Consider the following 69,284-nt stretch of genomic DNA (forward strand, 5'->3'; position numbering starts at 1 on the left):
ATTCTTATAAATTTGTAAATCAATCACATGGAGAATTTATCATATTCTGGCTTTGATTTGAAAAAAACTTTGTTATTTCATTCCTTTTAATTTTTTTTTTTTGTCTATTTCGAGTTTTATTTTTATCTTTTTTGTTGATTTTTATATTTTTTGGGCAATCTCTGATCATCTCCATTCATCCTTTGATTTCAAACTTTTTCTCACATCGTCCCAAATGATATTTATATCGTCTTGGATGATCTGTTCAATTCACACTTGAAATTCCATTCAATGGCTATTTTGACTCTTCTGCTTCTGATCGTCTTGAACGATCTTTTATCATCTTGGACGATATGATCATCTTCTGCTTTAATTTTTTATGATCGTCCTAGACAATCCTCCTCATCCTGAATGATCTTCACAATTTTTGCACAATTATTGGTAATCGGCCCAGACGATACATATGTTCATCTTGGATAATACATGTGGTAATTCTTTAAACATTTTAAATTCGGCCGGCACGATCCATTATTGTGCATCATCCTAGACGATACACCTAATCAGTCAGGATGATCTTCTTTTTTAGCAGTCGTCTTGCTTGACTCCTCAGGATGAATGCCTATACCTTATCATCCCAGATAATCACTGATCATCTTTGACGACTTTACCGCCTTTTGACCAATCATCCTAGATGCAATTATTGCACTCGATCATTTTGGATGATTTTGTAATCATCCTGGATGATCAAATCATTTCTTTAAAATCCGAGACTCTCAAATAGGTTTTCTCACCCAAGCCTTCTACTTTCATAATCACCTTCCCATTTTCTTTATTTTTTGGATCATGATAGGTGGCAAAAGGTCTCGCATACCTTCTGAAAGCTCCTCGTGGGAAACTCTAGACCCTCGCTTCACTGTGGTGTCCGATCAAGCCGCATATAAGAGGTACTAGATGGTCAGGATCACTGTATCCCGAATTGTCAACCCGTACATTCTTTCCTATCCTGTCCTCGATCTATTTGCTCACACTACTCTCACTTTCTTCCTTACTCTTACTATTCCATTTAATTTAGAGTTACTATTTGAGTTATTCTATAGCCTTCGTATTAACTCCACTTTTATCGCTCTTCAGTCCTACATAAATAGATGACCTGTCAAAATCACTTATCAGGATTGTCAAGAGCTCCTACAACTGTCTACTACGGGAGACAAACTCCACACCCTGTGTTCAGATCCAGACTATGACTAGGCTCTATCAAACCACTTTCTAAGAAACAATAATGCTTCCTTTTATGTTGGAGAATCTAACGGCTTACTCAAAGATGCTAGGACAATCCAACATGTCCTTCGCACCTCTATTATTCCAAAAGCTAGTGATCGCATTCATATCACTTCACTCCTTTTAATCACCATTTTCTATATTTTGGCCCATCGTGAATTTAATGCATCTAATTTGATTCTTTGATACATTGAGCATCTGACTAGTATTGCGAGATCCAGGATATAGGAGGAAGCTCAATCTTTTCCTAGGACATATCATTGCCTGTATCCTAGAATCCAAATACAACTTCTAATATCATGCCCCTCTAAATTTTTAGCCTGCCTTCTACTCAAATAACTCCTTCCATGTTCTTCACAGTACTCATCTCCACCTGGGGAATGAGAAAGTTGAGGGAACTGAGGAGGAGGCAGCTCCTGCACCTATTTCTGCACATGCTCTACTCCGCTAGCACTCTTAGCTGAATCATTTGGTGGAGCGATTTGACTAATGGGAGACATAGTTCGAGAACTATGTTACTACGCATGAGAAACAACATGCTAAGGATGTTGATCACTTTGACTCTTACGTGGCTCTCCAGCAGCACCAGCACGACCAGGATATGGCCTGGTTTAGAGAGCAGTTTGCCACTCTTTCCAGTTACTTTCAGCAGTCACCGCCACCACCACCACCTCCTTCGGATGATCAGGGGCTGTCCTTCTTTTAATTTATTTTTATGGTATTATTTCTTTTTCTTGTTGTAGTTTGATTCTATTTGGTAGTCTCTACTTTGTTTATTTTCTAGTTCCCCTTCTCCTTTTTGTGATATCAAAAGGGAGAGTAGTTATATTATTTATTCTGTTGTGTTTTATGTTGGATAGTTGAATGTTTGTTTCTTCACAATATTTCCATTAAACTGTTTTGAATTGCTTTAATTATTTTTGTATTTGTTATCATAAAAAAGGGGGAGATTGTTGCGAATTTGATTTCAGAGAATAGAATTTTGATAATAGCAAACATATTTGATTCTCTACAACTGCCTTTCCTACTAACATTTTAGATCCACAAGATCAAAACTATAATTTAAACTATCTTAAGATTGGGTAGACTCGGTCTGAGTCAGTTTGTAATCTTTTTATTTTCTTGAGTCAATTATAAATAAAGTGGTTCCTGATGCTAAGTAACCTTGCACACACACACTTGGGAAAAAATTTCTAACTATTTTTAGAGTTTATTATTTTTTGTCACATCGTCCAGGATGATCCATAAATCGGCTTGGATGATCAGTTAAAAATAGAAATCCTAATTAAGGCATCCTGGTTAAGGCAGCTGTCATTAAGTGTTTTGTCCTGGATGATATTCATATTGGTTAGGATGATAATCTCAAATCAGAAAAAATCAACTGCTAGATCTATTTAGGTAGCTTTTATTTTGGGACATCGTCCAGGACATCATCCTGGATGATGCAGTATAATTATACCTAAATTAATCTGGTAATTAAGAAAATTAATTAAGGTTTGATTGCTCAATCATATCATCCTGAATAATTATAGGATCGATCGGGACAATCAATTCAAAAACCTTAGTTGTTCCTGGACGATCAAACATCAGCCAGGTTCTATTCCGGATGATGCTCTGGATGATATGCACTAAATTAAACTAATCAAGTGGGACGATCACAAAATCAGCCTAAGCGATCAAGTTATTTTCCTATCATCCAGACATCCATTCAGAGCAATATTCTGGATGATATTCAATGACTTATACTAATCATACAGAACGATATCCTATCATCCTGAATGATATGAACAAAAATCTTATGATCATCCCAAATCCTCCTGGATGATATTTGTACTGATCGTACATGATGATATTTTATATCATCCTTGATGATAATATCGATTTGTTTCAATTAAGAGCAATTTTGAATCTCTTCTATTTAAGACATCTTATTCTATCCAGGAGATCATTCTTTTGTTATTATCTTAACCTAAGAGAGCCTAGAGGAGAGGGAGAGAAAGGGGGAGAGAGAGAGAGAGAGAGAGAGAGAGAGAGAGAGAGAGAGAGAGAGAGAGAGAGAGAGAGAGGATCTTGTGAGGGGGAGTTTATGAGGGGTTTCACAAAGGTTGCTCCAAGCAAGGATCCAAGTCATCTTCTCCAATCATCATCCCTAGTCCTTGGAGGTTCGAGAGAGATTTACTTCAATAATCGATCAAGGTTCTCTGCCTACTTCAGGAGGAAGCAAAAGGATTCGGGTTCTCTACTTCACCAGTGTTTGTGTAAAGAAGGTTTGTAAAGGCTTCTTTGCATTACTGTGGGAGCAAAAGGAGAGTCACTGAGTTTTGTGCAATACTCGAAGGGTGCCTTCGAAGTGGACGTAGGTCGAGTAGACCTAACCACTATAAATTTCTGTGTTCTTTATTACTACTTTTTTTGCATTTAATTTTTGCACTTTGATTTTTTTGTGGTGAACTTTGGTTTGAATTTGTGTTTTGATTGAGAAATTTTTTAAACACCAATTCACCCCCCTCCCTCTTGGTTAGTCTTGGGCTAGTTCATAAGGGATTAACATCCCTAATGAACTTTCACTAGTTTACATGCCAGTAATAGTCTCACTAGGTTTCATGAGGAAGATTTCAATTCATATTCATGTAGTAAAACATTTAGTTTAGATTGTTAGCCTATCCCATATTTTCTTGCCCATTGTACAAAAAGAAACCAACATAAAGTGCTCAAACTTTAGTGCACATAAAAATTAGTTTAGACATTTTGCATTAAGTTGAGCATAGTCTTTATCCTCAAAGCTCCATTCATTAAAAGAAATTTCTTCCTTGATGCCATTAATAAAGTGAGAAGGATGAGTATATCCTACTTAAATCATATGCCACATGCGATGGTCAATAAATTACAAAAATATAGACATGCAAACTTTCCAAAAGTCATACAGAATATTATCGAATAAAGGTGGATGAGTTATAGAATAATCCTCCGTAGTATTCTTATTCCCAATATGTGTCATGGACTTTTCTCAAGAATTTTTAAATCAGTAATTATGAGAACCAATCTAATACTAATTGAAAGTTCAAATGAGGTTGCTAAACATTGTTGAACTGGTCAAGGAACACCAAAAGGGGGGTTTATTGGTGTTTTAAAACTTTTCTTTTTAAAAAACTTTTCTTTGAAAATTTTTAACAAAATAGACAAGTGGAAGCAAACAAAAAACAACCAAATAAAAATTATATTTTTGATTTTGTAGAAAATGAACAAAAAGATATTTTTGTTCTTTTTTATTTTTAGGTTTTTTTTATTTTTCTCTTTCACAAAAATCAATCCAAAGTAATCACAATACTTTCAACCAAAATTTCCAAGAATATAATATGCAAAAATTAAAATGTGAAAAATAAAAGTGCTAAATAAAAATTGAATTAGTACGCTAAAAATTTTATAGTGGTTCGATCAAACCTTAACCTACATCCACTCCTTGGAGTCCTCCACTTTGGGTTTATACTAATCCTTTAGTAACTCTCATTATAGTAAGGCAGATAAGCTCTTACAAAATCACTTCCACCCATCCACGGTGAGGTAGAGAATTTGAATCTCTTTCACTCTCTTAGTGAGGTAAAGAAACCAGAATCTCTTCCACCAACCTGGCATGAAAGAGTTAACCAAATACTTTGACACCATGAGCCTCTTCCTAGAATTTCCCTCAAGCAAACTAATGACTCTTAGAGGAACAAGGTGAATGTTTACGGAGCAATCATATGTAGAACCCCTTTCATATATTTCCATGATCTCACAAGGCCCTTTTATCTCAAAACCTCACCTCTATCTGTCCCAAGAGCATTGCCCCCTCATCAAACACTAACTTACAGAGAAGCTCTCTCAAAAAAAAAAAAAAATTCCACTTACACAAAATAAGAAATGTTTAAATAAAAGGTTCCAAAAAACCCTAATTTTGTAAGTTAACATATTTTATTCATACGGTATGATATGAGGTTCATTCAATATGATTAGTTGAAAAATCCCTATCCATTATGCATGATGAATAAACCCTAGTACAATCAGTTAAGAATCTTAAATAAATCATATAGTATGAATCAGTAATCATATATGCAATTAGTACATTTACTTAAGTTCATCCATGATGATCTCTCGGATGATTAAAAATCACCTCTGTCAATCATCCAGTATGATTAATATTATATTATACAAATAGTTTAATCCAATTAAGTTTCAATTAGGATGATCCCTAAGACGATAAAAATTGATAACTACAAATCATCCAGTATAATTATGATCATATTGTATGATCTAATTCATTAATTAAATCTTAGTTTTATTGACTAATCACAATGATTAATTTAGGCATGATTTCAAATATAATACAGTATGAACCAATTCATACAATACATATGATTAGTTTAAAAGTTAAAATTCAAAATTCTGGCCTAAATTTGATTGGCAGCTAGGTGCTCGTATGCAAATTGATCATCTTTCGATTGAGTTTGTATAGTATTATTAGTTAACAAATTTATTCACTCAATTGCCCAGTTTAAATATTTTTTAATGAGCTGATCGTACAGTACGATCTTTAGAAAATATGAACTTTTAACTTTCACACCCCTGTGTGTGTATTCACGGTTTCCAAGCTAGCATACATCTTTTATAAAACTTTGACTCAAGAAAGATAAAAAAAATAACCAACTGAGCTATGCAAAGCTCCTTCCAAAACTATATAAAACTTCACAGTGCTGTAATGCTCAACTGGAATATTTTAAATTCTCACATACTCTTCTAAATTGAGAACTGAGCTATGTAAAGCTCCTTCCAATTCCTCAACACTCCCTTAATTATTGCCACAATATAGAGATGGCAGTGTCGTAGTTGTCCTCAGTGCTCTTGACCTCCTATATTTAATACTTTTTATTACATTTCTATGTTCATTTGGACTTAAATTTTACCCTCAATAAATTAAAATTTCAAAATGATATTAGAATTGGTTTGGTGTTGTTGACGAATTAAGCGTAATCAACCAAGTTTTAGAATAACAAGTATTACAAGACTAAAGTTGAGAAATAGTGGGAAGAATTTAAATAAAAGAAATTTGATGTTTGTTACTAATAAAAAAAATTTATATAATACTTTTTGAATTCCAAAAACTATTAAAAATGTTCAAAAATAAAAGTCTAAATTTTTTTTAAAATTTTACTTCATTTCCTCAACTATAAATACTTCCTTTGGGGGAGAGATAAATTCCTTGAAAAAATCCAACCCCTATGATAGAGCTCCAAACTTCTCCCAAATCCTTGATGAAATAACTTTAAAAAGATGCAAAATGAAGACCTCCCAACATGCCAAAAATTCGTTAACTATATCAATTTTTATTTTTTGTAAAATATTCTCTATTTATTTGTATGTTTCTTTCAATATTTTGATCCCATTTTTGGTTGAATGCCAATGCATATAATTTTATATTTCTTAATATTTTCACCACAAAATTCCATTATTTTGACCTTTGGAAGAATTTTAACTTTAGATTGTTTAAATGCTAAAATTGTAATCTTCTAATTTTTTATGAATTTATGAAATCAGATTATTCATAAAAAAATCATTAGAATTTTTTATGAACATAGATAATATTTTTCAGCCTCTTCTATGAATTTTTTATCGAAAGACAATAAATTGATAGGGAAAAAAATTATAAATTCAAATAAGTTCAAAATTTTTGGAAGAACTTCAATTAATTTATAGCTACTTAAATTTCTTTGTGATTTTTAAATTATATTTTTCTAAAAAACTCCTTGAGTGCCTATTAGTTAACTATTGCGTTGCATTGTACCATAGGAAAAAAATTATTGAAGCATCAAAATAATAGCATTACTACACTACTTGATGATGTTGTAAAAATAATTCAATGATATACATGTTTATATAATTTCTTGTGAATTTCATTGATGAATTGACATAAATATGTGTGTAAGATTTATATATCATTTAAAAAGTTATTCTCAACTCAATATTAACATTGGGTGTTAACATTAGTGATGTTAAATATATATGTTGGCTTTGGAATTATTTGATACATATTGCAACCAAGGTAGAAATTTCTTTTTTTTTTTAAATGACATCAAGAAAAATAAAACACCCATTAGGTGCCAATATTAATGATGTCAGGCGTTGATATTGGCTTTAATGTTATTGAAATTATTTGAGAGGTATTGTAATTGATGAAGATGTTACATCCTTTCTATAAACATCAAGAAGAAAGAGACTATTGATTGTAAGCTAAGGTGGGAGTTTGAAGATTATAAAGACATATATATGACGATGAAGAGTCTTCTATCACCATATATATCCAATAGTTTTATATGTAGCTTTGAAGAAAGAGTCCTTATTTGAATAGCTCATGAATATACATTACTTCTAGTATTAATAAATGAGCATAATTATAATTAAGTTAGTGATGACAATTGATGAACTCTTTATCTTTATTTAAGGTGACCTAGTTTTCTATTATATTTCCCACCATAGGAGATTAACCCTTCTAATGCTCTTTGAGGTATATTTGATGCCTTGATACTTTATAAGAAATCTAGCATATCATAATTAAATTTTTTGGTTATAAATAAATAAAGTGCCATCCCCCAGTTATAACATAATAGCCTTCAAAATCATATTTCATATGCATGATGATCTTATTATGATTTATGCGCTTGTAAGGATTATAAGGCCCATCACAAGCATCGATACTGGGCAACTTTAATCCCACTATAATAGGATATTGGGGAGTAAAGTTTTTTATATGTTAAGATTCCTAAAAGTTGTAGTGAGGAGTAACATAATTCCTTTTCCTTAAAGGAAGTTCTAAAATTTGATGAATCATTCAGCTCTTGTAACATTATGAGAGACACCAATGAAGAGATATTTAACTAAGTTCACTAGTGTTATTGGAGGATTATAGGTTTTATCAAGTAGCATGGGAAGGGTGGGTCAAACTAAAAGTGTTAAATAGATCTTAAAAAGGTTGTACTTGAGGAGAAACTATAATATGACAACATGGGGACACTATATATGTGGAATCAAATTGATCAACCATGGTACTATTAATTTTGTGGTAAAAAAAAATCCAATCTTATTATGATGGTGCTCATTGCTGCCCATCACTTGCTAAAAGCTAAAGGATTTGAGCTTGATATTTCTCCATTATATCCATTTGATCCTCTAAAATTAGGGCTAGGTGGCCTTCACCAATTTGATGATGCTACCCTTGATCGAGAGATTGATTATCACCCATTAAAAATATATTTATAAAATGATTTAAATATTTCTCATATATGAAGCCAAATTATTGCATGCTAGAATATTCACGATGCTAGAGTGAGTTTAGTACATTAGTTTTGTATGAAGATCCAACACAAACATAGTTAGGAGAAGAGTTTTAAGAGAAACTATAGTGTTTTACATGAAAAATCCAAAAAGGCAAAAATCACATTGTCTGAATGAGTTTAAATAATTCCACTAGTGAATTTCATCAATTATAAATAATATCAATCCTAGTAATTGGAAAGCCTTTAATACAATGTAGTATGCATGAACTCTAGAAGATGAACTTCATTGGAGAAGTTAATAGAGCCTTAAGGCATTAGAGTAATCTTCAAGAGATTATTTATGCAATAGCCAAATATTTAATTCTAATCATGAAACAACCACATCTCTTATACATATAGTTCTTTTGTTAAAAAAGTTATATAAATATAAGTTTTATAAATAACATGCTTTCAAATTCTTATTAAAATATAATAAAAAAATTATCACTATTTGGCTAAGAAACAAAGACAAACCCCTTAAATTTCTATAAGATATATCTTGACCTACTGTAGTCAAATAATATTTTAGGAGTCATTATAAACCAAATTTATAAACTATCTTCTCCAAATTATAGATATTATTGTGCACTAATTATAAGAATTTTTTCCTAATGCTATGACAATGTAGATATGAAAATAATGAGTTTCTTAGTTTTTTATAATTTCTCAAGAAATTGATAGATGTTAGTACAAGTGGGTCTTCTAGGATTGTTAGGTGTTTATTTTGTAAACCAAGTTCACCAGAGACTTCAAAACATGTTGGACTATTTTATGAATATTTCTTTTCATAATTTTTTAATCCTTGGATTTGATGATATAAAAGAATTTATATAAATTTTATATTAAAAATTAAATAATTAGCATAATTACCAAAATACCTTATATTATTTTTTTATAAAAATATTTTTTCACTTACAGAACATCTCAAATGGACATTTCATTTTTGTGTTTCCTCAAACTAGTGAAGGAGAAAAAGGGAATTAGGGGAGAAATGAGAGAGGAAGGAGAGAGAGAAAGATAGGGTTTGAGAGTTATATATTTATTTTTGCCAGTTGATATAGTTGAGAAAATTACACATCTTATAGTAGTAGATCACCATTATCCTACCTTTGATTTTATTAATTTTATTTATTTTGTATTTTCTAAATTTTATAACAGCTGTGATATCTCAATTTTTAACAAACTTTTACCATGTAACTTTTAGTATTTTATAATTTTGATCATTCTGCACATATTGATATGATCATATTAGATTTTCATCAAGTATTTTTTATATTTTGAGGGAAATTTCTTAATTTTGGAAAATTAGATAAATAATTATCAAAACCTCATAATACTAGTGTATGAGATGCATACTTGCTATAATTCATCTATTTGTGATTATATATATGTGAAAATGAGTATTATGTTTTTTTCTTATAAATGCCACAAATCATGATTCATATGTACATTTTATATACACTAGTATGATGCAATTAACTAAATATTCAGCATAATATTACTTTTTTATTATGTTATATATTGTAAAATGTATATAAGGAAGGCTGACTCTAAATACTTTAATACGGGTTAGCTATTAAAATGATAATACCCAGTACAAGAGAATGGGCCGATGAGTTTTCCTTAAAATAAAGGTTTTTAGTGCAATCCTAGATATTATTTTGTAATTGATTGACTGGTTACAATGATGGGTAGAGAGTAACAACTATTTATTGATTAATTGAAAGTCACCTTTAAAAAATATTAATAAAAATAATTGAAATATGTGATTGAAATATACTTTTGGATTGATATGATAGATGGAAGGATTAAAACATTACTTTAATGAAGGATGTTCTACCTTACTATTTATAATTGTATCCATATTTGCAAATACATGATAACATATATAGGATTGGTAGAATCATTGAGATTGATATAACATGCCATATCATATGATATATATATTTTTAGACTATGAAAGTTATGTAAGTATAATACATTGATAAATATATTGATATAATATATTGATTTGGCGTATTAATAGACATCTATACATGGCATAATGATTAATAAAAGAATATAATATAACCATTAGCATGAATAACTGATATATAATTTATGTTAATTTCACTACAACACCTATTATAGATTTATACTTTTTACTAATATTTTAATAGGATTATATATGTCTTTTGCTTAGTGAGATACTCTTATTTTACTGATCATATTAGTTTTTACTATTGGTTGATATTGATGACATAGATTATTTATCATTCATACTTATAACCTATTCATTGATATTGACTATAATTGGAGCATACATATTGACTCTTTTACTTTGCATGGAATGTGGTGATAGAATATTGGTAACATGCTCAGTTTTGTAAGCTCATTATGTGGCTTTTATTGATTTCAGGTCTAAGAAGGGTTCATGTATCCAACCCCAAATAGTGGGACAAAGGCTTGATGTTGTTGTTGTTGTTGTTGTTGGAGGTCTAGGAAGGGTTTGATATCTACTAGAGTGAGGCTAATCAGTATTTTTAGATTTTGTTTTATTTTTGTGTTCTGTAATATTTCTTTGTAGTAAGGATCTTTAAAAAGGATAGACTAATATTATTGAAATATATTTGTTATAATAAATTATGTTTAGAAGAAAAAATATAGAAATATTTTGATATATATGATTTATAGTTGCTTTCACTGGATTTATTTAAAATGATGGATATTTAGTGATTTTGGCAAATTAATTAAGAGATAAAAACATATAATCTTTCAAATTTAGATCTTGGGGCACTATAGCTCCTATCCGAGCAATGGTTATTGAAAGAATTAAAGTAGTCATAGTCATAGGATTAATTATGAGTGGGGTACAAGTTGCATTGTATAGATTTTAATATTTTCATATTTGATTGATTTTTTTGCATATATATGTATTTTGAATTTGTATGTTTGATTAATAAAGAGAATTATATCAATAGACAAATGGATATGACTGAGCAAAATATATAGATTGAGCAAAGTGTAGTAGTAGCTCCAATGTATTCTAATAGCATATTATAACTCACTAGTACGGTTGCTCAAATTATGAGTGAAACTCATATTAGACAATCAAGGATTAGAGATAACGATGAAGATAAATACTAGTAAATATTTAATAAGTTAAATCCACCATTATTGAAGGGTGCTATGGAGCTACAGGCATCAAAAGACTAGTTAATGATAGATAAAATATTTGATGTCATGAATTGCTCTAAGAGCAGGAAAGTGTCACTAACAATATTCTGATTTGAAGGTGCAGTAAAAAGGTGGTGGATAGGATAATAGCGAGAGAAAGTTTAGGGAAATATGAATGCAAAAAATTATTGGGCAGCTATGTTAGCTAGATAGCAAATACAAGAAGCCTTTATGAGATTGGAATAGGGTAAAATAACACTAATGCAGTATGAAACAAAATTTACTACACTAGCCAGGTATGCCTCACAATGAATTAGTACAATAGAAGAAAATTTTTAAAGATTTGTGAGAGGATTGAAAGATGGGTTGAGACACCTAGTAGCAGAAATTAAGAATTTAGGATTTTTACAAATTGGGTTAGAGAGCAAGGTTAGTAGAGAATGATTTAGGTATACTATTGTTTAAATATGTATGATGAGAAGGAAGCTGTTGATGAATTCAATACAAGAAGGTTAGAGAGTTCTAAGAAAAAGATTAATGTGATAAATGGTAGGATACCTATTGAAGGTTAGAGAGTTCTAAGAAAAAGATGATTGTGGTAAATGACAGGATACCCAAGGGTCATAGATATGGAAAGAGACATGTTAGGTAATGTTTCTTAATTAATGGGAAGTGCTTTAGATGTGGATAGGACACCAGATGGTTGATTGTCCATAATAGTGATAAGGAGAAGGATCTATATCAAGGGAAAAAGAGTTGAGACATGCTTATAGATAGAGGATAACTGGTCTTAAGATGCACAATGAAGGATCAGTGAATAAGGTTAAAGCTTTTGGGAACAAGATATACAAAATAGGTGTGAGTAAGAGTTAGAGAGAACTTACTCATTGTCATGAAAGCACTAGTACGACCGAGAGTCTATAATTTGATATATCAAGAGAATAGGGAGCTATCTGAAAGATCTAATAGTAGAATTCAGTATATAAATAATTTTTTTATTTGATTTTGATTGATCTTTAGTGCATAGTTGTTTGATATCATTGTATGGCATATTGAATAACATATGATTGAATGGCATATACAGATATGTGAATGAGTTACCTTTTTGGATTTATGTTTTATTGAATGATATATTTGATATGATTGATGAGTCCATGATTAGTATTTATTTAATTTGCTAATAATTGTATTGATTTGGTTTTATATTTGATTTTATCATTAATTTAATTTTAAGCAAATGTTTTTATCATGTCTTTTTCTTATTTATGCCTCATTTGCATAGTAATAATGGAAATGTTAGGGCAACATTATTTCAAAGGTGGAGATTGTAATAGCCAAATGTTAAATTCTAATCATAAAAATAATTACAACTCTTATTAAGGGTGTTAGAATGGGTTTTTGGGTTTGGTTTAGGTCGAACCCAGAGTTGACTCAGGTTTAAACGAGTTGACCCAAACTTGAATAAATGGGTTAAAAATTTAGACCCAGACTCAACCTGTGTGGGTTACCAGGTTGACCCGACCTTACTCGCGAACCCTAGTGCAAAGTGTGAAGATGTGAGGTGATGGTGTCGTGTGGGACCTCTGGTGTAGAGTTTGTAGACTACATGGTCAAGATGTGAGGTGAGACTATGAGAGTGGTGTTGGTTCAGATGTGAGGTAATGTCTGAGCACGTTGGGGGTGCTGATACTAGGCTATTGGCAAGCCTTCAATTATTTGAGTATGGGTGCTATAGTTCTAGAAGCCTGGAATTATGGAACATGGGTGCATATGTGGTGTGCTGGATGTGGTCCATGTGGATGCACAAACAATAAAGAGAGAAGTGGGAAGCAACAAAGGTGGAGTTGGTCAGGAGCAAAAGGTTGGTGGTTAATTTCGAGTCAATTTCATGTAATCGGGTTGACTCAGACCTGCCCCATTTTTTAAACGGGTCAAACATTGAAACCCAAATCCTACCTATTTATTGAACGGGTTGACCCAAACCCAGCTTTTTTGGGTCAGGTTATCGGGTCGTGGCAATAATAAACACCCCTAACTCTTATACATTTATTTATGTTTGAAAATAGTTATATAGATATAAGTTTGATTATTAAGATGCAAAAAATGCTTATTAAAATATATTTAAAATGTTATGATTATTTGGCTATAAAAAGAAGGTAGAACCCTTAAATTTTAATAAGACATATTTTTATGTACAATAGTGAAATAATACTTTTAGAGTCATTATAAATCTAATTTACAAACCATCTTCTACATATCATAGATATTATTGTGCTCTAATTATAAGATATTTTCTCTAGCTTTATGGGCAATGTATGTGTGAAAACAAGGAGTTTCTTAGTTATTTACAATTTCTTAAGAAATTGATAAATATCGTTACAAGAGGATTTTCTTGGACTTTAGATATTTGTTTTGCAAATCAACTTCACCAAAACCTTCTAGACATGCTGGTTTTTTTTTATGAATATTTTCTCATAAATTAGAATCTATGGATTTGAAGATATGAAAGAATTTATATAAAAGTTATGCTAAAAATTAAATAATTGGCATAATTACCAAAATACGCTTATATTATTTTATTTAGATATCTGTTTTGCAAACCAATTTCACCAAAACCGTCTAGACACGCTGTGTTATTTTATGGATATTTATTCATAAATTTGAATCTATGGATTAGAAGATATAAACGAATTTATATAAAATTTATGCTAAAAATTAAATAATTGGTATAATTACCAAAATACCCTTATAGTTTTTTATTTTCTTAATTTTAATTTGGTCAAAACTTATAAAAATTGTGGTATATCAATTTTTAGCAAACTTTCACCGTGCAACTTTAAGTATGTTATAGTTTTAATCATTCTATACATATTGGTATAATTATATTAGGTTTTAGCATGTATTTTTATATTTTTGAGAAAATTTTCCTTATAGGGAAAATTTAAATAAATAAAAAATTACATAAATATTTATAAAAATCTCATAATATAGTGTATGTCATACATATTTGCTATAATTCATTAGATGTGATTATATACATGTGAAAATGAGAATATTGATTTTTCTAATGAATGTCATTAGTCATGATTAATATGCACATTTTAAATGGACTAAACTGATGCAATAAACTTAATATTGAGCATAATATCACTTGTTTACTATATTATATATATTGTGAAGTAAATGTAAGTAAGGAAGGTTAGCTATGAACACTATAGTTAATATCGGTTGGCTATTAAATGATAATGCTCTTTACTAGAGGGAGGGCTGATGGGCTCTCCTTAAAATACAGGTTTATGGAGTAATCTTTCATATTAGTCTATAACAAATTAATTGATTACACTGACAGTTAGAGAGTGATGATTATTTATCAATTCATTGAAAGCCACATGCTAAAGAAAATGGTTAATATTAATAATTGAAAGATGCGATTGATAGTGTAGAGAAAGTTGCTATTTGCATGTTTTACATTCTTGCAACTTGTATTGTTTTGATGATTTCAAATATTATTGTTTTATATATCTCCTAACACTTTTTGGAAGATTTATTTTTTGCTCTAGTGTGTACTAACATTTCAGGAAAATCAACTCCAAGAGGTGACATTGAAAGTGTAAAAGGACGACGATTCTCTGCCGCACCGGGTAGTGGTGAAAAGAGTGTTTGTAAAGGCTTCTCCGCCTTGCTGTGGGTACAAAAGGAGAGACACTATTGGTATTAGTGCAATACTCAGAGGGTGCCTCTGGGGAGTGGATGTAGGCCTGGTTTAGACCGAACCACTATAAATCGTGTGTCTTTTTATTTTATTGCTTTTTATTTTCTGCATTTAATTTTGTGTTTTAAAAATTGTGATTGAAAAACTTTTTATAAAAATTCATGAAAGTTTAATTTCGGTTCAATTTATCAAAAGAGGGAAAATTTTTAAATTTCAATTCACCCCCCCTCTTAGTAGCTTTGGGACATTAACTTAGGTTTAACAACCTATTCACTAAACTCAACAGATAGATAATAATGGAATGATATGACAGATGGATAAAGGATAGAAGAATGAAAAATGCTAATTAAAAACTGGATGTCCTACCTTGCTATTCATAATTGCATTTACATGATAACATGTATAGGACCGATAGAAGCATTGAGGCTGATATAACATGCCATAGCATATGATAAGTATATTGTTAGACATTGATAGTTATGTATGTGTAATGCATTGATAAATATATTAATAAACACACTGATAGATAGATATACATGACATAAGGATTGATAAAAGCATATAACAGAACTATCAACATGAATATAACTAATAAATAATTTATATTTATTTCATTGCAGCACATGTTATAGATTTATAGACTTGTTATCAATTTTCTTAGAGATTAATATATGCTTTTGATTAGTGTGATACTCTTACTCCACTGATCATATTGATTTTTACTATTGATTGCATAGATTATTTACTATTCATATCGATAGCTTATTAATTGATATTGCCTAAAACCGGAGCATACATAGTAATTCTTTTGTCTTGCATTGATTGTAGTGAGAATTTTTGGTAACCTACTGGGTTTTATAAGCTCATTTTGTGGCTTTTATTGATTTGAGGTTGTGGAAGGGGTCAAGATCCTTTAGAGTGAAGTTGATTAGTGTTTTTAAGTTTTCATTTATTTCTATGTTTTATTCTATTTTTTTTGTAGTTGGGAGCTTTAAAAAAGATAGCTTGATATTGTTGAAATCTTCTGGTTATTATAAATTGCATTTTGAAGGAATGGATATAGATATATTTTGAAGTATATGATTACTAGTTGTTTTCATTGGATTTATTTAAAATGATGAATATTCAATTACTATAGTAAATTAATTAATAGATAAAATAGATAGTTCTTCCAAATTTAAATCTTGGGGTTCTATAATTTATGATATATTCAATTGTTCTCTCTTGAGGAGAGGTGACTAAGGACCAAGAATTCTAGTATAATTTTGGTATTAACATTAGAAGTAAGAATTGTTATTAATGGTGTTCATTAGCCTTAAAAGTGATGATATACATCAACATTTTTTTTGACTGTGGGTGATAAAGTTAGCATGTATTTGTGTTGTTGTTGAGACAAGATAACTAGGTGATTGTGGTTTGAAGATCATGATTAGGTGACAATGGTAGAGAGAACATTGTTGGGAAATAATGTTTGGAGACTGTGTCTATAGAAGTGGCTATACTTTAGTGGTTTGGTGATAATGATTAGTTGTGGGATCATTAATTGATTGTTAGGAAGATCTCTCTCCAACTCAAAGTCCAAATTTAGCGCTTTGTCCAGATTGTTAGGAAGATCTTCAAGCTCCAGTTCCACTTCATATGAAAAATGCGGTTTGCCCGACAAAAATCAAGTTAGATCGAGCTTTATCTAACAATCGTATTGATCTTTATCACATCCAGTGAAAGTAGCAGTATATCAAGTAAAAAAAGCACATCCACATAAATACCTGTAATTTCCCGTTATATGTGTAAGAGCAGACATCTGCATAATCAAAACTTTTATGCTTGATCTAATATTCAATACAATAATATCATTAGCCTCAAATGGTTCAAACTACCTATTAATTTTCTCTATCACAGCTTGAGAATTATATGTGACACGAGCATACATTTTTATACATAGCAAGAAAACTCAAATGAGTGCAAATATGATAAATTTGAACTTTGCTTGAAGCTTCATTGAATACATGATCAAATACTCGATGACTATTATTCGAAACTTGATTGAATCTTCTGTAAATATTATTCAAAACTTATTTTTGACCTTGATTAAACCTTGTTTAACACAAGATCGAAGCTTCTTTAACTTCTTTAACATTATTCAATCCTGATTTTGAAATACAAACATACTTTGAATAAACTTCAAAGCATATTTGATCATGTGCCGAACATTCTATCAAGGTCAAAATAAGTTTTGAGCATTGTTCAGAGTTTGTAATCTCATGTATAATATCCTTCTAGGTTTAGGGTTTATGGTGTAAATATGTAACTTCAATCACTAACCTTCAACAATAATCTTTGGCTAGTCAGAAATGGAGCCAAAAATATCATGTTGCATCTTCACATTAGAACAATCAAATGGGGTGAGAGTTATCAAAGAAAAAGAGTGTTGAGAATATGAGAAGTTGATCAATATCTTGCTAATTATGTTATTGAAATTAGAGCATTTGCTAAAAGAGAACTTTCAGGCATATTTATAAAAGTAAATATATATTTTTAATTTTGAGTATTATGAGGCATATAAATTAAAACTTTAATATATATTTGAACCAAATATTAGCTAGAAATATTACATGGGTTGAATAAACGGGTAACTCTCTGAGACATCTTCAGCTGAATTCCTAATCTTTCATTTTAAAATACAATAATTGTCATATCAAATAATAATTAAGCTCCAAATGAATTTTATTTCTTAAAGTGAAGAACCGGCGGGTTCACTTCCCTTTAACGTAGGAACAATTATTACGTCCTCCGACCGGACGTAGAGGAACGTCCGGTCGGAGGCAAATTCCCCCCAAATACCGACTTGTACCGAGTAAACATCGAGCAATATCAAATAATAACGAGGAATAACATCATGTGAAGACCCAATACGGAGTTATTTCGAGCTATCTTGAGCAATACCGAGTTATACAAAAGTTGTACCGAGTTTTTCCTAGAAAAAACTCGGTACAACTCGGTATTTCTCGATATAGCTCGGTATAACTCGGTATTGGTCTTCAAAAAACGGTATTCATCGTTATTATCAAATAATACCTAGTTGTACCGAGAAAATACCGAATTTTTTGACTAAAATTTGACTCCGACGGGACGTTCCTCTGCTTGTCCTTGCACCGGATGTAATAAAAGTTCTTAACGTAGGCCGACCATCGCTTCTAAAACCTCTTTCTTTTTAGCTTCCTCCCATGTCACCGGGAAACTCAACACCCGCCGCCGAGTCAGTGAGTTCACACCCCAAGATACCCATCTCCTGGCCTCCGGACGGATCCCTTACTCGCGAGTGGATTGACGATCTCACCGCCGCCTTGGAGTGGTCCTCGAGGAACCTTCACCCTTCCGAGCTGCCTAATGTTCTTCCCTTTGATGCTCTACATCGCCTGGTGCTTACCGCATCGAACATCCTTCATCAGGAGCCCAACTGCATTCAGATCAATCCTTTCGCCGGACATGAAGTCGGCAGCGAGGTTAGGGTAGTGGTTGTGGGCGATGTCCATGGACAACTTCATGATGTTTTGTTTCTTCTGCGCGATGCGGGATTTCCCTCTGAGAATTGTACCTTCGTATTTAATGGAGATTATGTTGATAGAGGAGCATGGGGCCTGGAGACTTTTCTGCTGCTGCTTGCTTGGAAGGTTGGGTGTTTTTTATCCTCATTGAATTCTGCATCATCGTTTGATTTTAGTTTGAAGTAAAAAATTTCTGTACTTTATACTCTGCAGTATGTTTTGTGGTGGTTTCTATAACTCGCTTGGGTGACTTTTTTCTGTTATTGTTATTAGTGCTAGCATCATTACTGAAAAAGGTATGAGATTTTACAGTGTCCTTGTACATCTAAATATCACATGTGTATGGTTCAAGACAAGCAGTCCAAGTTCCATGCTAGTCGGCAGTCAGAAATATCAAACTGTTGAAAATTGGACAAATTCTTGATTATAATATTTACTTGACATATTCGACTTGACATTGAAACAATCTATTCATTCTATTCTCCTATTATTTACTCAGAAAATTCCAAGTTATTATGTACTTGGAAATATACTTGATTATAACTTGCTCAATGAATCTTTGAAAGTTTTGAAAACCTTTATTAAGAGCTGTTTGGCATCACTTTAGTTTTTATTTTCTATTTTACTATTTTATTTTATTTTGTTTTGACAATTTTGTTTTGACATGAAATAAAATTTGTTTGGAATACTAAACATATTATTTTTATTTATTTATGTGATGGCGGTGGTAGTCATCGATGGGGTAGGCGGTGTTAGCGAGTATGATCGCGGCAGTGGTTGATGAGGTGATGAAGAGCATGGTAGGAAGATCAACAGTGGCTGAGGAGGCGATGAAGGTTGACGGTGGTCGTTGATGATGGTGGCGGAGGTTAGTGATGGTGGCTATGACTACGACTGGTTATGATAGTTGATAACAACACTGAAACCACCTAAAAGTTCTTTTTTTCAGTGTTTTTACAAATAGTTTGATTTATTTAAAAAAAAATAATAATAATTAAAAACACACTAAACAAATTGCTCTTTGAAAACAAAAACAAAAAACAAAAACAAAAGTTAAGGGAAAATTCTATAAGATGGTCATGAGACCTGCAATGCTTTATGGTGCCGAATGTTGGCCATTAAAAGAGAAGCATAATACTATGTTAAGTGTTGTAGAGATGAGGATGCTTAGGTGGATGAGTGGCTTTACCCTTAGAGATATGATACGAAATGAACATATATGCGAAAAGGTTGGAGTAGCTCCAGTGAAAGATAAGATTAGAGGAGTCGTCTTAGATGATTTAGCCACATTAAACGGAGGCATTCCGATCACCATTTTAGGAAAGTTGAGGTATTAGATTTGACTTGTGTTAAGAATGGTAGAGGTAGACCTAAAAAGACTTGGTTAGAAAATATTAGAAATGATCTTTCTTTATTAGATTTAAATGAGAATTTCACTTTTATCAGTACACAATAGCGAAAAAGGATTCATGTAGCCGACCCCCACGTAGTGGGACAAAGGTTTCATGTTGTTGCTGTTGTTGTTGTTGTTTATATTTTAAATATATAATAAGGAAATATTTTATCTTCCCATTGATGATCCCATTTTATAAAAAACGTGCTTTGGCATTATATGATAAGTTGAAAAAATATTGAATGAAAAGTATGATGGACCAAGTCTTTTCTTCTTTTCCTCCTCTTTTTAGGGATGCACTTTTTCTCTCTCTCTACTTAATTGTTGTGTACCCTTTCTTCCTCTCTCCTTTCCTCTTGGGTTGTCTACCCATTCCCTCAAGTAACAAAATTTTCTATGTATCATTTCATTGTGTTCCCTTAGCTTTAATTTGTGTTTTATCTTTTTATTGATATAGGGAAACTTTTGTTGAGTGGTAATGCATGTGAGAGAGAGAAAGGGGGTGTCAACTAGAGGAGGGGGCTTCTCGATTTTATTTTGGTTAGAGAAAAGGGGTGGGGTGAGGGGATAAGAGATAGGAAGCGTGGATGGTTATTTATTTTAAGAGAAAGGGATCAGTGGTTGGATATGTAGAAAGGTGATGGGATTGTGTAGATAGAGAGAGTTTAGGGATTAGACTGTTGTTGTTTATTCTTGAGAATTTGTAAGGAAGGAAAAACTTAGAAAAAAAGGAAGTAGATTAGATGGGTAAGAATTTGAATTTTTGGTAGTTAGGATTCCTTAGATTTGAATAAGAAAATGTGTGTTTAAACTTTTTTAGTTTAGTTTCAAGAATAAAATTTAAGTAATCCTTTATTTTAGGAGGATTTTCAGGAGATTATTATAGTTGGGGGGAGGGGTGGTGGGGGATGAGAGAGGGGGTCAAGTAATGTGAGAATTAAGACAATGAGGGTTAGGGAGATTGATTAAGTTTATAGAGTGGGATGTTTGCATGGTTTTGACTTTGGTTTTAAACTTTGGGTGTTCGGTTTCAATTCACCAAAACGAACACTAAAGAGAGAAGATAAACACATAAAATACAACAAGGGTTTTTTATAAGTTCACCCGATTGATGTCTACCTTATGTTCTATTGTCATCGTCATAGATTTCACTATGATAATATTGATTTGGCTTTATAGAGAAATTTATAACACTAATCACTCATTTATAAATCTAATGAGCATTCTCCTATAATAATGAAAACCTAGGGCAATTAAAAATTATGGTGAAATCCCCAAATTAACATTGGGTAGGTAAGTATGAGCCATGAAGGGTCTTAAGAAGAGAATACATCAATTATGGTGGCCTACAACTTAAAGAATAAAAAGCAAGAAGCACATACCATTGAGAATTCCATGGATGACTTGAAATTGATCTTCATGATAACATAGATAATCATCATTTTATTTGGACAATGACAATTCTTCGGATGAAGTTGGGCTTTGATATTAATTGAAGTAGAGATGCAAGAAAAGCTTTGCGGAAGCCTTGTTGAAGTTGTGGAAGGAGGGGGGAAGACTAGCGAAGAAAGAAAGAAAGATTAACAAGGAATAATCAATCGTAGAACCTAATAGAAAGTAGAAGAATGATAAGCACCATTTGTATTCTATAATTATAATCTCCATTACATGGCCCTTGGACCTCTATTTTTAATAAAGATCTTACAATACAAGACTAAATACATAATTTTTGTCCTAAACTAATGTTAATGTGTATGATAATTAAAATAAAAATGAGACCAGATTAAGCAACTAGGAAAATATATACAATGATAATGACACTAAAACACTAATACTCAATGCACAATTCATGTTTTTCCTATATCAAAATTTTTTTTGTCTGTACATCAATTTTAGATACTAGATCAGCCCATTTGATCAATTTTCTTCTAAAGCTGGACTAACAATTTAATTTTATTATTCTTTATTTATCTATGCAATGGATAGATTTCTTGGTTTTTCCTAATTCTCTTGATTTAGCTTCCTTTCAGCTTACCTGATATACAAATTTCATATTAGTAAAATTATCCTGGGAGCATATGTTAGGCAGTTTTCCAAGGATAATAAAAATTAAATGTCCCTTGGCTGATTGATATAAACATTAGGTTATGATGGATTTTCAAATCCATGGATTATCAGCCTATTAAATGGGGGTGGTTTGTTGTCATTTGATTAACACATTCATCAAGTTGCTGTAATTATTTGTAATTTTTCCAAGATTCTTGACATCTTAACACTCTTCGCAATCACTACCATTTGGCTTGTTTGAATTTTTAACCTGTTTTTTCTTTTAAAAAATCTTCAGGTTTTCTTACTCTCAGATATTGTTTTGCTCAGTTTAAATAGAAGATTAATTCTTTTGGTTCCTTAACATAATTTCTTTATGAGTTGCAGGTCTTCTTACCAAATCGAGTGTTTCTTCTTCGTGGAAATCATGAGTCCAAGTATTGCACTTCAGTGTATGGATTTGAGAAAGAGGTGATGACCAAGTTTGGAAACCAAGGGCAGCAGGTGTATAGGAAATGCTTAAGATGCTTTGAAGGTCTTCCCTTAGCTACCATCATAGCCAATTGTGTATATACTGCTCATGGAGGACTATTCCGCACTGTGCCTGTTATTCCATCCAAGAGGTTAAAAGGAAAAAAAGGCCGAAAGATGAAAAGCTCTACAGGAAGTAGTTCATTAAAGCTTGGATCATTAGAGGAGCTCTCTAGAGCACGACGAACTGTTCTTGATCCACCATGGGAAGGTTCAAATCTTATACCTGGTGATGTACTATGGTCAGATCCTTCATCTAGCATGGGTTTGTCTCCAAATGAAGAGCGTGGCATTGGTTTATTATGGGGGCCGGATTGTTCAGAGAATTTCCTTTCAAAATACCAATTGAAGGCATGTTGAAATCTAGTTTTTTTCCAACTTTATTTTTTGGAACGTTCTTTTTTTGGATAAAATATTTCATCTTATTATGTAATCACGAAGCCAACCCCAAGATGTTGTATGCAGGTTGTTGATTCGATAAATAATTTCCATTCTAAATACTTTAAGATTGTACTGGCAGATGTTATCCTTAGTATATAAGGTGGTTTTTCCTCTCATTTATGCTGAATTGATAAATGTGATTCCGTAGTTCATTTCAATTTATGTCATATTTATTTATTTTCCCTTCAGTTTTCATTTCATTTTAATCCTACTTAGATATCGTACTTGTTGAATTAAAGATTGCATATCCATCAATGTTGGTAATGTTAATTCATGGCGCTTTGACGATTGGTTGACTTGACATATTATTCATTCCCAAAAAAACTGATTTTCCTTTCTGTATTTAATGCTGTGCTTGTTGATGAACACTACAGAGTTGAAACTTAGAAGTACTCAATATATTGTCTGAAATGAAGCCTTTTCTCTCTCTCTCTCTCTTTTTTTAAATTTATCTTAAGCTATAATGAAAATTACTGAAGGAACTTTTACATGATTTATGAAAAAGTCAGTCAATATTATAATATCTTTGAAACTATTAAATTAGATAGTTAGAAATGGAAGAAAAATAGTAAAAGCGAATTATACTTCAGCTTGTAAACCTTAAAGTAAATCCCGGTTTTTCCTCAGAATTAATTTAGCGAGCACGCCATCCACTTATGTTGGAAATGGCTCATAAGTAACCTCTACGGGTCATGCGGCCCTTTTTAAATGTGTTTCCCCTTTGGGAAGTCTTTTAATGGTTTTATCGTGTCATTGAATTATTTTTTAACTATTACTCTTTCTTATGAGAGACATGCAATTTCATTCTAGGTAAAATAATGTAAACAATCCAAATGTAAGTTATGTTTTCTTGCTGATTTATGTTTCATTTTGCATTAAAATGAATTCTTACAATAAAATAGCGTTTCAGTCCTGGAATTTTTTTCCGTTTCAAACAGCTGATCATTCGGTCACATGAAGGTCCTGATGCAAGAGATAAAAGGCATGATATGAAGGGAATTCAGGATGGATACACAATTGATCATGAGGTTGATTCAGGAAAGCTGATTACCCTTTTCAGTGCCCCAGATTACCCTCAGTTTCAGGTTGTTTATTGTCATTCTTGCGCATTAATCTCTGATATTGAAGTTTATTGACAATATGCTGCTGTTATCATATTTCTTGTCTTTGTTAGACTTCTGTTGAAAAGAAAAAAAGTTTTTTTTGCTATTAAAATTCGATTATTTTGCATAAAATCCATTTATACTTGCACGTTCTTCCTTTTCATTTCAATGAATAAAATACTATGAGATTGCAACTTATTGCTGCACTTTTACTTTGTTCAAATTACTAACATTTTCATGCATAAAATGAACGCTTCAGTTAATTAAAGTTGCTGGAGGAATAATTGAGTTTCTCTATTCTAGTTCACTTCTTAAATTGATTTATTCTGACGATTCTTTGTATGTTGAATCAAAGCCATGCTTTATGCATGGTTGCCTGATACGTTCGCATGAGTTTTTAATTCGTAAATGTTCACTCTCAAGTCTACCAACAAGCTATGGTGTCCTGCATATCCATTTTGCATGGCATATGTCTATATATATCTATATATCTGGAGTTAGATGAATGGTATACAAGGGAAAAAAATGGAATTAGATTTTGGAATCATTTTTTCATGGAGGGTTAAGAATGAATGTATATCCATAAACATAGAGGAAATAATTGGTGATGCTTCATAATGGGTGAGGAAAGAAAAGAAGGTGAGTGATCCCCTCAAAAAAATGATATAGGAAAATTTCATGGATTTCTACTTGATTGAGGCTCATCCTTCCTCTTAAAACCTTGGCTCTCTGATCAATTAGGAGAATTTCTTGGATTATCACTACTTAAACTTGTCAAGTCGAATAATCCTTTATACTTCCAACAGTCCCTACTGACGGGCTGACAAAATCAGGGTTCCTTTACTACGACCTTTCTTATTGTTTGTTGAGTAGAAGGAACTGCCAACGATTCGATTATATTTGGCTTGTTGAATCCAGTCTCATACACCCATTCAGACCTTAGTTTCAGGTTGTAGAAGAACTTGTGCTACTCCAGCTTGACTTACTGGAGTGTGTAACCACGAAAGTCCTCTTTCTTGACATTCATAATCTTGGTATGTGGGAGAAGACGATGTCTTGAGTTTTGAAGTATCACTTGCATATATATATATATATATATATATATATCGTAAAAATGCCACATCTCCTCATTTGCATAGATCTTCGTGTTCGATGATTTTAAGTATTTAGATTTCGGCACGCGGCGCAAAGTCGATCAAAATAAATATTTAAAATTCTCCCTGCCTTGTAGGTGATTTTTACGGGGTACTTGAAATGCTTTCTTGCATTACAAGAGAATCTCAAGAAAATAAGCATATACATTGACAAACATGCATGTAATATTTTAACTTATATATGGTACTTCAACTACTTAATCTTTTTGGGTAATCTTTATGTATGATATTTCTTCAAATATTGTCCGTTAATCGGTGACATGATCCTTTGACCATTTAGATTGATGAGTTGATAAGCTCCTCCCTGGTACACCTTCTCGATGACAAAAGGGCTTTCCTAGTTGGATTCGAATTTACCCACTGATTCTTTGGTGCGGGATGATTGACATTCTCTGCACTAGGATCAATTCCCCTTATTGGAATGCTCAAAGACGCATCATCCAATCAAAGGATTTTGCCATCATTGCTTGATAAATCTCTCGGTTCTGTTAAGCCTGTTGTCTGGTCTTATCCAGTGCTTCAAATTCTTTCATCCTCAGTCGAGCATTTTGCTCTTGAGTGAGATCATGCTGGACAACGACCTGTAGTGATGGTAGTTCGATCTCTAGTTGTAACGGTGCTTCAACCCTGAACAGTAGCACATAGGGAGTGGCCTTGGTTGGTGTCTTGTAAGTTGTATGGTATGCCCACAATGCTTCTATCATCTAAGTATGCCACTATCTTTTATTCTTGGTGAGAATATTTTTCAGCAACTTCACCAATATTTTATTGAAGATCTCTGCCAAGGCATTTGCCCCCCTTGAGTTATATATGGATGAATGTCGTCAATCGGTTTTGTGCCAATCGATGAACTTGTAGATTTTAGTACTCTTGAACGTTGTGTCGTTATCTGAAATTATACGGCGTGAAACATCAAATTTATAGACAGCGTTGTGGGTGAAAAAATTAATCACATGCTCAGATATGACTTCTTTAAATTGAGTTGCTTCTATCAATTTGGATAAGTAGTTGTTAGCTTCCAAAATGAAGTGGAGTCCCACAGATGATGGTAAAACTATAAGCCCTTTTGCATCAGTACCCCAACATTGAAACTGCTAGGATGCTATTATAGGGTGCAACGGGTTTGGTGGTTGATGTATAATATCACCGTGGATCTGACATTCGTGACACTTTTGGCATGATCAATGCAATCTTTTAGAATTGATTGTCAATAATAACCCATTTTTTTATCCTAACAACCATCTTTAGACCTGATTGGTGTGCTCCACAAAGTTTTTCGTGAACTTCTGCTACCACCATATTGGTTTCTTTGGTTCCTAGGCACCTTCGCCACATCTGGTTGAAAGCTTTTCGATATAGCGTATTATTAACAAATGCATATCACAATGCTCTCATCCTGATTTGCGCAGCTAACGACTTATCTGTTGAGTGTTTATTTTCTTTAAATTAGTCGATGAAATTTGCCTCCGATCATTTTTATTCTTTAACATCTAAATAATTCCACCATGATTTTGAGGTGACGCTAGCTTTGCGCCTTCTCTTGACTCGATATTCACATGGTGGGTTTTTAATGATGATTTGTTGGGGAGGTTGAGGATCAAACGGAGTTGCATCCTACTGACCTATTTTTGGAAATTTCTCTTCCTGCGGAATTTGTAAAATTGCTAGCTCTAAGACCCAACGAGTGTGGACTCCAATCAATGTAGGCTCATTGTTCATGCTCACCATTTCCTTGGTTAAGTTGGCCAAACAATCAGCTTTTCTATTTTGAGCTCAGGGACTCGAGCTAATTTGATGCCTAGAATTTTTTTCACCGGCTCGAGAACTAGCCGAAGGTAATGGGCTATCTCAAACTTGCTAATTTTATAAACTCCCAATACCTGAGTTATAACAAGCTGAGAATCGCCATAGATCTAGAGGTTTTGGATCCCGTCTGAAATTATAATCTCCAGAGCCGCTACTAGAGCTTCATATTCGGCCTTGTTGTTAGTTCAGTGTTTAGTTAGACCGAACAAGTATCTCATTATGCCTCATTCAAGCGTTATGAAGATGGGACTGATGCCGGCCCGGGCTAACAGTGCTCAAGGGACTCTTCTAGTGCTGCTGTATACAGGATAAGATGCTTCCCCGAAATTGATGCTGAAAGAATGGGTGGTTTAATAAGTATCTTTTGATATTATCAAAAGCTTCCTGATACTCTGTCCATTTGAAGCAGACATCTTTCTTTATTATCTTTGAAAATGGATGACACATACCCGACATATTTGATATGAATCACCGAATGAAAGCTAGCTGTCCTTGTAAGGAACGAAGTTGACGAAGGTTCTTTGACGGCGGCATCTCCATGATCGTCTTGATCTTATTGGGGTCGATTTCGATTCCTCTATGGCAAGCGGCTTACTCCAAAACTTTCTCCGAGAAGACCTCAAAAGCACATTTGAAGGGATTCATCTTTAGATCGAACTTTATGATTATATCAAATACGGTTCTTAAGTTCCAAGGTGGTGATTTTGGTCCATTCCTTTACCACAAGATCATCCATATAGTACTCAACCTTTTGATGGATCAACTCATCGAAGATGCACGTCATCGCCCACTGATAGGTAGCACCAGGGTTCTTCAAGCTGAGGGGCATGATTGTATAGCAAAATATGCCAATGAGCGTTCTGAACGATGTGTAATTCTCATCTTTAGGTGTCATCTTGATCTAGTTGTATCCCAATGATTCTTCTATAATAGACCACATGCCATAGTTGGATGTGTTATCAACTAAGGGCTCTGACACTGGGAGCGAAAGTCGTCTTTTGGACATGCCTTATTAAGATCCCTAAAGTCAATGCAGACACGAATCTGACATTCTTCTTCTTGACTGGGATAATGTTGGCGATCCAATTGGCATATTATTAATTAGAACATGGAAGTCTCTCCTACAGCTCTTGACGTAGCAACCATGAGCGCCCCCCTTCAATTCACATTTCCAACATTTAATCTCGAAAGAACGTGAATGCTTTGCTTTCATATTAACGATTTTCTCACCAGAGTAATATACTTGAGGAGCCCATTCGATGTATTTATAACGCACAAGTAGGACATAAGGTTGTGAGGCTTGATCTCTAGATTTTTGTTCTCCATTCAAATAATGCAGCATTTCTCTAGAAACCACAATATTTCTGCAGAGATGAGACGTTTTTCAATTGATCATTCTTTGACTCTACATAATCATTCAACCTTGCATGCTTAGTGCCACAATTAGGGCCTTCCTTTGGTAACATATAAACGGACTTCCTCTTTACATCGAGCTACCCTCCTTTATCGCATCTGTCACTATTAGAGTCTCTAGAGTTGTCAATTGGATGACTTAGTTGTACCTAATCGACAAAACCTTCAAGTACAAAATAAAATGAGTGTGATTCTTCTTAGCGTGTTTGTTAATTTCAAGGGTTTTCTACCGTGCGCTTGATCTATTGCAAATTTACCATCTTTGCTTGTAGGATATTTGTGTGTTCGTTGAAATACTTTGGCATTTGCTGTGTGCTGCATGCACATGTCTGCATATAACATTATCATTTACTGGTAGGTTTTGTATGTTCATTACTATGTTGATATGGGATATTAGTTGAGCTCATTCATCACTGGTTTCTTTGAGTATGTTGGCTGGCAAGTTCTCATTCAATACACCTCTGTACCTCCTGCTTGCAGAGTACTATTGATGTGAGCATTGTACATTGATCACTTGATCTTTGCTTGCGAGGGATTAATACATTTACCCGTCGATGAATGGCTACTGACTATAGGGCATTTTTGCATTCACGGCCTCTTGCTGACTATCACTGTTGCACCTACGACAAATCTCTAGTCATTACTAGTAGGAGTTCACACTCACTGCATACTGCACTGTGTATGTTTGCATGGGGCTCTGTCATGTTAGCTACATGTTATTAGTCATCACCCGTAGGTGGACTAGTGTGGCATGACAAGTTTCCTATGGTCACTTATAGATTTCCATGTTTATAATGGGCTATTGATTCTTGCTTGCATATGAACTGTCATATCATAAGTTCTTCTATTTGTACATCTGTTGCAGTCCCCTTAGATATGCTTGTAGAAGAGTTATTATACTTGCATCATGTCCATTATTATCACCCATGGGTGGCCTAGCATACTTATCTTCAGTAACATTAGTTGCATGCAAGATGTTGATGTGACTGTAGGGCATCACTGCATTCATTGCCTGTTGCCCTTATGTGAGTTGTTGTGTGCATGACAAATCTTCTATCATTGCTTTCAAGTTTCACCACTATAATATACAATCTGAGTGTTGTTTGCAGAACAAGTCTTTTTCTATTGCATGTAGAAGGTACTTGTGCTCTTTATAATCGACTGATATTGTCTGCAAATTTCACATGTCCGAAGGCTTTCCACTACGACTCCCCTGCTCGTTCATTAATATTTATTTGAATGACTTGAATTGTTATTTAGCATTTGCATTTTCAATTTTATTGTGACTTTTAAATTTTAGGGTCCAGTTTCTTGTTGTTCATTAATGTTCTGTTCCTTGCGCTCTGTTCCAATCAAGTCCGCTGTTAGTCGGAATTTCGGTAGCATCCTGACGTCTCCCATGTTTAGAAGAAATTTAGGGAGTCTTAGCTTTCCCGCAATGTCAAGAAAGACGTGCACGGTCGGTGTTGGATGATATCACGGTCATAGTCTTCAATCCGACCACGCCATAAAAAGCGTGCATTGATCTTCAGGGGTACATGCTTGAAAATGCATAATTTCTTTCCCCGCAGGCACTGAGGCATGTATACTAGTACTTAAGTATTGCTCTGCCACACTAAGAAAAGCAGGTATGAGGCTCACCTATCTCATGGAAAGCACCGTGATGAGTTCCCTCCCACTGTGTTAAGAAAAGCGCGCATAGGTGGTTGCTTATCACGTTGCAAACGCTAAGGCAAGGTTTGATGATTTTACCTTTGTGATTGGGTCGACGATGAAAATTTCAGCAGCGACGGTGGCAAATATGTACAAAAACACAAATTTTCATATATTATTTTTCCTTTTTTTATTTTTAATTTTATTTTTTGTCTCGATCTCCTTATTTTGGCTTTTTTAATAATAATAATAATAAAATTACTAATATTATTAAAAATTTAAAGATAGAAAAATTACCTTAAACTGCTGGTGTTCTACTGATTGAAGGGGTTCAACTATGTTGTACATGTGGGTCTTGGAATAGGGAAGGAAATCGGAAGGTCGGGACTAGGGAAGGGACTATCTCGGGCTTGCAAACTGCCTGCAGGTGTCAATGTTGCTGTGAGAAGATTGGATCGAGAGGAACGGGTTAGGTATGAAGTTCGATTGCTAGCTTGGTGTCGTGTGGCTGGGTGATTTTCGGGACGGACGGGTAGAGAAGCGGCTCGATTATAGGTATGGATGTTTGGGTGGGTGTCGATTTGTAGCCAAGAGCAGGCGACGAGAGCGAAATGTCTGCGATGGGGTGGAAGGTGACGGGTTGGAGACCTGGTAGGATCGGCCTGAGCGTTTAGATCTGCGGTTATTGCAGATGGGTTGAGGGAGGCGGATCAGGGAGAGCTTGAAGAGATAGCTGGGCTGGAGTGGAATCTAGACGGCATGAGGATCTTGGTTGGGTCAGATAGCAGCGATTGGTGTGGGATCGGATGTGTGTAGCTTGGAAGAGGCAGTTGCGGGAGGAAGAAGTCGGTACATGGAGAAAAATCGAATAGAGGATTCGTGGCTTCTTGTGTGTCAAAGATGAGTGAAGGCTTTAGAATCAGGCTAAGGGATTTGAAGCTCGCGTGCGGGAGGAAGAAGGGAAACAAACGAAGTCTCGTTCATTCTAGTTTTATTAACGTGTGTAGAACAGAGATCGTGTGAAATTGTGCGGAGCTCGTTGCATAAAATGCAGTTGGACATTCGAGCTATAGGATATGTTGGATTTGAGCGCCGTTCGTGCGGTGAGTCACGTGCAGCCGGATAGGTTCTTGAGATTTGAGCGGATTTTTTTCAATCGTGATTAAGTTAACAATATCTCGGTCCGGGACACCGCTTTGATACAAATTTGATACGTTGTGGAAGTAAAAATAGTGAACAATATAAAAGTACAGGAAAACAAAAATTGTATTTGATTTTTTATTAAAACTTCAATAAGAAACAACAAGATATAGGTTATTTACAATTCGAGAGGTAGATCGGCTCTTCTAAACAACCTAGACGCCGCTAGGAAGCCCTCATAGAAAAAAACTACAACAACCATTCACAAAACTCATCATAGCATTCGCCTTAAAACCCTAAACAAACCTTTCTTAATTAGTCCGATAACACAATAATACAAATGAAACCTTCCTAAACAATTAAACATGATTTATAAAACCTTCATAAACAATTAAACATGATTTATAAAACCTTCTTAACCAATTAAACATAATTTAGGAACTCTTTCTAAACAATTCCCCATTAATTAGGAACCTTCCTAAACAACTTCCCATTGATTAGAAACCTTTTAAATATCTTTCCCTAGGCCCCACAAGGTGGGCTCCCTGGTATATCATACATTTTCACTCAGAAGTAGTCGATTCTGAGGCAATAAAGGTGGTTGGAGTTGATTAAATATTATAATTTTAATATTATTTATTAGTCAAGCAAAGCGAATGTGGTTGCTGATGCTCTAAGTATAAAGTTTTGTGGGAATGACAACCAATCTTATTACTTCTGAGCAAGTATTAATTAGAGATAGAAATGCTAGAATTAGGAATGGTATGTTCATCTAAAGTGTTTGCTGGAGTTATTTCCAAGCGTTGACCCCTATACGATGAACTGCGCAAGAAAAGAAAAATCGACGAATAAAGCAACGTGCGCAATGGCATAACACATCACTTAAAAGGTCAAACGACCTCCGATTGCCAAACGGAGGGTGGCGTCACGATCAGGACGTCGATTTCTCCTATGTCGAGACCCCTCGCAATCAAATCGAGCGAGATCGATACGAAGGGATGACTAACACCCAAAATGGATGACGATCGATGCCCAAATGGCGTCCGATCGCAGAACAGATTGCGTCGTTGCGTCCGGAACGTCGTCAACATTCAAGAATTACGTTTCCTACATTCAATTGGGATCATCCGAAGTGGTGGCACGGATCCCAAAGTAAGGGCATGCATATTGAGGAATTGGGACCTCGATGTTGACTAAACAATGTCTGATTGACGAATGAACTTCACCGTTGTATTCAGGACATCGCAAATACTCAAGAACTATATTTTTATGTTCAATTGGGATTGGCCGAGACAGTAACATGAATCCTGAGGTGAGGATGCATAAATCGAGGAATTTAGCACTCGATGTCGCTCAAACGATGTCCGATTGCAGAATGGACATCGCCGCTACGTTCAGAACGCCTTCAATACTCAAGAACTACATCTTATGCATTAAATTAGGATCATACGAAGTGGCGGCCTAGATCTGAAAGTGATGACATGTATATCGAGGAAAGGGGCATTGATATCATCCAAATGACCTTCAATCGTGAAAGGGACTTCACCATTGCATTTAGAACGTCCTAAATACCTAAGGATGATAGCCAATTTGTTCAAATTAGAACACGTGAGGAGGTCGACATGTCTCCCGAAGTAATAACACATTTTTTGAGGAAAATTATGCTTGATGGCACACAAATGATGTTCGATTGACGAACAAACTTTGTCGTTGTGTCTGGAATGCCGCTTATACTCTAAATTAACTGACAATTTATTCAATTCAGGTTGCACACGCAAATTGAGACAGTTCCGATGCAACAACACACAAATCAAGAAATTTAGCAAGTGAAGCTATCCAAATGACATCCGATTGATAAACATACTTCATTGTTGTGTCCATAATACTGTTAATACTCTAAATGCACTACCAATTTGTTTAATTAAAATCACGCATGCAAATCATCATCAGCCGATGCTGGTCACCACCACTGTCAGCCATCACCACCATCATTACCTGCTGGTGGCTGCCACTAGCCATTGGCTACCATTGCCATTATTTGTTGCCAGTCGCTACCATATGTGGTTGGCCTCTGTCGCCGTCACCCACTCGCCACCATTGCTAGCCATCGCCACCATTGTTACCTGTCACCGGCAGCTGTCACTAGCCACCGGCCACCACTGCCGCTATCTACTGCCGGCTGCTGCCATATGTCGTTGGCCTCCGCTATTGTCATCCACTGTCTGCCACAATTTTTTGGATTTTACACTACTTTCATTTTACTTCAGAACGCGCGCACACACACACACCTGTATTTAGTTTGTATTCATCCAAACAACTTCAATGTATTCCTTTTACATTACATTCTTTTTACACTTCATTTTTTTTAGCTAACCGAACAACCCCTTAATTTTTTTTCAAGATCCTTTTTTCTATGATCCTTTAAGTTAAGAGTAGTTTTCATCAGTCTTTTTAACCCTTCGTTTATTTCAAGCTCATCAAGCCTTTTCTTTGCCAAGCATTTATTTGTATAGCATACCACATTTTTCATCAATAGCTTTACCTTTGTTAATTCTAGCCGATGCTAAAAAATCCTCCTACTTCATTTATTATAGTTGGGTGCTGGAAGAAGTTTTAATCAATATTGTTTTTCGAATTAATTCTATGAGATGGTAAAAATTCTTCTGATGACCTTGTTAGCAGAGTAGATGTATTAAAATTTGCTCACCTTAAAAATGGTAGAGATGGACTTAAAAAAACTTGATTAGAATTTATTTAAAATGTCATTTTTATTAGATTTAAATGAGAATTTAACTCCTAATAGGACACTGGATAATAAAAATCTATGTAGACGACCTCACATAGTGGGATAAAGGCTTGTTATTGTTCAATTCTTATTCACTTCTATTCTTGTTTCCTTTGGTCTATCCCTTAATCATTCCATAATAGTTTTATTTATTTATCTAATTATTTCATATTCTGCCCTCCATTGTGTGAGCCTTAACCACAACAACAAGAACAACACAACATCACACCTTTATCCCACTATGTGGGGTCAGCTACATGAATTCTTTTTCTCCATTGTGCCATATTAAAAGTTAAATTCTCATTTAAATTTACTAAAGAAATGTCATTTCTAATATTTTCTAACAAAGTCTTTTTAGGTTTAACTCTACCCTTATTAAGATAATTCAAATCTAATATATAAACTTTTCTAATCGGGTCATTGGAAGACCATCGTTTTATGTGACCAAACTATCTAAGGCGACTCTCCATAATCTTATCTTCCACTGGAGCTACTCCAACCTTTTCACGTATATGCTCATTTCGTATCCTGTCTGTAAGAGTAAAGCTACTCATCCACCAAGCATCCTCATCAGTCATCTCTGCAACACTTAACTTAATATTATTCTTCTTTTTTAATGGCCAACATTCTGCACCATAAAGAATTGCAGGTCTAACCACCATCTTATAGAATTTTCCCTTAAATTTGAGGGGGACTTTTCTATCATACAACAAGCCCGATGCATTCCTCCGCTTCAAACATCCAACTTAAATTATACTATTAATATCCCCATCTATTTCACCATCACTCTGGACAATAGATCCAAGATATCTAAAATGTGTACTTTTATTAATAACTTGATCACCCAAAGTCACAATCTCCCCACTAGAACTATTATTATTAAAATTACATTCCATTTATTCAATTTTAGATCTACTCAAACAAAAACCTTTAGACTTTAAGGTTGGCCTCCATAATTCAAGTTTACCTTCAAGTCCCTCTCTAGTCTTATCAACTAGAAGAATATCATCAGCAAAAAGCATACACTAGGGTACAACCTCTTGCAAATGTCTAGTGAGAACATCCATGAATAAAGCAAAAAGATATGGGTTTAAGGCTGATCCTTGATGTAATCCAACTGAAATAAGAAAATGCTTGGTCAAATCACCTTGTGTATGGAAACAAGTAACAACTCCTACGTACATATCTGTATATCCTTAATAACTTGAATATAAGCATTATTAACCCCTTTTGTTTCTTGACTTGAATATATACATACTCGGTCAAACCACCTTGTGTGAGCCTTAACAACTTAATTAGCACTTGCTCTTTCCTTCTTTGTTTAACCACCAATCTAACTTAACATTCTGATTACTTTATTTCAACTTAGTCAGCGTAAAACTTGTCAAATAATAATGACATGAATACTTTAAAAAATTGTGTTAATGCTAGGCGTCCCCTGGAAGCGACGCGCTGTATGGCCTGAATACAGTGACAACTTTTAACTGGACACAATAGCGAGAAAGGATTCATGTAACTGACCCCACATAGTGGGACAAAGGTAGCATGTGATGTGACATTTTATGGTCTTGTGTTTCTGATATTTATGTAGCATGTGATGTGGATATATGTATATATATATAGGCAAAATGATTTTTGCTTTTTATTAATAATTAACAACACAAAAGTTCAGGATGATGAAAGATAAGCAAACTACTAGAATTTTATGCAAAAGGAAAACCATCAGCATATCTGATAAAATTAAATCTTGTTTTTTATCTGATAACCAAAAAAAAAAAAAAAAAAGAATAAGAAAGAGAGTTAGCAGTGGAGGAAAGCGAAATAAATCATCAATTGACAAGCACTGTATTTGTACAGGGAGATTGATGAGGATAGATTCAAGTAAAGCTTCTAATGCAGATCTACTATGAGAAGCATAAAATCATGCAAACACATATAATTCACAGAGCACTCATAGCATTTAGAAATGCTAAGCATTTATTCATTACTTTTATATGAAAATGAAAATGTGAAGAGAATAAATGCAAATGCTAAGCAATACTTTTCTTATATAAATAGCATTTAGAAATTTAGATGCACGATAAACCATGCAACACATTGAAAATCACATACAAAGAAATTCAGATTGTACTAAACTTAATTAAATATGTAAATCGATAGTAAGTTATAGGGAGATAATCTCTCCCAAAAAATTATAAGCTTCAAAGATTTGACCTTCACAGGTAGAAGGAAGAACAAATGCAACCATAACTTTATTCAGAATAATTAATTGAGTTTTGTAGAAGATCAAGTCTCTCATTTATAATTAGAACCCTTTAGGAAAATCCCCTTGCTCATGAAGAAAATAAAAAAGTGAAAATCCAAAATTGATTAATCTCGATAATATAAAATCTACAAGTTATGATTTTCTCGTAATAATAATAATATCAATCAGCTGTATATCAACAATCCTGATTAGCTAGACATACCTAATCTCGTTCACAACCAAACAGAAAACTGCCAGCCCCATAAGAAAGTTGTAGATTTCATGAGTAGGCCACATTTCCTCAATTAGTGGAGGAACCAACAAATTTTGTAGGTGCAATGAAGGCAACTATAAGTCTTGTGACACCCCCAAGTCTTTTGACTGTAACAGAGGCAGTGAAAGCGGATCAAGTTGCTTGGGCGAGTATGAACTTGTATAGACGGTAGGAGATGGAGAAACAAAGTAAATTGGGAACCAAAGTTGCATAAAGGAGGTCCAAGAGGAGTATGCTTATATTATTTGTAGAGATAGGTAGAGGAACTCTGAGAGTCTATGATGCATAGACACGGACACGGGACACGACAATTATTGAAAATATAGGACATGAACATGAGTCGGACATGGTATTATAGTATTTATATTTTAAAAATAGTGTAAACAAATTAAATAAGTATAATTTTAAAAATAATTTAGAAATAATAAGTCATTTAACTAGAATTTGTGCTTAAAATGATTAGTATTAGGTTGTCGAGAGTCAAGCCTCGATGCTATTTATCAGTTACCGAGAGAGGAGATGATAATACCTTCACTGCCAAAGAGAAATGAAAATGAGAATATTTGATGAATGGGTATTAAGTGCGGATGTTGATTTGGTGTTGTGGATAGGAAATAAAAATTTTTGTATAAATCCCTCCAAATACAAGAAATTAAATTTAAAAAAATTCATAAAATATTTAAGATACGCGTGTCAGACACGTGTGTCCAATTTGTATTTAATATTTTTTTAATTGGACACATTTCCAGTGTGTCCGACACGTTTCAGAGGAGTGTCTGACGAATGTCGTGTCAGAGGAGTGTCGGACGAATGTCGTGTCGGATATTGCACGCCTCTTTGAGGGGAAGTGTCGATGCATCATAGCTGAGAGTTAAGAATTGCAGGAGGATTGTCTCCATTGAATTGAATAACTTCTCTAATTGTTTGCTCAAATTGATATTTTAATTATTTCTTTCTTTTAGGTCAAGTCAATGAACATGTTTATGTGTAGACTCTCGACTCGACTCTTGTGCAGATTCATGTCTATTAAATTCTATTGTAATTATTAATCTATTTTACATCTAATCCATTATTTGATTAATATTTATAAACTATAATTTTTTGAATTTGTTCAATTTTGACAATGCATCATTCTTGTATTGTGTATAATCAACTTCAAATTAGATGATAATGGTTTTTCCTTAGAAATATTAGTTAATGGTGCAATAGTCTTAAAAAATGGATTAGTATAATATTTCTCAAATTTCAAAGCTTTGCATAAAACCTCATCTAGAGTCTTTGGAGAACGTAGCTGAATTCATGTCTACTTTGTTATCTAAGAACTTAAAGAAAATATTTTTGAGGTGTACTTTTAATGAGATAGATATGTTAGCATAATAATGTATTTATATTCAGTGCTTTTAAATTTAATAAATATTTAAAATCATCGTAGCCACCTTATTTAAAGTTTTGAATTTATCATGTAGAATGTTTTAATTTAGATTTGTATTTATATCAGCCTATGTAGGTTTTGTTGTAACAGTAAGACTTCTAATATTGAGCATGTCTTAGTAGTATTATTTTAAAATGTTCGATCCTTTGGGAATTAGATATTTTGTAAGTTTCCCAAAGATCTCATAAGCTATATTAGTACAAAAACAACAAGCTTTTATCCCACCATGTGGGTGGCCTATATAAATCTTTTTTCATTATTGTGTCTTATTAAGAGTCAATTTCTCATTTAAATTTAATAAAAAATGATTTTCACCTTTTTAAGATAGACCGGATCTAAAATATTTACTCTTCTAATAGGGTCATAGGAAGGCTGACATTTTATGTGAATAAACCATTTAAGGCGACTCTCTCTAATGTTATCTTCCATTGGAGCTACTCCAACCTTTTCACGTCTATGCTCGTTTCGCGGTCTCTCTCTAAGTGTAAAGCCACTTATCCACCTGAGCATCTCATCTCTGCAACAATTAATTTATGCTTCTCTTTTAATGCCCAACATTTTGCGCCATAAAATATTATAGGTCTCACCACTATCTTACAAAAATTCCCTTTAAATTTGTGGGGTATTTTTCTATAATACAATAGGTTTGATACATTCCTCAACCATTCAATTTGAATTCTACTAATGATATGTCCTTTTATTTCATTGCTTTGAACAATAGACCCAAAATATCTAAAATATGTACTTTTATTAATATCTTGATCACTCAATGTCACAATCTCATTACTAGATCTATTACTACTAAAATTACACTTTATGTATTTGGTTTAAACTCAAATGAAAATCTTGAGACTCTAAGATTGACCTCCATAATTCAAGCTTTCCCTCAACTCCCTCTCTAGCTTATCAGCTATGTTGTACTGATACGGATATGGCAACACATATACGACACGATACCGATATGGGACACATCAATTCTTAAAAATACAGGATATGGGTACGGCATGGACACGACATTATCATTTATAAATCATGCATAAAAAATTAAGAAAGCAATCAAAGCATAATATTTGATATTACAAAAAAAATGAAGGTAACATTATTTGCAGCCTTGTAGCTTATAATATAAAAATAAAAGTATTAAATGTCAAGTACAACAACAAAAGCATAAACATAAATTGTCTAGCACATGAAGTTTCAGCTATTCAATAGAAGGAATGATATGATTAGCTTCTTCAGTTGTTTGTCTTGAAATTCTATATTATCTTCAATAAATATCATAGCTTCTAATTCAGGCTCATCAAGTGAAAGATTAACAATTTCTAATATTTCCATATCATCAAGACACTCAAATTTATCTCAGAAATGAGAGAACCTCGCTCGCAACCGCGGAAGTAAATACGAAGCGTCTTTTTTTTTGGATTTTTTATTTTTTCAACAGACAGATGTATCGGATATGCGTGTCCTTTTGAAATTAAATAGTATTTTAATTGGATACGGCAATGTCGTATCCGACACATATCAGTGTCATATTGGAGGCGTATCCGTGTATCAGATACAACACGCCTTCATAAATGGGTGTATCGGTGTAACATAGCTTATCAACAAGAATAATATCATCAACAAAAAGCACAAACCAAGGTCCATCCTTTTGTAGATGTCTAGTAAGAACACCCGTAATTAAAGCAAAAAGATGTAGGCTTAAAATTAATCCTTAATGTAATTCAACTGAAATGTGAAAAATACTTGGTTACATCTTGTGTTTGAGCACACGTAATAGCTCCTATATGTATAACATTGATGACTTGAATATAAGCATTATTCACTCCTTTCTTTTCAAGAATTCTTTAGAGCACTTCTGCACTTCTCTTGAAACTTTATCATATGCTCTCTCTAAATCAATAAATATCATATGTATATTCTCCTTACTCTTTCTATATTTCTCCATCAAGTCGCTCAACAAATGTATAACTTCTATAGTAGATCTCTAATGGATCAACATATTTGATTGGGAAGGAATTAGAAGGTTTCCTAATCAAGAGGGAGCTATTTAGGAAGGTTCTTAATCAAAGGAAAATTATTTAGGAAATTTTTAATTATAATTGGGAGGGAATTATTTAGGGCAAGAGATCTAATTTGAATTCAAAATCTAAGGAAAAATTTTTTAGGGAAAGGGAGGAGGAATCAAGGGGGAATTATTTAGGAAAATTTTAATTATAATTTGGAGGGAATTATTTAGGGCAAGAGATCTGATTTGAATTCAAATATGAGAGAGAATTATTTAGGCAAAGAGGACCTATTTGGGAGGGAATTAGGATGGGAGAGAGTTAGGGGAGCCTACTTAAGGCTAATAATAAGGTGATTTCAAGATTATGATATTATTTGCTGAATTTAGATTGTTCGTAGGGAGTTTTGAGCTCTTGCCGGCGAATAGGGATTTGGGAGAGCCAGATCTTCCTCTCTAGTAAAAACTCCATTGTATCTTATTACTTTCTTCCATATATCATTAATTAAAAAGGGTTCTCTCTTATTATTGCTCTTAATTCCTCTTGGAGATTGTGTTTGGGATTGCTGTAATTTAATTTCAGCCAAGGGAGATAAAATTTTAACAAGCACTTCCTATCAACTCTATGATGCATCATCACTTCTCTTCAAAGAGGTATGTAGTGTCCGACATATATTGGAAACGACACTCATCCAACACACCTCCGATAAGTGTTGAACATGCCGAAGACGTGTTTGATCAAAAATATATCAAAAATAAATTGGATATGTGTCTTAAATATTTTATGATTTTTTTTAAATATATTTTTTTGTATTTCAATTTTTTATTTTTTTTTAAATAAAAAATATTTTTCTTATATCCTCTATAGACCCCTAAATCAATTGCCTGGACTTAATATCCCCATTCCATAAGCAATTTCATTTTCATTTCTCTTTGACTAGTCATGACTAGAATTTCACAATAATGGCTAATGTCATATAAACATCAATTTGGATGCCATCCAACATTAACATTTCAATATCTTCTCTACACCAATTTTTGCGTTGATATTAATGCTCGATGCTAACAATTTCTGCATCCATAGTCATGCCTTCATGCCCTTTTGACATCTCATCTTTTTTGTCCAACATCATCTCAACATCGACGAGTGATGTTGACACTCTAAACTGTATCTACATTCTATATTTTAAAAAATTAAGAGTTGCCATGCCCGTATTTATGCATCATAGGTAGACATACGCGGCATGAATCTAAACTGATTTTGAGAAACATTAGGATCACATTGTCACCTATGCCCAATTTCTCTCTTCTATAGTTTCATTGTATGATATATTAACTTAATTCATCTATAATTCGCATACTCTTGTTCATTGCCTTTATTCATAAAAATATGAGCCAACACACTCCACTAATTTTGCATCATTTTAGTTTTCAAAATAATATTGAAAAGTTTAATAAGCTAAAAAAATCCTTGATCTCCTAAAAATTTTCACGATATTAGATACTACTGCCATTTCACTCTATTTTATTTAAGTCTCTCTAACTTTGATTTTATTAATACTACATCAAAATAAATTTTTATTTTTTCATGTAGGATGATAATGTCATTAAAGTCAATCATATTATTGTAACATTCTTTAAAAAATTTGTTGAAATATCTCATCTGCCAATGTTGAATATCCTCTTTTAAGAAAATCATTTTTAATTTTCATCTTTGATATAATTCACCTTTTCTAAATCTTTGCTTTTTTTGTTTCTCTTTGCTTGGCTAATTTATACATACATCTTTCGCCTCTCCTTAGAATTTAATATATTGTATAAAGCTCTAAAAGCTAATATTTTTTGTTTCACATATTTTCTTACAATCCCTACGGGCCTACTGGCCCCTCTAATTCTGTTCTAATTTTTCTAACTTTTTTCGTTTAAATCAATTTTTGAAGCAAAACTTCTTTTTTTTTTTTCTCTTTTCTTACACATTTGGATTTAACCTCTAATTGAATTTACTATTACGATATTTTTTTTATTCTCCAAGTAACAATCATAATATCACTAGTTATTTTTTTTTTAAATAACATTAGCTTCCTCATGAATAATCCAAATCTAAAGATCTTGAATTTTATTTAAAAAATATTTTCATAAACGTTATTTAAATTTATCCATCTAATCCTAGAATAATATTTTACTTCACTTTTTATTTTTCACCCTTTCATCTTAAATTCCAAAATTAATTAGCATGCTAAATACATAAATTTCACTTGGAATTGCTTTATAATCTTTCCATTATAAATGATCTATTTTTTTGCATATTAAAATAATCAATCTAAATTTCATTGTTTCCATTCTCCTCTTATTTCCTAAATAAAGTATTAGCTATTACAAAATTATAAGCTAAAACAAAATCTACATGGTCCTACCACTTTGTTCAGTCACACCAAATCTATAGCCACCATGAATATTGTTAAAATCTTCTACCACTCTACTTTTTGGCTATACAACATGTCACTTTTGGGGAATTCCCTAGTATTTACATAATATATTAAATATTTTATATAATGATTGTTTGACATGTTCTGTTTTGGTTGTTGGCTTCCTAATACAACCCTCTATTTTTCTCATCTAGTGCCTCGGACTCAACAACAACAATGTTAGATTCATTAATATTATGTTTGCCTTTGAATGGAGGAATATAATGTTTAATCTCATAACAGTTATATTGGAATTGTCTAGAATTATAATTAAATGATATAATGTAAATATTATTATATTAATTAACCCATATATTATATATTATATCCTATAAAAGTCTATATATATATTATGACCCTAAGCTTTGATATCAAATTGAATTCAAAATGTCTTAAGGTCTAGGGTTTTTTAATACAAATTTAGCATGAGATCACAATCATGCAATACATAATTCACAGCACAAACTCATAATTTCATTAATTATTCATTACTTCAAAATGAAATAGAAAATGAGAGAATCAGTGCATATGTTAGGAAACAATGTTTAGAAATTTAGAATTATGAAATAGTATAAAACTAATTAAAAATCATACAAAAAATTCCTGAGTATATTAAAATTGAAATAAATTATTTACAAATGCAAAACTTGCACAAGAAGACATTTCCTAGAATTTTTCATGTTCTCATTTGATTAAAGATTTGACTCCTGGTTGTAGAATGAATTATATATCCAGCTAGAATTTTATTCAGAATAATAGATAAAGTTTTGAATAGCGGTCAGAATCCTATTTATAATTATAAAGACCATTAGAAGAATTCCCTATTCAACTTTTAACCAAAAAAAAAAAAAAGTACAAAATAGATAAATATGATAGTAGAGAAGCTACAAGACAGATCAATAAGCAGCAGCATATCCGCATTTTGTAACTCAAACGAAAGAATACATCAAGCCCTGCAAGAAGTCTTGAAAGTTTCACAAGAAAGAAGGTTGTAGACCTTGCAACTAATTGATTGTGGAAGGCCGCAAATCTGGTCGGCTCATTTATTTCAGGTGTATGGAAGGCAACCATTATTATTCTACAATTACAGTAGAGGTGGCGAGTCATAAGAGGTGGTGAAAATGGTGGAAGCTAGAGATAAAAAAAGATGGAAGAGCCAAAGGAGGAAAAAGTGTTTGTGATGCAGACATTTCAGAATTACATGCCCAACTATGATGCACCGACGCTTCTCCTCAAAGAGGCGTGCAGTGTCTGACACATATCTGACACGACACTCATCCGACACTCCGACGCGTGTCGGACACGCCGAAAACGTGTCTGATTAAAAAATTTAAATTAAAATTGGACACGTATGCCCGACACACTTATCTTAAATATTTTATGATTTTTTAAAATATAATTTCTTGTATTTGGCAGGATGTCGTGATTTAAATTAAATTTCTTATTTCTTATCCACAACACAAAATCAACGTCTTCACTTAATATTCATTCATCAAATATTCTCATTTTTATTTCTCTTTGGCAGTGAAGGTATTTTCATCTCCTCTCTCGGTGACTGATAAACGGCATCGACGTCTGACTCTCGACATCCTAATACTAATCATTTTAAGCACAAGCTCTAGTTAAATGACTTATTATTTCCAAATTATTTTTAAAATTATACTTATTTAATTTTTATATACTTTTTTTTAAAATAAAAAAATTATAATACCGTGTCCAACTCGTGTCCGTGTCCTAAATTTTCAATAATTGATGTGTCCCGTGTCCGTGTCATATCCGTGTCGCCGTGTCCGTGCATTATAGATGCCCAATGATTGTAGACAACGAGATCATAAAGTAATGGTTAGAGGTCTGGCTTGGAGCAATTGTTAGATTGCCTCTATTATGATCTTGAGATCTTATAATTAATATTTGGAATTTGTGTTTACTATCTAGAATCATACTTGTACTTCATCTTCATTGCAGGCTACTGATGCGCGATACAACAATCGTGGTGCATATATTGTATTGCAACCGCCAGATTTTGCGACTCCCGAGTTCCATACCTTTGAAGCTGCCAGACCAAGGCCTGAGGTGCTCTACCGTTTCCTACATAATGCTTTTCGTGCAGCTGCTCTGTTTGTCTTTTTTGTTCATCATGTAGGCTAAGCAACTGTTCTCATGCAGGTGAATGCTTATTATGATTTTAAAGAAGTAATCGACTCTGATGAAGAGCTGGATTTAGAATCCATGGAGCACAGCTCAGTAGCCAGCATTTGAAGGAAGTTTTGCGTATGGCTGAATTTTTTATTTTAAACCATATTTTGTCTAATTGTTTTATTTAATATAAATTTGTGAAGGTGAAAAAGATTAAGACTTCGTTTGGGGCGGCTTTCTTATTGCTTTTTAAATCAGCTTTTTATTATAAAAGCTGTTTTAAGAAATAATAAGAAAGTCGTCCAAAATGAAGCCTAAGTTAGGGATGTAAGTCATTATTTTGTATGATCAGCAGTTACCTCATGCTATTTTTGTTTTCTCATAATCTGATCGGGAGCCATGTAAAATTTAGATATTGTACCTTTTGTTCTTTGTAAACAATTCATTTTATGATTTGAAGAAAGTTTTGCTATTTTTGATCAATTTTGTATGATCTGAGGACTAAAGGGAGTAATTTGAAGCATTACTTCAGCTGAAACTATGAGGGAGATCATTTAAAATGGGCTCAAATTTTGTATTGATGGATGAAGTTAGATTATGAATCCACACATTATATCTCCTTTGATTTTTCGTCCTAATTTTTGGGCAGTGTTTCTATCTACTTATTTTATTAATGGTTTTTATGTTATGTTGCAAATGCGCTAATTGCCAAAGATTATTTTTTAACTGTTTTATTTTCAGTAAGTGTTATGTAAGTTTGCGACACCTAAATATCTTTTTAATTTTTTTTTAATAAGAACTAATAATTCTTAATATTTTATTGATTAAAGAATTATTTGGTGTAGAAAAAAATATAAATGTTGATGTTAAGGAGCAATAATTTTTTTTTTATAAGTTTATTTGAGGAGAAATGCTTATCCAACAGAAAAAAAACTGAAAGTATTTTTTTTTACACTCTCATGAAGCTTTTTAACAATAAAATTTGAAGGAATTACCCTAATGCCAATGTGAGAAAATGCTCTTATATAGCATGAAATTACCTTGACATGAAATGCCTTGAAAAGTCCATTTTATTTAGATATTTTATTATTATTTCCTCAATTTTCTGTAAATATTTTTATTAATTTATCTTTTGAATTAAAATTACTGTGCATATTAGGAGAATTTCAGTTTCACCACTGAATAGTTATTATTTTGTCCATTATGTATAATATCTTAAATTTACTATTTTTAAATATATTTTATTACAAAATTTTTTATTATTTTTATCACTTATTAATCAAAATCATATAATTTTATATAATTATAATATTATAAAAATATTTACATGCTAATTTTTTGAGCTCACTACAATTTTTTTTTTCATTCTTTTGCGGTTGGATTGACTTTTTTTGTTAATTTGGAGAGTTTAAAAGTAGTTAAAATAAAAAATGTTAGAATCCTTCTCAAATTTATAGATATTATTATGAGTGGAGATTAAGCATAGAACACTGTTCAGTTTTGTGATGGTAAATAATAAAAATGCAGTAAAAACACAACAGTGATCAATAAAAGCGAGGTGGTGAACAGTAACTATATTTGCAATATGCTTTTAATCTTTACAATCATAAAACCCATAATCTATCTCAAAATTTAGCCATATCATATAGATATCTTTTATCTATTAATGGCCAAGCACCAACATCTGTAGCACGCTAATAGACTGCAGCACGGGAAAGGGACAGGTACGAGCTTGTGGATAATAATCGTTTTGTTTTAATGTGAAGGTGGGGGCCCTTATCGCCTGTGCTGAAGCATGTAGTTAGAACATCAACATCATTCCCAGAATGTGTTCACTGCTCAACATATAAAAAAATCATTAAAATGGTTCAAACGTGGCTTAAAGAGTTGAAATTCATCATCTTTTGAAATTTGATCCAATAATTCAATCAAAGGTTCATCTTATCAGGGGGAGGAACATCGCTAGGCTTTAGGGTGGGCAATTGTCATTAGCTGTTAATAAATAAAAAAATAATCAGTCATCTTATCGCCTTGCATCTATATAATATACTTATTTATTGGACTAAGGCCAAATCAAATTGATTTTATATGAAGTTTGCGTCAATATAAAAAAGTTTAGCTAGCTCAAGTCAAAATAAAGATAAAGCTAGATAGCCTATGACCAAATTTAGCTAAGCTGAAAATTTAGTTGAAGGCATTAATATTACTTTTTTAAGCAAATTTTCTGTTGGCTTGAGATCAAATTATTCACAAATTAACATGAATAATTCTCACGCTTTTCTCCTATTAAGATACATGAGAATATTGAGCTTATTTTTACATCAAATAATTGAAAAATATGTTAATGTAGAAATATCAAATACTTATTTATTACTAGGATTTTTTATTTTTAGGATAAAAGAATTTTACCGTTCATACATAAGCATGTATTTGATCATATTGATTATGTATCTTTGGGCTAATTTGATATTTCTTAAGATTTCTTTTACTTAGTCAATAAAAAAAAAATTGATGAACATGTGAGTTGCCTCATTCTAATCCTTGAACCATTATTTACACCACAAAAAACAAAAAGTTAATGGTAAAAATAATATGACAAATCTAAAGCATGTGTTTTGACTAAATCACAATCCACAATATCAAAATAATATATTAGAACAACTTCAACTGAACTGCATACCATTGTATGCCATCCGTAAATCACTGCATTCGAACTCCAAATCTTACGCAAAAAATCAACAAGTGAACAGTGCAATGCCAACATTGGTGTTTGATTATTTACTTACGTAAAAAAAGCGATTACCTTCGCACTATGCTTAGCTTCGTACGAAGCGCACGAAATAAGAGAGAGTTGGTTACCTTCGCAAAGAAGAGCTCGAAAAAAGAAAAATGGAGTTCCATTGGAGATGAACTACCACATTTTGAAGTTTTATGGCATTTTAGAGTGGAAAATGGGGTTTTCTGTTGGAGATGCCCTTAGTAGAATATACCATTTGAAAGATAATTTCAAGAAATTCTTATATATGCTACTTGTATTTGAGCAAAGAAAGTTATTATTCCTTTTCATTTATTCCAAATTACCTTGTAAATGGTTTACACATCATTTGTTCTTATTTCTAACTAATATCATAATTTTTTTTACACTTTTTTTTTAATAGAATCCAGACTTCTTGCTCTTTCATTTGTTTTTTATGGGTTCATTATTTAATTCTTTTCTTATAGAAAAATAGAAACAAAATTCCTAACCACACTATTTATAACTTTTTTTTTAAAATATGACAAAGTTTTGTTTTCAGCAGTAATAAGAAAAAAAAGTTTAAAATATTATCGCAATTTGTTACAACTTTCAAATGGAGTGCCACTACAATATAAAATCCTAACCACGATTTATGTCATGGAAAAAAAAAAAGATAAAACGGAATCTTCAAATTACTTCAACTATACAAGTTGAAAGCAAGAATAATTAATCTTATCAAAGAAAAATATTCTTAGAATGTGGAGTCCTACAAACTCATCCTTCTATACTGTGCATGGTGGACCATCATTTTGGTTTACCTTATAAAAAAGATTTATTTTTTAGAAACAAACAAATAAAGTTCTTCCCATTGCTTTCATTTGCCTCTTTGTTGCTTCCATTTGGAAAAGTCTTGGTAAGTCCATTTTAGTGCAACTTTTGATATTTTTGCTAGTATACACCTAAACAGATAAAATTACCAACTGTGGGGAAATTTATTTGTTGTGTATGATTTCTATGTATAACAGACATCTAAATTATTGTGTGACAGAAAATAGTTGAGATTGAATGAGGATTGATCTCCATTGTATTTTTTTCTATGATATACATCTATAATTAGAGAAAATTAAGATGATGTAGATAGAAACAATTTTAAATGGAAAACCTGATGAGAGAAAATCTAGGTCTTGCTATATATGTTGAACAATTTTTTGTACTGCATAAAAATAAAAATAAATAAATAAAAAAAATCCAAAGAATTACCTTTCCAGGTGTGGTCAAAGAAAGCCTTCAACACCATAGTGATGTTGTAGCGCACATCAATCTCAGCGGTCTTGTAGCGACTTTGGAACCGCTGCAAGATTTTTAGTGGCGGTTAAAACCGCTGGTAAAACCCTTCAAAAGTGATGCGAAAGCCATTTTTTTTGTCACTGCATGAAAAAGGATGAGCTTTTGTCACACCGATGTTGTATGGTGTACTTACTAAGGCCTATTTTTTGTGGAAGATGGCCGTGATGAAGGTCTTGCAAGGGATAGTTGTGGTGCAATTCTTATGAACAAAAACATGCCGGTCTTGAGAGAGATGACTACAATAACATCAGAAGTTACAATATATATATATTTTATATGACAAATGCAGGTTGCATCCTGAGTTTTGTAGGCGATGGTTGTGCAATAAATGAATGTTTTGGAATAAATCCTATGGATGTGGGCTGCTCGTAGGTTCTCGTAGAGAATTTCTGTGAACTTCATAATTTGAAAAATCTATTTTAATTTTTTTTTTTTTTTTGAAGGGCTATATATAGTTTCCAATAATATAAATTGATGGTAGTGGCCCACCATTTTTTCATGGATAAATTCTTCTTTTTAGTAAGAGCATATCTCCATAAATAGATTATAAAATGATGGCTTGTAATGTTCACAATAAAGATTCTTGAGATTTTTTTGCTTAAATGGAGGTACATTGGCTGCAACTGAGGCCATCGATGTGCACCTTGTCAAAGATAGAATTCAAAGTCATTTATTTATGAACCGTCAATGGTGAGAAGAGTGCTGCCCATGGGCGGATCCCTATAGCCCAGAGTGGGCAAATATCCACAAAAAAAAAAAAGGAGAAAAAATTATGAATTTTGACTTCCATAAAAAAATATTTTTTTTGCCCCCCATTTAGGAAGAGTGGAAGAAGCATTGGTTGAATCCACTATAAAAAGGTACGGTACTTGCCTTCTAGTTTGTATACAGTGGAGTGAAACTTTATCCAATGAAAAAAAAGTGTCTTATGTATGGTGTATAAGTTGGGTTTAAAAAGAATTCTAAGAAATAAGAGAAATAAATATGTAATTTCTATACAATTAAATCTTATTTTTTGTTGTCTATTTTTCCATTCTTTTTTCATTGCATTGCATTGAAATCTATTTAACTTTGAAGTATATAATTTCTATCCAAATAAATCTTATTTTTTGAGATTGCTATTTTTTCGATGGGCTATTTTTCCAATTATGTTTTATTGATTTATGATTTGTGAGGGAGTGATTCTTAAATCCATTAAATATTATGCATACTTTATGGTTTAGTTATCCTTTTTTTTTCTTAAGTTAGATAACATTAAACTCATTTATTATTCTTTTTCTCTAAATTAGGGTCTAGCTTCAGCATAACATATAAGATTATACCCCAACTTATATTATGACTAAAATCAATATTAAATTGGAAGATAAATGATAAAAAAAATTTCTCATAAATTTGATAGCATTATGTGGGTTAAATTAAAAAAAAATTATTATTATTACTATTTGATGTTATATTTTATTTTATTTTATCTTTGTTATTATTATTGTTATTTTCTAATTAATTAAAATTTTGCCTACCACGAAAAAGAAGTTGGATCCGCTCCTGGTGGTGCCCAAGAAGACAAAACATATATACCTATTCCTTTAAGCAAGTGTAAAATTACATGTGGGAGGAAGATGACAAACTAGAGCTAGTTCAATCAAATTTGAATTTATTTACTTTAGTTCAACCAATATGTGCATGATTGTATTGAGATAGTTGCAACTTAGTTCTTGATTGTTGATATTCTTGCAACATGCATATTTTTTATGCTTTAAAATATTATTGCTTTGATTATGATTTCTCCTAACATATTTTGGATGCATTATTTTGTTATTCGTGCGTACTAACATTTCACGAAAATCATACTCCGGATTATTGAAGACTTCAAATCATATCAGTTTAGGATTTATTGTAAATGAAGTGTGTAATTTTTCATTTTATTGAGTCTGAGAGAGTGTGATTGTAATTGAATAACTGTGCGGGCACATACACACACCAGGGGGGAGTCTTAAATCTAAAATTTTTAAATTGATTGTACTGTATGATTTTATTTCGTACGAGGCGATCTGATCAGTTATTGTCCCTTTCGAGCAGTCAAACGAATAGAAATAAATTTTTTTCTAAGTATTAATCATACTGTACGATCTTCATTCGTACATGCCTTCTAGAGTACGAAATGGACGAGTCCCTTTTTGTTCAAAAAGATTTTTTCTAAGTATGGATTGTACTGTACGATCACAATTCATATATACCTTCAAGAGTACGAAATTGTGAGGTCCCTTTTCATCCTGGGTCTTGACGAACTTGAAAACTCTCTAAACAGTTTGTACCGTATGATGTCATCATCGTACGTACGCCGACAAGGGTATGAAATGGACGGGTCTCTTTTCATCCCGACGAAGTTAAAAAATTTGTAACTGATCGTACTATACGATGTTGTCATCGTATGTATGCCATATAGGGTATGAAATTATGGGGTGTCTCTTCGTCCCGACGAAGATGAAAAATTTTCTAATTATTCGTACCGGATGATGAGCATGTAGGAAATGTTTTCGTACTGATTTACAACTAGTTCGTACACAACATTTATGAACTCTTCATACATACGAATATACGATCATACTGTATGATCGTGAACACTCAAAATTGAAAATTTTAGTTTTTTGGATGGTTTTTCGTGTCATTGGTATAAAAGGTCTACTTAAAACTGACGTAAAAAGTCTTGTCTTCAAGATTTTTAAGGGCAATTAAAAGAGAGAGTGTTTGAGAGAGATTTTCGTGCAATTGAAGTGTGAAGGGTTCACTAGGTTACTGAAAGGTAAGGATCTCTTTGTGATTTTGGTTGTCACTCTTCTTCTTATCTTTCTAATTGCTCATGAGAAGATCTTTGGAAAATATTCGATTTTCTACCGACACTTGAAGAGTGTGAAAGGATGATGGTTCTCTGCCGACGCTTGGAGGGTGTGAACAGAAGACGGTTCTCTGCCGACACTTGGAGAGTCTGAAAGGATAACAGTTCTCTATCGACACTTGTAGTGTGTGAATAGATGACGGTTCTCTGCCAACACTTGGAGGATGTGAAAGGATGATGGTTCTCTACCGCACTAGGGATTGGTGGAAGAGAGGTTTTATAAAGGCTTCTCCACCTTGCTGTGGGGGAAAATGGAGAGACGCTTTGGTAATAGTGCAATACCTAAAGAGGGAATCTTTAGGAGTGGATGTAGGTCGTATTTGACAGAACCACTATAAATATTTGTATCTTTTAAATTTTTGCATTTTATTTATTGCAATTTATTTTTTGTTGTTGAATTTTTTTTTAAATCTTAATTAACTTACTATTTGAATAAAAGGTTTTCAAATTTTAAATCTAAGAGAAAGTTTTAAAATAACCAATTCACCCCCCTCTTGGTTAGCCTTGGGATAATAACTTAGGCTTAACAACCTGATCAAGATTCAATAAGTGGTATCAGAGCTTTGTTTCAAAAATTTAAGTTTAGACTACATTTTAAAAAATGAGAATGACTACTTTTGGAAATCAAAACACACCATAAGATTACTCAATCACTAGACCTCCGTTATTTGACAATATCCCTTTTGATTTTTGAAAAATACGCATGTCTATATTTTTGCAATTGTTAGATTATCGCATGTGGATCCTAGTTCAAGAAGGATATATTAAGTCAACTAGATTAGTTAATGGTATTGGAGTTGAAACACCCTTTGCTGACTGGATTATAGAAGAACGTGACCTAGCATAATTAAATGCAAAATATTTAAATAGTTTCTTTTGTGCACTTAAGTCAAAAGATTATATGTGAGTTTCCACTTCTAAAAGTGGAAAGGATATATGAGATAGACTTTATATTACTTATGAAGGGACTAACAAAGTAAAGAAATTTATATTAAATATTTTGTTACATGACTATGAATTATCACATGAAACCTAATGAATCTATTTCTGACATGTATATAAGATTCAATCAAATAGTCAATTCTTTGCATGCATTAGGTAGGAAACTAACGAATGCTGAAATGGTTAATAAAATTCTTTGTTGTTTGCCTACAACATATGATGCTAAAATAACTTCAATTACAAAGTTTAAAGATTTAAATGTTTATTCTATTGATAATCGTTTTGGATCACTAATTACTTACGAGCAAGGAGTGAGTCAAAGGAAGATTGATACAGGTGAGCAGTGAAAGAAGAAGAACATAGCACTAAAAGTGGAGGAATTGGAGAGTGATCTATTACAACCTGAGGATGAGGACGACATTGCCTTAATGACTAGGTAATTCAGAAGTTTTCTAAAAATGAAGCAGAAGAGACACCAATAGTGAAACAAAGGTAAGTTCAATAAAAATATTAAGGTTTCTAATGATGTGATTTGCTATGAATACATGAAACCCAGATATATAAAATCATATTGCTCAAATCTAAAAGCCACTCCTAGCAAGGAGAAGGTAGAGAAGAAAGCAAATGTGAAGAAGGGCAAGAAGAGATTCTAAAGAGCTTTTTGGGCGGATTCAACTTCGGATTCATCAGAAACAGAAAAGGAGGAGGAAGTCACCAACTTGTTTTTAATGATAGATAATCTTGATTAATCAGATCAAGAAGAGGTATGTGACTTAACTTATACTGAATTGTTAGAAGTTTCTAAAAGAATTCATGATGCATATAAAAAATTTAAGAAAAAGCATGCTAGTCTGAACCTATAAATGCATCCCACTATTCATCTGCAACCAAATATCAAAAGTTTTACTGTTCAGATGGAGCTCACGAGTAACACCATTCAATCATTTGGAGATGCCCTAAGGCCTAATTTTTGTGGAAGATGGCTATGATGGTCTTTCATGGGATAGTTGTGGTGCAATTCTTATGAACAAAAACATACAGGTCTTGAGAGTGATGACTACAATAACATCAGAAGTTACAATATATATTTTATAAATGACAAATACAGGCTGAGTTTTATATGGAGAAAAAATTATGTATTTTGACCCCCCTAAAAAAAATATTTTTCCCACCGTTTAGGGAGAGTGGAAGAAGTATTGGTTGAAATCACTATAAAAAGGTACGGTACTTGCCTTTTAGTTTGTATATAGTGGAGTGAAACTATATCCAATGAAAATGAAAGTGTCTTATGATTTATAAGTTGGGTTTAAAAAGAATTCCAAGAAATAAGAGGAAAAATCTATAATATCTATACAATTAAATCTTATTTTTTGTTGGCTATTTTTCCAATCATTTTTCATTGCATTGCATTGAAATCTATTTAACTCTGAAGTATATAATTTCTATCCAAATATTTTTTATTACATTGAAGTCCAAGAGATGGCTATTTTTCCAATGGACTATTTTTCCAATCATGTTTTATTGATTTATGATCTGTGAGGGAGCAATTCTTAAATCCATTAAATATTATGCATACTTTATGGTTTAGTTATTATTTTTTTCTTAAGTTAGATAACATTAAGCTCATTTATTATTCTTTTTCTCTAAGTTAGGGTCTAGATTCAGCACAACATATATAATTATACCCTCAACTTATATTATGACTAAAATCATTATTAAATTGGAAGATAAATGATAAATTTTTTTTCTTATAAATTTGATAGCATTATGTGGGTTAAATTAAAAAAATATATATTTTATTATTATTACTACTTGATGTTATTATTTTATTTTTGTTTTTATTATTGTTATTATCTAATTAATCAAAATTTTTCCCACCATTAAAAAAGAAGTTGGATCCGCTCCTGGTGGTGCCCAAGTAGACAAAACATATATACCTATTCCTTTATGCAAGTGCAAAATTACATGTGGGAGGAAGATGGAAAACATGAGCTAGTTCAATCAAATTTGAATTTATTTACTTTAGTTCAACCAATATGTGCATGAATGTGCCTCAATTTGCTAGGTCTATTCGTTAAAGGAGTCATTATAATGTATAAAATCTTGTAAATGACTTTATCTTTTATTTTAAGCATATTTATTTTGTGATTTGATCAAATACATGCATTATATTGAGATTTGTGTAGACTATATATAAATTTTACAATTATAATAAAAGCATTTTACAAAATTATCATATACGTGAAAAGGTTGAAGTAGCTTTGGTGGAAGATAAGATTGGAGAGTGTTGCCATAGATGATTTGGTCACATAAAATGGTAGCAATTTGATGACCTAGTTAGGAAAGTAGATATATTAGATCTGACTTATATTAAGAAAGATAGAGGTAGACCTAAAAAGACTTTATTAGAAAATATTAGAAATAACCTTTCTTTATTAGATATAAATAAGAAGTTAACATTTAACAGGGCATAATGGAGAAAAAGGATCAATGTAGCCTACCCCACATATATAGTGGGATAAGTGCTTGATGTTAATTGTTATTGTTGTTGTAGTCATGAAGATGAACTATCTATTTCGGGTTGATGTTCATTTATCAAGTTCGCTATTAAACAAAGTGATTTTTAAATGCACCTATATAAGGATCCAATTAAAACATAAAATTTTAATAATATTATTATTAATTACATCTTAAAATATTCATATTGGTGGAGGGTGAGTTTATTATCATAACAATGTATGATGATTTAGCACACATATATATGAGTAGACTATGACTCACAAGAGGAAAATTCTTTTTGGTGGAAATCACAAATAAAAATCACAGGCATAGCCCAGTTAAAATAATTTCAACATGTAGATTAAAAATTGCAATATTCCATTGGTCTGTATCATTAGAGAAAGAAGGATTACTAGAAAACACAACTATTACTAGTGTTGGTTATCGAAACATGTTAGCTCCACTTAACCATGCTTGATGATAGAAGATGAAGATCAATAATGGTCGATAACATTAAACAAAAGTGTTCGGTGATGGTCATTATTAGTTGACATTAGCAGTGATCAATAGTGGATGTTGGCAGCAAATGATAAGATGAAAAGAAGAATGACAAGCATAATTTGAAGAAATACTATTAATTGATAGTAGGTGGAGAAATATCCTCCTGGAAAAGAAATGCGAGCAGGTCAATCTCGACAAAGGGTTGGAATGTATGTGGAATTGAAAAGAAAGAAACAAACTCACTCAAAGAGGCTAGTATGACTTAGCCAAAGATACAAAGAAATGAAGCTTCAGTTTGAAAAGAAAGTCTGGCTTTGCAAATTTAATCAAATTTCATAATTTTTGTTAAATTTTTCTTATTTACTATCCATTTCTTAGTTGAATATTTTTAAAAGTATGATATTTCTTATATGTATGCTTTTCCCAAAAACTTTTGGCATGAAATTCTATTGTTTTAATTTTTAGGGGAATTATATTTTTCAAAATGGTTAATGAAAAAATTGTGATATTTATAAATTTGATGAATTTCTATAATCAAATGTGTGCTAAAAATTCTAAATTATTTTTGTATATATTAGCACAATGTGATTTCTGCATCAATCTTTTCATTCCAAATTACTATTATTTAGTGGTGTAAAAGGTTCAAGAATATTGACTCTTTAAATATATCCTTTTAGTAATAGCATTTTTTTTTAAATTTATTGTAACTTGTGTACATGTTAAAGTTGAATGAAATTTTTTTATGCTTTATTAAGGAATAGATCCTTAAAAAATAAAAAATATTATAATTTCTCATAAATTAGATAAAAAAAGTTTAAGGGTTTATTGGTTAGCAGTTCTAGAACTAAGTTATTATTATAAAAAGTTCCTTCAAGCAGTCAAGCTATTGAGTTTTGAGACATTCTTGTTTTTGTTAGAAAGATGACTCATTAATTTCTCTAGACTAATAGGTCTTTAAGATTTTATGTCATGAGTTTTTTCATATTCAATACAAAAATTAGTATGATAATTCTCTATCACCTTCATGAATATATCATAATTGAGGACAAGGTTAGCTTAGAATGATGTGGAAATAAGATTATGTCCACAAGATTATGTACTGAGTTTAACTATCATGCAGAAATATTATAAATTAAGGTAGGTATGGTGGTGAAAATCAATGTTATATTATCTTTATCACCATAAATGCCTAGATGAAATCTCATATAACATTTTACCTTTTCAACAATCTAGTAATTTTATAAAAAAGCTCTTTATTTGCTAGAATGATGACTTTATGATGAAGAGGATGATCCATCCTTCTTTAAAACTAATAATTTATTAAAAAAATATATGTTGACCTCTTTTTATGGAATGAGGTTGACCTTGCTAGGTCTTGATAGACTTACATTAATATTTATTTCCTTATTTCCCAACTTAGTGAGTTTAAACATTTATAGGTGTCATTATTTGATGTTTGAATTTTTGTGACTAGGGCTCCACTAGACTAGACACCCATTGTTGCCACTTAGCTTGACACAACCTCAAGTGTTCGAATACCCCCATTTTACCTATCTTATTTAGAAGTCAAGCCCATATGAACTCCATTGAGTATGATCACTTAGACCCAACTTTGATTCAACCTAGTCTGTCTCTAAGATTTATAGACTGCCCCTTATTCATATATAAACCACTAGTTATTTTTAGTGATTCTCAATGGATTTATAAAATCATATATAACATCTTGGATTAAATAGATGGCCTATATCTTGCCCTAGAGATAGCTTAATTGAAATCCAAGCTTGGATTAACATGGTAGGACCTTAATATATAATTAACCTAACAAATTAAACTCTAGTGTTTTTGGACCCCATTACATAGTGTATACTATTTCTACTTTAATTTTGATGATTTTGGATGTTTTAAGATAAGCTAACCTTAGATTAACCCAACATTTAATATAAGATGACTTGTGCTTTAAATCCCTTAAGAGGAGCATTTGACTTAATTTAAACCCATATCTAGTATAAAATACCATAACATGAAGCCAAAGTCCCTAGTGGCTTAATGATGCCCTATAACTCTTTTAAGTTGAGCCTCTAGTGCATTGATCATAGGGTAATCCACTTATACTTAACTTAGAACCCATTTGAACTATGTAAATCCATTTTCTTAATTAAGTTCCAAAGATGGGAAAAAAATATTTTAGACACCAAATTATTGACACACCTTTGCCAGTAGATCCTTGAGTTAGGTTAACATGAGCCTAAGCTAAGTTAGACCATGATTAGCCCAATAAAGACCCGTTTTGCTTAAGCTTATAGATAACTATAAGCTCTTAGTCTACAATAAGCTAAGCATAATTCTTAATAGTCAATTAGCCTCCCCTTGAACATAGCCAATATATTATATCCTAAGCACATTTGGACCTATTATGGCTTACTTAAACCCATAAGGCGATAAGTTGCAATTGAGTTTATACGCACCTATTTAGATGCAATATTTAAGTGTAATTTAGCCTAAAAGTCCTTAGAGACCTGCCCAAACCAAACTACCTAAGTATGATATTACAATATTAATAAATTTCATATTAGTTTTACATGTTTTAGATGTGCTTTCTATTTATCTTTCATCCTAAAAAAATAAACTAATCATCATACCAAATAAAATGGAATGCAATTCTTAGGATATTAAAATTTTAATTATTAATTTTATTTTAAATAAAAAAGTAATCAAAGTGAAAGCGCTATGTCAAGGACAATATTTAATAGATAAGCGTGAACAAAATATAGCCAAATATAAATGAAACAATAATAACAAATTACACAAGAACAAATAAAATTGAACATAAAATAAATGTATTTTCATTAAATGATAATAAACTGAAAGACACTATAATACAACTATTAAGTACAAACACTTGATAACTAATACATGAAGTATTATTCTCCTGATCCATTTCTATCCAAGTTCCCATGATCTGTCCTCATTAGATAATAAAAATGACTCTCATGGCCATACTAAAAAATCACTAGCATAACATCATGATCAAAACATCATGAAGCCCACCCCTGCCTTTACCCATGTAAAAGAATTAAATAAGAAATATAAGAAAAAAAAGCTACAAATAAAAGTTATAAATCCAAACTCTCTCTCAAGCTTACCAAGAATAACCACACTATAAAAATAAAAGAAAAAAAGACTCCCATCACTCTGAATCATGATCCTCCTCGTTCTTCTCATCATTGTCCTCTTCCTCTTCCTCATCAACATCATCATCATGCTAGGTCCAAATAAATTATTAGTATTATGGAGCAGTGGGGAAACACAACTAGTCTAGATTCTTTGTAAAGGGGCACCTCCTAAACATCCCCACTATAGGCTCATTGAATTTAGTTGTATAATGATAATGTTTTTCTTGCATACCTGAGCAATGAGCTTGCAAATTACTACTCTTCTCATAGAATTCAATCACACCCTCCATCTGCTCCCTCAACTCAACCACCTGCTAAACTAAAGATTTAAGCGTCCTTTAACTCCTACTATTGATAGGCCTATTATTTAGCCTGGGATCATAAGGTCCTTCCTCCATTACACCTAATCTTTTAAAGCTCACAAAATTTCTTTTGGTGATGGGTGAAATGGGAAAAAATATATTCTTTACTAGGATCTCCACTCACACTACCGTACAATAGTATTCGTATAGTACGATGTGTTCACAGAACACGTGTTATAATAGTAGATCGTACAGTACAAAATAAATTCGTACAATACGATTACCAGAGAATGAAAAACTATACTTTTACTTTTTAAAAAACCCTCTCCCCCTATGTGTGTGCATGATTGCTCAGACTTTACCTGCAGTTTGTGGCCAGACTCAAGAAAATAAAAAATAAAATAAATAACAAAATACATTGTCCGACTCATACTCCTAATCCAACTAGCCTTGAGTCTTCCCATTGTCCTGAGTGGCTTGTGATCTTCCTGAAATGTTAGTACTCACGGACAATAGCAAACATTAAATGATATTCAATAAAAAGTAGTTTAGGCAACATTATTTTGAATCATCAAAATCTCAACCTCGGGGCCATGGGTCGCAATAGGAACCACATATTTACAAACATGCCAAAGAAACAGCTTAATTTTGGCATTCAACTTCAGTTTATGCATCCAGGTAGTATCAATATTATCAAGTAAATTCTTGTATCTACTTTCAATTAATAAAGAAGATAAGGATTTACCTGTTAATTGCAGCCTTAGCTCCATTTGATCTTCATACAAAGAATAAAAAATCTGAACATCTTCAATCAGCTTTAACAGGTCTTCCCCAAAGCAAATTATGAGTTTAGAATTAACCCAGTTACCATTCGGAATGAAATAGTTCAGCTTCATGTCTTCATCTTCTAAATTACCCACAAACGTAGGCCATTTCAATAAGCTTTTCTCCATGATCTAAGCATCCTTTAGGACATCAATGTTCTCACCATTAGCCACCTTCCATCTTAAGAAATTTTTAAGAACATCCCATCCACTCGTCATAATCTTCCAAGAATTAGAACCACTTCTAGTTCTCTCCCTTTTCCACCAGCTCTTCCCATATTTATCAATAAAGTTCCTATAAAATAGAGAATTAGGACTCTCAATAGAAATCCAAGCAAATTTAGCTCGCAGCGGTCCCATTCTATCCAAAACAGATTGAACACCCCAACCACCATACTGCTTTGGTTGACATAAAACTTCCCAGCTCACATAGTGCAAGCCTCGGCCTCCATCCATCTTATGCCAAATAAAATCTCTACAATGTCTTTCTAGCTCAAAAAGGATTCTTTTAGGAATTAGAGAATGTGTAATCAAAAAAATCGAAAGTGCAAGAAGAACAGATTTCACCAGCACGAGTCTACCAGCAAGGGAAATAAATCTATTCCCCCAAGCATTGAGCTGTTTCAAGGATTTATCCAGAAGCATTTGGAAGTCAGCCGACCTTAACCTTCTCAAAGCCATCTTAACCCCTAGATACTCCAATTCATCTTCCAATTTGATACCCAGTAGTTTTGAAAAATTTCTCTTTCTTCTTCTACAAACTGCTTTTTCATAAATTAAAGCAGATTTTTGCTGGTTGATAACCGGTCCAGTCCACATACAGTAGTCACCTACAATGTTCCACATCTTCTTAATATTCTTCAGTTTAGCATATGAAAATAACAGCACATTGTCTGCATACAACATATGAGTGAGCTTGGGGGCTTTAGCACATATCTTGATTCCCAAATTCGTTCCCTTATCAAAAAAAGCATTAGATAATAATTGTGAGCACATAATAAACAAGATTGGAGAAAACATCCCTGATGAAATCCACTCAAACCATCAATCCACAATGAATTATTTCCATTGATTACAATAGAGAATCTAGGATTTGAAACACAATCCATCACCAACCCAATAAATCTGCAAGGGAATCTCAATTCCACCATCATTTTCTCTAAGGTTGGCCAACCCATACTATCGTATGCTTGTTCCAGATCCAATTTAAAAGCCACATATCCATTGCTTGCCTTTGAGAATCTGAACTTGTTGAAGACTCTTGAGCTAGTAACAGATGATCAGAGATGGATCTCCCCTTCACAAAAGCAACCTGTTCTTCTGAGATAATCTTGGGAATCACCATTAGCATTCTATTCAAAATTACTTTAGCAACAATTTTATAAATAGAATTGCATAAACTAATGGGTCTAAACCCAGAAGGAGAAAGAGGATTAGAGTACTTAGGAATCATCACTACTAAAGTATCTTTCCACTCTTTGCACATTCTACCCGAGGAGAAGAAAAAACTAACCACCTTGTAAACATCCTTCTCAATAATCTCCCAATATCCTTTGAAAAAGGAATGAGTCAACCCATCATATCCAGGAGATTTGTTATTTCCCAACCCCATAACAACCACCTTAACTTCTTCCATCGAAATCTCTTTTTCCAGCAAAAAAATTTCTTCATCATCCAGAACAGTCCACGATTTTGGCCAACTAAACAAACTGCAACTTCTATGTCTCCATTTGCTTTGGAAAAATCTGATAAAAATTTCTTCCACAACCCGTGGGTCTTCAGAAATCTCTCCATTATCAGTCTTAACTTGGTAGATCCACTTAGCATTTCTTCTCCCATTGGCAAAGGCATGAAAGAATTTTGCATTAGCATCTCCTTTTTCAATCCATTTCACCTTTGCTCTTTGTTTCCACCAAGTATTAAGACAATTAAGAATAACATTTAACTCTTTAACTTTAGATCTCAACAACCAAACCTTCTCATCATCCAGCTTACCCTCTCTAGCTTCAACTTCTTGAATAAGAAGAATTTTAGATTTTAATCTCTCCTTCTCGGCTGAAAAATCCTTTAGCTTGGATTTACTCCAATAAAACAAATTATTCAAAGCTCTTTTGCACTTCTTGTTGAGCACCTCCATGTCATTACCCACATAAAATTTCTGCCAACCTTTATTCACAATAGTAGCAGCTGTCTTGAAAGAAAGCCAAACATCCTCAAATTTAATACCACTCTTCTTTGTAGCCTCCACAGCAAATAACTCCAGCACAATCGGACAATGATCAGAAGCCACTCTTGCTAAATGTCTCTCCACCCCAAGATGCATAAGATTTGTAGCCAAAGAGTTCAGCAAACATCTATCCAACCTTTCGAGGATTCTCCTACCACCAACCTTATTATTACACCAAGTATATCTTGGTCCAACCACCCTAACATCATGCTAATCATTCTCATACATGAAGGCAGACATTTCCAAGGGGCCTTGAGAAAAAGCAAACCTCCTACCACCCTTCTTATCTTCTTGTGATAAAATGCAATTAAAGTACCCCCCAATAACCTAAGGAAGATCTCTATATGATTGTTCCCAAATGCATTCCCATAGCTTCCTTCTCTTCTGAACATCCTTACTCCCATACACAGTAGTAATCATCCAAATACCCTTGTTAAAGACATTGAGATCACCAATAACAAATTGATCCAATGCTTTAATCACTGAAAAAGAGGCCATATCACTTCTCCACAAAATCATACTTCCTCCAGATAGACCTTCATAAGGAACTAAAAAGAAATCCCAAGCCGGACCCATAAGCTTCATAAAATCATTTTTATCAAAGGAACTGATTTTCGTCTCCACCAACCCAACAAAAAAGACCTTGTAATCTTTAATAAACTCCTTCAAATAGAGAGAGGCTTCTCTCTTTCTATCCCCTCTATAATTCAAAATGGCTAAAGAACCCACTAAACTTTTTTAGGATAAGAACGCCAACCTTCTTCCTACTACTCCCATCACTAGTCCTTCCTCTAGAATTAACAAAAATTGGCCCCAAAGATCTGATTTCTTTAACAAGCTTGCTTTTAATCACATCCCCAGTACCACTATTGTTCTTCTCACCTCGACTACGATTACCATCACAAACAGAGTTATTCACAAAACCTATAGAATCCATAACATCTTCCCTGGCAATTGCCCCATCCTTACAAAGAATTTCCTTAACAGCGGCCTCCCCAGATTTGACAAATAGAACCTCTTCATCCATATCTTCATTCACCAAAATCTGAAATCTATTTTCACTAATTTGATAAGGAATAGAGTTAAGAGAAACCATACATATATTCAGGACGTCCTTGTCAACTGCATTATCAATTAGATCCATATTGAGTACTAACTCCTCCAGTTCCTTAGAAACTTCCATAGTTTCCATTTATGTATCAATCTCACCTTCTTCAAGCTGATTTACCACCTTCTTTGTCTGCTTCTTAACAGGAACAATGCCATCCTGGTCTTTAAAGCCAGCTTTAGAAATTTCCTTTTCAACTATCTTCTTTTTAAAAACCTGATTATTATCAGATTTCTTCCATATTCTTTTCACCAAAGGATGTTTTCTAAAGTTTTTTCTGTTTACCATAATCCAAGGACCATACTTAGAACCATTGTTTTCTTTAGACTGCATATCCATCCCTTGCATTGCCCTAACAATATCATTAATAACATTGCTATCCAAAGTTTCCTTCTTTTACAATCAGCTTTTAAGTGTCCCACCATCCCACAATCATAACAGAAGGATGAAATTCGCTCATATTCAACTCTTTGGAAAAATCTTCCCGAAATGCTTTCCACCCAAACTTCAGTAGGGTGGCTTTGATCAAACTTCACCCTAACGCAAACTCTGGCAAATTCCCTCTTACCCCATTGGAATAAGTTTCCATCCAACATAAGAGGTCTTCCAACCATTGCAGCTATCCTTGCCATGTTGACTTCATCCCAACAATGGAAGTATTCAAGAAATCAAATAAATTAATTTTGAAGATTCTTACAGCATTGGGTTTAGAATTTTAATGCTTAAACATATATGATGCAAAATTTGACTATGGATTGAATTTTGATTAAGTGAAACACAAGCTTGATTTGACTCATGGTAGGTCTGAAATACTTTAAAATCATCATTAGAGTAGGATTAGGAGCTTGAGGATGTTGATTTGGTTTAATAGGTTGAATATACCCATTTGAACCCTTAAGGGGTTATTGGGTCAACCTATGTTGACTTGGTCAATCAGGTTGACCGAGGACCTGGGCTTGAGTTCAATGAGTTTGAAATGATATTTGAAGTCTATTGGAGGTGGTTCTAAGGGATAAGAAGATCATTTGTGTCAAATCAACCATTTAAACCCTTAAGGGGTTATTTGGTCAACCTAGGTTGACTTAGTCAACTAGGTTGATTGGGGCCTAGGTTTTGGTTGAACATGTTTGAAATGGTGTTTGAATTTTGGTAGAGGTAGTTTCAGGGGTTGAAATGGTCTAAATGGTCAAATTGAGGAATTTGCTATCTTCTATGTGCATGGTGTTTGCTATCATAATGCCTACAAATGCTTAGAGTAGATAAGAGGACTATCTAAGGGTTTTATTGGCCAAACCATATTATTTACTCTAATTTAAGATTAATCATGGTTGAACCTTCATCAACCCTAGTCTAATGGCTCTACTTTAGGTTCAAATGGCCAGTGAGGTTTAGTAGAGTTTTGCCTAACCTCTATAAGTAGTTTTGCTAAGCTAAAACAATGTTAAATGGTATTAAACCCAACTAGGATAATTTGATTTAAATAAATCAAGATGACCCATTTGATCATATGTGGTTAAACCCATGAGTGGCAAGGGTGCACCCAAGCTGGTTAGCTCCATAACATCATAAATAATGTTTATGAGCAATGAGTCAAGAAATTTTTTTAATTAAGTGATTTAATCCCAATTAAAATGGTGCAAGTTAGGAAATTTTTCAAATTAAGATATTTGATGAAAATAGGTTAATGCCATGGTAAAACTTGGTTAAACATCATTGGATCTTGTCATACCCTCCTAGGAAATCTTCATATTTAATTGACTGAACCAGTGTAGGGTTTTAGATAAATTTAGTTGAACTAGACTCATTTAGGTTCAAATGAGTCTAATTGATTAATTAGTGTAAGTTGGAGAAATCCATGGGTCAACTGGTTTATTTCAGAATTAGATAAACTTATAAAAATCTTATAACGATCTTAAAATCTAAATGGGCTAGTAAATTTAAAGGGTCAGATGGTTCGGTTTAATTGAATCCATACAGGTTCAATTAGGGTAGCATTAGTTTTGGCCAAATGATTGGCCAAACCATGGAACAAATGGGGACCTACATGCCACAATTTTAGAAATTTTATTGAGGGTTTATGGTCTGTTTGCTAGGTCAATTGGGAGTGCTAAGTCTAGCTGGATTTAAGTGTACAAAATGGGCTAGGTTTGAGTTGATCTGAAGGTTGATAGAAGAGAATGTGATTACCATTACAATGATGATCACAAATAACTTTATCACCTTAAAATATCCCAATTGCAAGTAGATGGTTGAGGTCAACATTCATGTTTTAAAGCTAGTGTTTGTTATAGGGGTGGGTGAAACCAAAATGAAAATGAATTAAATTTATTTCAATTTTGAGACAACATAATCTATATCAATGTAATCACAAAGCCTTGAAATAATTTAGGATACGTGTGATATCGATCCCTATAACTTTTTTTTTTGATGTTCGTGTATAACCCCTATTGTCAGTTGCAAGTCAACAATATTCTTATTGCCTTGAAAGAAATGGATGAACCAACTCAAATGCGTAGAATCGCCCTCATTATCTTTTTATTTCTAAGTTGTTTCTTATATTTGTTGCAGAATTTGTAATTTTTTTTCTTATTTTTCTTACTTTTTATGCTGTAATTTGTATTGTGTAATCCTTTCATCATTTAATGAAATTGGCCATGATTGCCCCTAATTCTCCAAAAATTAAGGGAAAAAAAAATCGCTATAAAACACTCTATTTATAGTGTCAAGTCATCCTGACCGAGATGAATGAACTTAGCCACATTCATACCATCACCAAAATTGCCTATGAAAGATATTACAGGGATAAGCCCAATTTGAGATTCTTACATATAGATATTTATAGTATTAGTCTTGATGCCAAGATGGCTTTCCATGTGCAAAATTAAATTGTAAGTTTGCAGAAAATGAATTCACGATATTTAAAGATGCTCTTCTTTGACACGCTACATTAATATAAGAACCTTTCAAGTATTATACACCATAGTCGTAAAAGACAGCGTTGTCTCTCTCTAACATTAAAACGTGTGACTCATTATTTTTGTATAACGTCCTGTTTTGATGTGCTTGTTTCGTGCCTTCCCCGACAAGACAAAGCTCAAAACGTTACACATATTTAATTTTTTCCGTAAAACTAGAAAGAATGCCATGTGCTGTTCATACGGTATAGTGACCCATTTGCAAATCAAATATTTGCTCGCTTTTGGCTACTCTTAAAATAGTGCAATCCGCTTCGTATGTTTCTATAACTAGCAGAGTAGAACATGATTCATGGAAAGGTTAACATCATAGTATAAATAATATGTATCGTTAGTACAAAGTGCTATTTTAATTAAAAAGAATATATAGTATAAATTTATAGTGATTCAACTTTAGGAAAGCCTGCATCATGTAATATTGCTGGTGCAATGGTCCAATTCTTACAGATTGTAAAATAATTTGTTTTGACGTATTATATTCTTTATGAAATTGATTACATGAATCATGATTGATGGATTTGACAACCCCAATTACATACCATATAATTTTTTTTCTCATAATTATCCTAATAGATTAGCCTAAGTCTAGTGCATGAAGAACTACTTAGGTACATCAAGCTAACCTAGATGTGGCTTGACCAAGTGATCTAGTACAGAGAGAAATTTTAGGGAAGATTATACACACACACACACCCACACATATTAGGAGTCTATGGAGAGAGTGCAGCTGATAGAGAATGATTTGATGTCCACTCAACAAAGATTTGATAGGGAGCCTTCCAAATGTTATGTGGACAAATTAATTAGGATGAGTCCAAATGATTTATATTTATATTTTTATTATTAAATCCACATAGATTACAACATACCATCTCAAAAGATGAACTAATGCTTCACTATCAATCTAAAGAAAGAAATATAATTTATTTTCATAATCAAAATCAGCATATGGAATATGATATTCATCTTGAAAGATAAACAAAACATTCTCTTATAACTTCAAAAATGACATTAATAATGGATCAGCTTTATGTTCATCCAAAAATTTTTCCCCTGATCTAGCAAACTAAAATAAGGTTTATATTAGAATGTCTTCTTGGGTTCCTATAGAGGCAAACCTCTAGAGTCAATTGCATCTTCAAAAAGAAAATTTTCCATTAAATTAAAGACTATACTTATTTCAAATTTAAACCAATTTGAATCAAGGATTTAAGGTCTCAATTGATCAACTGGGAAAGGTCTAAAGTTTGAATATTTATTTAGAAGATTGGGATAGCCTTCTCGAAAATAATTTTGAGGGGTGTATATGAAATTTGGACTTATGTCTGCTTGGAGTGGACATCCAACTAACCTCCTAAGCACACAATTTTAAAACAAAGATTTCCAGATTTGATGTATATAGGTAGATCGTTATTTTTATATTGGAATCAAGGATTCTGGCTTAGACTTTAATTCAGGAATTTATAAGATGTGTAAGGTTTAAATGCTCCAAACTAATGGAGTTTAAATTGATGTTTCGCTTAACATAAAGTTTCTCTAAGATGCACTTTAGACTTGAATTTTACTTTAATATACATGATCAATATTCTATGAAAATTTTGCAGCATAATGACCTATACTAACAAGAATAATCGACTTGGTCCCAGACACAATGGGATGTCGCTTGGTTATTGTTGACCTACATGATAGGTTAGTGTACGTTGTAAAAAATAAAAAAGCATATATGTATACATTGACTCGGTGAAGATGAAGTATTTGATTTATAGGATAAAATGCCCTTAAAGGAAGAGGATTATTATCTGTTGGAGCCCTATATGTGTTGTTGCGTGTTAGAGAATACACGGCGGTAGAGTTTGTAAATTCGCGTCCGTGCGTTGCACGTAAGTTTAACACACAAACAGAAAGAAGGGAATGAACACCAAGAGTTTTTACGTGGAAAACCCAAAAAATGGGAAAAACCACGGGGCCTCGCCCAGTTGCAAATTTCCACTAGTGTTTTCGTAGATTACAAATGGCGGATTTCGTCCCACAAATCGGGATAATCCAAATACAACTTGTTTCTTCCACGAACTTCACAAAATCCTGCGAATTCCCTGCGTTTCCTGATAATCCGGCAGAGCTCCGGCGTCTTCAGGCGGCAGGAAAGACTCCGGCGGCGGTGGACGAGGAGGTGAGGAATCTCCTATTCCCCTTTCTCCTTCTCCTTCTCTTCTTCTTCTCTCTCTTCACTTGAGCCCCTTGGTGTAGAATGAGGGCTCTATTTATAGTTTTTCTGGAGTGGCATAGCCCGTAAATAGGCGTGAGATCAAGGGCGAATTGGGAGTGGTTTGAATGGACGGCCGATATCGAATCCTTTGATCATGCACCGTTCGTTGAGCATTTAGAAGCCTTAATGATGCCGGAATTCGGCGATCTTGGGCTCGTTGGATTCGTCTCGTCGAGCCGTTCGATTCGAGTATAAGCTCGTCAAAATCGAAGACCGTTTGGTAACTCAAATTGCGGTTTGAACCTCCCAACAGCGCTTCGAACCTTTGATTCGGACTCATTTGGGCTCGGATTGGGTTGATCTTGGTATCGTTGGGTTTGTTTTTCCGAGACGCTCAGTTTGACTGTAAGCTCGCTGAAATCGGAGTTCATATGCTCCCGAAATTAATTTTTGAAGTTTCCAACTAGGTTTTTGCCTCGAGATTCGTGCCCGATCAAGATGATTTTGCGATG

At 32.9% G+C, this 69,284-nt stretch overlaps 1 protein-coding gene across 1 annotated transcript; it reads left to right on the forward strand.

The window, feature by feature from the left end:
- Window positions 1-18,631: 18,631 nt before the first annotated feature.
- Window positions 18,632-45,521, forward strand: LOC110109964 (serine/threonine-protein phosphatase 7). The gene is made up of 5 exons (XM_020841206.2): window positions 18,632-19,142; window positions 22,843-23,337; window positions 24,366-24,512; window positions 44,868-44,975; window positions 45,069-45,521. Exons 1-5 carry the CDS (start codon window positions 18,696-18,698, stop codon window positions 45,159-45,161), a joined length of 1,290 nt encoding a protein of 429 aa, XP_020696865.1. The 5' UTR covers window positions 18,632-18,695; the 3' UTR covers window positions 45,162-45,521.
- The last annotated feature ends 23,763 nt before the right edge of the window (window positions 45,522-69,284 follow it).

This window comes from Dendrobium catenatum, unplaced genomic scaffold, assembly GCF_001605985.2.
Source record: "Dendrobium catenatum unplaced genomic scaffold, ASM160598v2 fragScaff_scaffold_44, whole genome shotgun sequence".
In the NCBI taxonomy this organism is placed as follows: domain Eukaryota; kingdom Viridiplantae; phylum Streptophyta; class Magnoliopsida; order Asparagales; family Orchidaceae; genus Dendrobium; species Dendrobium catenatum.

Excerpts from the sequence above, each read along its gene's own strand:
- LOC110109964 (XM_020841206.2), top strand. The coding sequence starts at position 18,696 with ATGTCACCGGGAAACTCAACACCCGCCGCCGAGTCAGTGAGTTCACAC. Across the intron at positions 23,338-24,365 it reads TTTCAAAATACCAATTGAAG|CTGATCATTCGGTCACATGA; the intron begins GCATGTTGAAAT and ends CGTTTCAAACAG. Across the intron at positions 24,513-44,867 it reads CAGATTACCCTCAGTTTCAG|GCTACTGATGCGCGATACAA; the intron begins GTTGTTTATTGT and ends TCTTCATTGCAG.